General features: G+C 39.7%; 2 protein-coding genes across 4 annotated transcripts; one reads left to right on the top strand and one right to left on the bottom strand.

The window, feature by feature from the left end:
- The first annotated feature begins 7860 nt into the window (after window positions 1-7860).
- On the top strand, window positions 7861-37345 carry SLC25A14 (solute carrier family 25 member 14). 3 transcript variants are annotated; one of them, XM_039250762.1, is made up of 11 exons: window positions 7861-7922; window positions 9116-9272; window positions 14495-14588; window positions 16327-16474; window positions 19568-19662; window positions 20957-21042; window positions 23876-23971; window positions 28235-28359; window positions 29260-29395; window positions 35864-35944; window positions 36894-37345. In XM_039250762.1, exons 2-11 carry the CDS (start codon window positions 9138-9140, stop codon window positions 36933-36935), a joined length of 1038 nt encoding a protein of 345 aa, XP_039106693.1. In that variant the 5' UTR covers window positions 7861-7922; window positions 9116-9137; the 3' UTR covers window positions 36936-37345. The 3 variants fall into 3 exon arrangements, with proteins under 3 accessions (XP_039106693.1, XP_039106695.1, XP_039106694.1); XM_039250764.1 differs by lacking the exons at window positions 7861-7922; window positions 9116-9272 and adding an exon at window positions 9486-9578; XM_039250763.1 differs by lacking the exons at window positions 7861-7922; window positions 9116-9272 and adding an exon at window positions 9575-9649.
- A 17023-nt stretch (window positions 37346-54368) lies between these two features.
- On the bottom strand, window positions 54369-55406 carry GPR119 (G protein-coupled receptor 119). The gene has a single exon (XM_039250765.1). It carries the CDS (start codon window positions 55404-55406, stop codon window positions 54369-54371), a length of 1038 nt encoding a protein of 345 aa, XP_039106696.1.
- Window positions 55407-59410: the final 4004 nt, after the last annotated feature.

Below are 59410 nucleotides of genomic sequence, written 5' to 3'. Positions count from 1 at the left end.
GGAGGAACTTAACTGAGGACCATGGGGAAGAAAAAGGGGGGAAACAGTGGGGGAAAGGGAGAGAGGCAAACCATGAGAGACTCTTGAATTCTGAGAAACAAACTGAGGACTGATGGATGTGGGGGGGAGGGGGGAGATGGGCATGGAGGAGGGCACTTGTGGGGATGAGCACTGGGTGTTATATGGAAACCAATTTGACAATAAACTATTTGTAAAAATAAAAAAAAAAGATGATTTCAGTTTCCCCTTGGGGGTTAACCCTGTCTAAAAGGATTTTTTCTTTTCTTTTTTTTTTATTGGAAGTAACACTTTTGTAAAAGAAAACGTAAATAATGCAGATAGCACTAAAATACAAAGCGAGAGAGTCCTCTGGACTGCGGGTTGGGGAGAGAGGGTGGGTGGGGGAGTGCACTGTGATGGGGACAGCTGGAACCTATGGCTAAATCACAGCAGCTATGTCCCTAGGGCTTATCAAAATGTCCCCATGCATAAATTGGCCACATCAGGCTGTCTTGCTTGACTGTTCCTATTCTTTGCCTATTTTTCTAGGAAAATAGTTTTAAGTGTTTGTATTTATTTAATTTGTAAAGCCTGTTGTATATTAGAGACTTTTTTGTCTATCAAATTAGTTACATTCCCCACCCCACCCCCCCAATTATTGCTTATCTTTTAACTTATTGGTGTTTTCTGTCATTCAGCCATGATTTTTATTGTGTGGTCGATTCCAATACTTTGCTTTGATGTCTATGCTTCTGATAGCATACTTAGAAGGTCTCCCTCACCCCCAGGGTTCTCAAAGTGTTCACTTACACCTTCTTTGAGTACTGTCATGGTTGCACCTCATTTTTCATGTTTAAATTGCCAGGGCACCCAGAATTTACTTGGTGAACATAGACATTTCTTGAGTGCTTATGATGAGCCAGGCTCTGTTCCAAGTGCCTTATGTGGATCGTCTGATTTGGTGCTCAGTAACCCCAGAGGTCGTTGCTAGTAGGTTCTTTGTTTTCACAGCTGAGGAAACTTAGGGACAGGAAGGTGGGGTTCTTATTCAGGGCCACACAGCTGGCAAAACCTGGTCCATCCAGTGGTAAAGTCCACCCAGGGTTGTGGTGATGATTAGAGTCAGCAAGGGGGATGCTTTTGGAACATAGGAGGCATTCAATAGGAGATAAAGTTCATTATTATGATTGCATACTTCTCATAAGCATAATTTCTGATGGCTACATATTATTTCAAAAATGGTGTATTTAAAAATTTTTTTAATGTTTTATCTATTTCTAGGAGAGAGAGAGAGAGAGAGAGAGACAGCACGAGCAGGGGAGGGTCAGAGAGAGAGGGAGTCACAGACTGAAACAGGCTCCAGGCTCTGAGCTGGCAGTCAGCACAGAGCCCAACGCCGGGCTCGAACCCACGAACCGCGAGATCATGACCTAAGCGAAAGTCGGACACTTAACCGACTAAGCCACCCAGGCGCCCCCAAAATGGTGTATTTTTAAAGCAAGTACATTTTATTCCTTCAAAAGCATGTTTAGAATTCCATGGTAATAAAACCTTTCTCTTTTAAAAAGTTTATATATTCCTTTGAGAAAGAGTTGGGGGGAGAGAGGCAGAGGAAGAGGCAGAGAGAATCCCAAGCAGGCTCCACGATGATAGCACAGAGCCTGATGTGGGACTGGATTCCACAAACTGTGGGATAGTGATCTGAGCTAAAATTGAGTCAGACACTTAACTGACTTAGCCACCCTGTTGCCCCCAAAACCTTTATTTTAAGGAAAAGTTGTAATAAATAGAAATCCTGGAAGAATCTCTATGAACATGTGAAGGATTTCATTGGATAATGGGATTATAATTTTTTAAGACTCTTTTTTCTCTCTGTATTCCAGTTTTCATAAAAGTGTTTAAAATTTTTTTCTGATTAGAAAAATAGCCACAAGACTCCTATTTTTTTTAAAGGCTATGATAAAACGGTGCAACTGCTGTGGAAAACAGGTTGGTGGTTCCTTAAAAAGTTAAATATATAAAATTACCGTATGATCCACCAATTCCATTCCTACATATTTACCCCAAAGAATTCAAAACGAGGACTCAAGCAGATTCTTGTACACCACTGTTCATAGCAGCCCTATTCGCAATTGCCTAAAGGTGAAAACAACCCAAATGTAGAAAACAACCCAGTAGATGAATGAATAAACAAAATGTGGTACATACATACAATGGAATAATTATTGTAAGAAGGAAGGAAATTCTGATACCATGTACAACATGGATGAAAGTCAAAAACATGCTAAGTGAAGTAAATCACACAAAAAGAAAAATATTGTATGAGTTCATTGACAAGAGGTATCTAGAATAGTCAAACTCCTAGAGACTGAAAGAATGGTGGTTATCAGGAGCTGGGTGGAGAAGAGATGTAGAAGTGATTGTTTAATAGGTTTCAGTTTGAGATGATGAAAGTTCTGGAAATGGATATTGGTGAAGGTTGCACAATATTGCGAATGTAGCTAATGCCACTGAACTGTACACTTAAAAGTGGTTAAATGGTAAATTTTTATGATTACATATATTTTATTGCAATAAACAACAACCACAACAAAAGGAGTCAAAATTGGCAACTATCTCATACAGTGTTGGGCTTAAATGAGATAATTGATGTGAAGTTCTTAGTATAATGCCAGACTTATGAGGAATCCTCAATAAAGAAAAAATGTTTTTCTGATAATTATAACCATTTAAAGATGGGACAGTATTCCTTGGGGATGGGATTGGAGGTTCCTTGCTACTGGAAGTGTTTAATAGAAGGCAGAACAGACTTCTTAAGTTTCAAATACAAATGAATCACTTGGGGATAGTGCTAAAATGCAAATTCTAATTTAGATAGGTCCTGTGTGGGGCCTGAGATTTTTGCATTGCTAACAAGCTCCAGGTGATGCTGATGCTACCAATTGGCCACATTTGAATAGCAGGGCACTAGATGATTCTTAGTGGCGGGAGGTATATGATCATCTATCAGATGGAGCAATGAATTAGATTTCTTCTGCCCAGTGTGGTGGCCAACTCACCACATGTGGCTATCGAGCACTTGAAAAGTTAGTTTGAACTGAGATGGATTGTGAGTGTAAAATACACAAAAACTTAGTGTATAGACTGTGAAATATATCAATACTTCTTATACTGATTATGTTCCAAAATGATATTATTTTGGATATATTGGTTAAGTAAAGTATTATTTAAAAATTTTAAAGGGTCATGAATGGAAGGTGATCGGGCAGTATCTGGAGGGTGACACAGGATTAGAAGAGTATTTTCTTGTTTTGGTACACATGAAGCTAATAGAAAGGATAAATGGAAAGAGAGTTTGGCTGTCCAGGATGCAAGGGAAAGAGTGAGGGAGTGAGATTGGTGAGAAGCCAGGAAGTATGGCAAGGTTTATGAGGTATATATATAATTATGTAAAAGATAGAAAGACTGGAAGGAAACATATGCAAATGTAAATGGTGTTATCTGGGTAGTGGGGGAGATGTTTACATTTTATTTTAGTTCTTTTGCATTTTTATCTTCTTGTTTATGATTTTTATATTTTCCCTTTCCCTCTATAAAGATACATAAGTTTTAAAATTCGGGAAATGTGGGAGGACCATAGATAAGAGGTAGCAGAGACAGTGACTTCAGCACAAGGCCACCCTGTAGGAGCATGTGACTGAAACGTGCACATCATGAGGATGATAGCATAAGTATGTGTGTATGCCCCGAGAGAGGACTAGAAGGAGGCTCTTCACACTGTTAAGAGTAGTAGCCTTTGGGTATTTGGGTTTGGGGTGATTTTTACCTTCTTTCCACTTCTGTGTACAATTTAAATGCTTTATGATAACTATACACGTTTTTGTCATCAGAAAAGAAGCTATTGTAATTTTGAAAAATAGGTGTAGACTTCATCATGGAAAATAATAGTCCCACTATATTCTGTGTTGATAAAACCTCGTTCTCCTGTGATGTGAAAGAAGCTAGTGGCCATATTGTGAACTGCCCATGGAAAGGGCCATGTTGCAGGAAACTGGGACAGCCTCAGGAGCTGAGTGGCCTCTGGCCAACAGCGAGCAAGGAACTGAAGCCCTCAGTGCTACTACTTTAAGGAAGGGAATTTCACAACAATCTGAGTGAGGCTGGAAGTGAATTCTTTCCTAAACAAGTCTTGAGATAAAAACACCTCGACTGCAGCTTTGTCAGACCCAGAGCCCAGGACCCCATTGTGCATGGATGTGCATGGATTCCTAATCTGTAGAAACCAGAAGACAATAAATGTGTGGTGTTTTAAGCTGCTAAATTTGTGGCAGTGATCTTTATGAGCAATAGAAAGCTAATACAGCCATCCACCAGTTGTGTATAAGAATTTGAGACGCTTTTCACCAACGCCCTTGTATTGTCAGTCTTTTTAACTTTGGCCATGTTGATGGGTATGTATTGTGATTTTAATTTTCATTTTCAACTTGACTAATAATATTGAACACGTATTCATATGCTTATTGATCATTTGGATGTACTCTTTCATGAAGTGCATTTCAGGTATTTTCCCCATTAAAAAATTGAGTTTCCTGTCATTTTTTTCGTGTGTATGTAGACATAAGAAAAAAGTTTTAATTATTTAGTTTTTTACTGTTTATTTATTCTTTGAGAGAGAGAGAGAGAGAGAGAGAATGAGCAGGGGAGGGCCAGAGAGAGGGAGACACGCAATCAGCGCAGCATGCGGGGCTCAATTCACGAACTGCGAGATCAAGACCCAAGCTGAAGTTGGACACTAAACCAACTGAGCCACCCAGGCACCCCCTAAAAATTTTTTTGTTTGGAGTAGAACTGACATGCAATGTTACATTAGTTTCAGGTGTATAACATAGTGATTTGACAATTCTATATGTTTACACAATGCTCAGCGTGATAAGTGTACTTACATCTGTCACTATACAACGTTATTACGATATTATTGACTCTATTTCCTGTGCTGTACTTTTCATCTGCATGACTAATTTATTTCATAGCTGGAAGTTTGTGCCTGTTAATCCCCTTCACCTATTTTGTCCATTCCCCAATCCTCCTCGCCTCTGGCAACCGCCGGTTTTGTTCTCTATATTTATGACTCTTTGGGTTTTTTGTTTGTTTTTCAAATTCTTTTTTTTAAATGCTTGTTTATTTACTTTTGTGAGAGAGAGAGAGAACACAAGCCAGAGAAAGGCAGAGAAAGAGGGTGACACAGAATCTGAAACAGGCTCCAGGCTCCAACCTGTCAGCGCAGAGCCCAACTTGGGGCTGGAACTCACGAACCATGAGATCATGACCTGAACTGAAGTCAGACACTTAATGGACTGTGCTACCCAGGCTCCCCTGTTTTTTAGATTCCACATATAAGTGTAATCAGGGGCGCTGGGGTGGCTCAGTTGGTTAAGCATCCCACTCTTGATTTTGGCTCAGGCCATGATCTTACGGTTCATGGTTTCAAGCCCCATGTCGGTCTCTGTGGAGCCTGCTTGGAATTCTCTCTCTCCCTCTCTCTTTCTGCCCCTTCCCTGATCTCTCTCTCTCTCAAAGTAAATAACTAAACTTAAAAACATAATTGAAATAATATGGTATTGATTGGTATTTCTCTGACTTGTTTTACTTAGCATAAAACCCTTTAGATCCATCCATATTGTCAGAAACGGCAGGATCACATTCTTTTTTATGACTGAATAATATCCTATATACACACTGAGTTGCCTGTGGTTTTTTTTTTAATTAAAAATAATTTTTCGAGAGAGATCACTGCACACAAGTGGGGGAGAGGTCCAGAAGGAGAAAGTGAATCTTAAGGAGGTTCCACACTCCGTGCAGAGGCCAACATGGGGCTTGGTCCACAATCTTGGGATCATGATCTGAGCTGAAATCAAGAGTCAATTGCTTAACAGACGGAGCCACCCAGGCGCCCCAAGGTGCCTGTGTTTTTATTGCTGAGTTTAGGAGTTCTTTATACTGGATGTGAGATTATGTAGGACATATGGATTAAAAATCTCTTTTCCCAGTCTGTACCTTGCCTTTTCACTTTCTTGTGTCTTTGAATAAAAATAGTGTAATGGCTGACTTGTGATGTGTACTTACACTGGAAGTATTCTAGCAGAGACTGAATAACTGTTCATAATGAATATTACAGAAATGACCTCTAAGTCTCCTTCCAACTTGAAGACTCCAGTATTCTATCTTCTTCAATACTTGATCTCTTGGAGATATCAGAATTCAGGCATAATAGAAGACCGAGTATAATCAAATACTGATCTGTGTGATAGGGACTAGAAATAGAAGGTAATTAAAAAGGAAAATGGCCAACTTTGATAATGAAGATTAGATCTTTTTTATGTTTTAGGAAAATGTTGGAAACAAACTAAGCAGTCAAATAGAAAATGTGTTAAATAAAAGTGTAGTATGTGTTTATAATGGTGCTACAAATGCTATTTCAAATTAATCTATTGTAGAACTTTTAAAATAAATCATTTGAAAACAAAGTTCCTCTTAACAGGTTTATCTTGGTGGTCAGTGAGATTAGCTGGTGGTGCCAGTGGCTGAAGAGGCAAAAATGCAGTCTTGTAGAAAAGTTAAGAGTGATTTGCTTACACAGGGGGCCTAAATTCTGCAAGGTTCGGTGACCTGGATGTGAGGGACAGGACCAGACCCCCGCTGGCGACATAGAATTCACATTATTATAGAGAGTACAGTTCTTCCGAATACGGATTCTAAGCTACGACCCTCTTTGGAAGAGAGTGTTTTGCTGAGATGTAAATCAAGGGAATTCACATTTTGGAATGCATGCACGTGGTGTTTATATTATCTATTGTTAGTAAGAAAGTTTTTGAAGGTAACAAGGGTATTATTTTTTTTTTTTAAATATTTTTTAATTTATTTCTAGGAGAGAGAGAGAGACAGCGTGAGCGGGGGAGGGTCAGAGAGAGAGAGGGAGACACAGACTCCGAAACAGGCTCCAGGCTCTGAGCTGGCAGTCAGCACAGAGCCCGACGCGGGGCTCGAACCCACGAACCGCGAGATCATGACCTAAGCGAAAGTCGGACGCTTAACCGACTAAGCCACCCAGGCGCCCCAACAAGGGTATTATTAAAGTTGAGAGCAGTATAGCATGGTGGTTAGGAGTCAAATTTGAATCCCCCCTCTGCGATTTACCGACTTACCCTATTACCTTCTTAAGACCTCAGTTTTCTCATCTACCAAAAGGGGAAATTAATAGTATCTGTCTCATTGAGTAGTTATCTGCACATGAAGCTATTTGCAACGTGCTTGGTAACCGTTCTCCGTCAGGTGGTATTATGTTTGCTGCTAGAAGAAAAAATTTTTTTAATGTTTTAGTTATTTCTGAAAGAGAGGCACAGCGTGAGCAGGGGAGGGTCAGAGAGAGAGGGAGATACAGACTCTGAAACAGGCTCCAGGCTCTGAGCTGGCAGTCAGCACAGAGCCTGGCGCGGGGCTCGAACCCACGAACCCCGAAATCATGACCCGAGCCGAAGCCGGGCGTTTAACCCACTGAGCCACCCAGGCGCCCCTAGAAGAAATTTTTTAATAGGGGTAAAAACCAAGGTGTTAACTCAAGAGAGAAGGATCCTTTCACAACAAAAGTATTCTGAATATTTATTAATTTGACAATCACTTAGGGCCATGTTCTTGGCATTCATCTGCTTTTACTTGTGCTCGCCACGTAAGCCCCGTTGTTTCGTATCCTCGCGTGATTATGGAGCTTTCGCGTGTGAGGTTTAAAAATCAAATGTAGTCTATTGGCCAACCGAATTACCCAGGGTGCTTTGCAACCATTCCTTCCGGTACCGGGGGCCTAGAGCCAGAGCCGTTCGTCGGGCGCGGTCAACCGGTTTGCTTGTCCTTCTCCGGCTGCTTGTGAGGTACAGAGTAATTTGGATTCCCGTTAGCATTTCTGCTCTTGAGACTCTTTAACTTCTTATGGCCCTACATTCTGTTTCCAATCCGCTTTTTCTCAATCGTGTGCTTTGAGAACAGGGCCTGCGTCTGAGTCCTCAGTCGCTAATACCTGGCGTCTAGTCCGTGTTGAGGTTTATTTACTTACTTGGTCTTTCTTTTCTTTTAAAAAAATTTTTGGGGCACACGGGTGGCTTAGTCGGTTAAGCGTCTGATTTTCGCTTAGGTCATGATCTCACCGTTCGTGGGTTCGAGCCCCGCGTCGGGCTCTGTGCTGACTGCCAGCTCAGAGCCTGGAGCCTGTTTCAGTCTGTGACTCCCTCTCTCTCTCTGACCCTCCCCTGCTCACGCTGTCTCTCTCTCTGTCTCTCTCCTAGAAATAAATAAAGCATTTAAAAAAATAAAAACAAAAACAAAAGCCTTAAAAAATTTTTAATGTTTTATTTATTTCTGAAAGAGAGAGCGAGCGAGCGAGCAGGGTAGGGTCAGAGAGAGAGAGAGGGAGACACAGAATCTGAAACAGGTTCCAGGCTCTGAGCTGGCCGTCAGCACAGAGCCTGATGTGGGGCTCAAACCCACGAACCGCGAGATCATGACCTGAGCCGAAGTCGGACGCTTAACCGACTGAGCCACCCAGGCGCCCTGATCTTTATTTCCTTAACGACTTAGGACACTTCACCAAATACCCCTCACTCCTTATCCTCATTTTCCTACTTTTAACTCCTTTGCCCCGCCCCCCTCACTTTCCCTCCTTTTTCGTACTTTGCGCGCAGGCGCCTCGCCCCGCCCCTTCACTACGGTCGCAAGGCCCGTCGCGTCCCTTCGGTTTGGCTGGCCCCACTCTTCTTGCCTCCCCCCTCCGTAGTCCTAAACACGCCCCCCACCACCCGCTACTCCTAGTATGTGCCGCAACCCCCTCCCCCTTTGTAGTCCTAGTACGCGCCAGTTGCGTAGCAACGCGGGAACGAGGCGATTTGTCTGCCCCCATCTGGCGAGCCCGTGAACTGCAGAAGCTGTCAAATTGTCACGCCTTCGTTCTTCTCCCTATACCGCCCGAAAGTCAGGTTGCCCTTTCTGGGCCTTTGCACCCGCAGCCTGCTCAACTTCCCTGTTTAGATCCCTGTAGTTCCCGCCTCTCATTTTGCACCTTCTTTTCTAGGCTTTGAGGAGGCGGTGTTGGAATGCCGGAGCCACCACCGTTGCCGAGGCAACTACTTGGTTACTTCCGTTGGTTTCAATGCTTCCGGGTTGGCGTTGCGGTGCCGCTTCCGATTGTGGGAGCCTCGGCTTCCCAGTCGTCCGATGAGCCTGAGCAGGTGAGGGGGAGCTCCTGGACATCCAGGCTGGGGAGCGGGGCTGGGCCGCGCCAGGCCGCGCGGGGCCGGGCTGGCCTGGTTCCCGGCCTGGGAGGGGCTTAACGGTCCTTTGATCTCTCTCTCCCCTCAGCTGAGTCCCTTCCCTGTCTTTCACTCTTCTGGCACCGGTGGTTTTACTTCTTCGATTGAACCCTGCTTCCTCGACCCCCTTGGGAGGCCGCCTTCTTCAGGCGCCTCCCTTCTCTCCACGAACTCGCTCTGACAGCTGAGGAACTGGCAAGATCCTGCTACCCAGAGGGTGAATGGGTATCTTTCCTGGAATAATCCTAATTTTTCTAAGGGTGAAGTTTGCAACGGCGGCCGTGATTGTAAGCGGAGTAAGCAAACACCTCCATTGTGTTAGTGTGAGGGATGCTGTTAAAAGATGCTCCCTGTCAGTTTCTACCCCCTGCCATTCCTTGAGGTCAAGGCATTGAAGGCATCTGTTAAAATGCAGTTCAGCTAACTAATTGGGATGACAGCCATTCTCAACATGAATTAGTTTCTCAGATAAGGTAACAAACAGCAGGGACGTTTGTAGTTTGCTGTCAGTGTTTCCTTGATTTTTCCAGGCTAGGGATGCTTAGAGTCATTGTGAACTCTTGTCTTCATTCCCTACATCATCAAGTTCCTTTGTCTCCATTTTAGAAGTTTGTCTCTAACCTCATTGTCAGATTTGCTTCTCGTCAGCTTTGCCTCAGAGCATCCTAAGCTAGTTTCCTGGCTTCTCCCATTTGTAATACACTGCTTGCTGCAGCCCAAGTAGGCTAACTAAAATGTGGTGGATTTCCCGAAGTCCCTTCCCTGTTCAAAACCTTACAGTATCCCACACACATTTTGGTTTCAAGCCTTTCAGACTAACCTTTTCCTTATCATGCTTCTTGTCTGATAATTGTTTCAATCTGTTAAGAGAATTCTCTGTTCAGGTTAGGTTGCACTTTTCCTCCTCAAAACAAGCTATATACTGAAGCCTGCCTCCGCATGCTGTGCTTCCTCCCCTGCCCCCCTGCATTTGTTTCTCTGTTCATCTTTTCCTCCTTCACCCCTCCCTTAACCTAGACCTATCCTCATTCTACTTGCACTTTGTCAAGGCCCATTTTATGTTCTCTCACTGCCACAAGCCTTTCAAAGTATCAGGCCCATGCTGATTGTCTCCTTTACCATGTTCTTGCTTTTCACGATTTGTACCATATAATTTAATACTTAAGTTTTCTCTAATGAGCAACTTTGGTTTCTTCCACCAGACTGTAAGCTCTTGAAAGGCAAGTACAGTATTTCATACAACTTTATCCCGATTCCAATTTCCTTGATTATCTAGGAAAGATAGATTGAATGATGAATACCATCCTGATGTTAGAGCATGTATTCTGTTTTTTCTTTTTTCCTTAACATGAGGTTTATACTCATAGCATGTTGCAGGTTTGGGCATTTTGTATGCTTTCAATAAATATTTGCTTCATTCTCTATTAATACCTCCCAAGTCTGAGTATCTGTAATGTCTACTCTTTTTAAAAGGAGAAAGCGAGAAAAGCAGATCTTTGGAGTAGCATAGGGCTATGTAATTTGTATTCTAGGACTTTCTTCCCACTCTTTAGGCTATCAGATTTTTCTTAGACTTCAGAATACATGTTTGTATTTTAAAGACATTTTCATTGGCTTCTTTATGTGATGAATATTTAAGGTTTCTGTTTTAACTCAGATGTGACTTGTTTCCTTTAACCCATATCTGGGGATAGCCCCCACAAGTAAAAATCATTTTTAGTGTGCTTGGGGTCTTTTACACAAGCAGTTCTCTGCAACAAAAGCAACAGAAGAGAATTAGGCAGAGAACCTCTGAGGATTAACAAAAATAAAATGTTGTTTACAGAGTGTAGCATTGTTCTGGTCCAGCAAGTTAACTTTCTAAGTTCTCACATAATCTTTTACGTGTACATAGATAAGGGACATTACACTGGAACCAATCAAGTATTTAATGTGTATCCAGTTCTGTGCAAGATATTCTAAGGGTTATGAAAAGTACTGTGAGACATGGTGTTTGCCTTTAGGGATTGTAGCTAGTTAATAGAGAAAATAACATGAAGCCACTGGAAGATAAACCTCATCCTGTGGGCCTGAAATTAAGATATACAAGGGGGTAAATGAAGGTTCAAAAAACATTGCACAGCTGTGGAATAGGTATGACATGACATGCACGCGTATATACAGCCTCACATAAAAGAATTAAAGATTTTAAGGTGACATTTTAATGATTCAGTAGTGTGATAGTACCCCCAACAAAAGCGACTGCAGTTTTCAGCTGTAGTAATTGAAGTATAGTATAATGAGTGATGAAAATTATTGTGGGTGTTTACCCTGAGAAAGATAAGATGTAGGAGAGCATGATAGCTGTCTTTAAATACTTGAAGGACCCTGTAGGGAAAAAGAATACATTCATTTAATATTACCTCCCCAAATAGGAGAAAACTATAAGAAGGCGTACTTTTGGCTCAGTATGAGGATAGAAGTTTTAAACTCAGACCTAAATAAAGATGATAAAGGACTTTTTTCTAACAAGATTCTTTCCTAGCATTTGTGGAGGTAAAGGGATTTTACTGTCAGATGGGGCTGGGGAGGTGGCAGTGTCGAATTTGGCTAGTGGTCCCCAGAATTTTGAATTTCATGGAGCAATAATATTTAAATGAAAGTGTTGGAAAGAGGCATAAATTAAGGTAGCCAGTCTTATGTTGCTAAGAAAGCCACTAAACAAAGTCAACTACCAACTATATTTCATACAAGAAAGGTGGTTTTAAAAAATGCTCCAGGAGTAGGAAGAAAGTAACTTCCTAATAGATAGTCCTTTAAGTTAAATACATTCGGCTGAAGAAAAAGGCACTAGGTGCCCTTATTTTCTTCATTTCACATCAGAATTGTGAACACTTCATTAAGAAACCACTGGGCTGGCTAACTTGAGATTCCATTCCCTGCTATGGCTCTGCTCCCTGCCTTTAATTGATTTATTATTACTGTTCCCTGAGCCCATCTTCCTTATTAAAAGTCTGGGTAGTAGGTAATAAAGTTCTGATAGAGGCTTTCTGTGTAATGAGATGAGTTGAAAGAAGTTGAAATCGTTGGAGAGAAGCATAGCAGCCATTTAAAATGCTTGACTGTTTTGGGAAATCTCTAAATTTTTTGGGGAAAATGCCCTCTCCATTGACCAAACTAAGAGAGGGGATATGTCATGGTCCTTGCTTTTCCATGCTTACCCTCTCGCCGTATGTGTCATGTATTACTGTTAATTGTAATAAAATGTGGGCATAACTGAAAATAATAATATTTAGTACTCAAGACTCATTTCACACTGTAGCTGGTATTGGAAGTGCCTATTCCTACTTTGCTTTTCAGAATTCCTTTCAATAACTTTCCTCCAAAAGAGCTATCTGTTCCAGACTCTGTATATCAGATGGACTGGCTGATCACACTAAGCTTGAAAGGAAGTTTCCATAATTATTTTTGTGGCCTCTAACTAAAACATTTGTCTGCATGTTTGCTATTCTCTTTTGGGAAATTGTTCATTTTTGCTTAGTTACAGAGATTTCCTTCTGGGGAAATAAAGTAAAACCTTGTCTCCTCTAAAAAGAGACTGACTCAGTGGTGCTAACCTAAGATTGGGCTGTGGGGGAGGTGGGCAGCAAGTAATATCTGTTAAAATGTAAATTTGAGTACTTTACAAAATGTAATAATGACCATAGCCAGTAGTTGAACCAGAGGGTGCCTGGCTGGCTCAGTGTGAAGAGCATGCAATAATAAACTTAAAAAAAAATAGTTGTACTGGTGCTGGGCACTTTTTCAGGTATTTTACATATATTATTTAATTTTCACAACAACCCTCTAATACAGGATTTATTATTACCCCATTTTACAGTTAGAAAACCCAGGCATAGAGTGGTTAAGTAACTTGGTCATAGAGCTAGTAAGTGGTAGTGTCGGGATTTGAAGCTAAGTAGTCCGATTTCAGAGTCTTTATTCCTGACCATAAAACATTGGACGATGTTTTCGAAATTCAATAGTATATATACTGTGAAGTTCTGGAAAAGGAATATTTAAAAGAATTCTGAGAGTCTATCTTAAAAGATAACTTGCAGCTGGACCAGGATTTAGTAGGCGATACATAGAACAGTAGTAGTTCTTAAAGGGTGGAAGCACCAGCATTATTTGGAAACTTGCATATTCTCGGGCTGGACCAGACCACTAATCAGAAATTCAGAGGATGGCCCAACACTCTGTTTTAATCCCCCTGTTAGATATCCTAGTGCACCTAAAATTGGAAAACCACTGATCTAGAGGACAGAACTGTGGGGGGAAAATCCAAGAGAAATAGCTGAGTGATAGGAAGGACAAAAATGAAAAGATTGAAGATGACCGGTCTAATGAGGGCGGGATGGGGAAGAAGGCAAGGGGGCTGGGAGAAGAATACACTGTTAAAGAGTTAGAACATCAAAGAAAAACATTATTTGTATGTATTTGCTTTAAAGAGGCCAAGGAAAAAGAGATTCACTAGATGGATCTAAGTTAAATGTCAGAGAGAAGAGAGACATCATTTATATTATTTTTTCCTCTGGGAACTAGAAGGAAGATGAAAAGGTACTTAGCTCAGCTTGGGCTTTGTGGGGAGAAGCTGTGTCTAGCTAGAAGTAGCTAGATGAATTAAAACCCTGAAGTTCAGTGGAGAGATGAGAGGGCTAAGAATATGAGAGGGTAGTGGTGTCAGCCTTTGCTTTGCACCTGAATCAAGCTAACTGAATACCATGAACTGCTTTTATGAGATGCCTCAGCCTATATAATTTGAACTCCAGGTTCCTTTACTTGTAATTGTCTGGTCGAATGTCTAAATTGGTTGTGCTGGATGGACTGAAACATCATCTTTAGGTGGGGATATGGATAACATTAAAGAAATTAGAGAAGGAAGGGCACAAGTTGATCTTTGAGGGAATTGCACGCCTACCCATACAGAGTGGCAGTAAAGAACACATTCATGATCATCCAGTACATAAAACAGGGTCCCCCATTTTGTTTCATTCCACTTGGTAGGGTGTTTCCTCTACATCTGCTTTATTGTTTATATTTTGTTGATATAAATAATGTGATCAGACACTAACAAATGGTCCTCACTTTTGTGCCTTGTTCTGATACGTGTTTATTTTTAGCCACAGAAAAGTGCTGCTGTAAGCCATGAGATGTCTGGTCTGAATTGGAAGCCCTTTGTATATGGCGGCCTTGCCTCTATTGTTGCTGAGTTTGGTAAGAATGTGAAAACTGACAAATCTGCTTCTTAAGGTATAGATGGTAGTTTATGGTGACAGTTATTTTTGGTGAAAATTAGAGAAAAAGTGAAAAGAAGCTCACTCTCTTTGTGCTAAAGACTATTGTCTCTAATCTATCAAGTAATATTTTCTGAGAAAGTACTAATGGTATAGTGAGTGAGGTTAAGAAGAGTCAAATGGGGCACCTGGGTGTCAGTTGGTTAAGTGTCTGACTTTGGCTCAGGTCATGATCTCAGTGTTCATGGGTCTGAGCCCTGCATCAGGCTCTGTGCCGACAGCTTAGAGCCTGGAGCTTGCTTCAGATTCTGTCTCCCTCTCTCTCTTCCTTCTCCCACTCGTGCTCTGCCTCTGTCACTCAAAAATAAATGTTAAAAAATTTTTTTTAATAATAAAAATCAAACTTAGGAAGATTTTTTTGATAGTTTAATGATTTGTTAATTTGCTCTAGATTTAAGTAATGTACATGAAAAGATAAAGGGAGTTAGATAATATAGGGGTTTCTGCTATATTTTTGTATTAAGTTGTTTATAGCTTTCTTAGTATTCAGACTCCTTTATTTATTTTCTTTTTTAAAGTTTATTTATGCTGAGAGAGAGAGAGAGAGAGAGACAAAGCTCGAGTGGAGGGTGGGGCAGAAAGAGAGGGAGACACAGAATCTGAACCAGGTTCTACACAGTCAATGCAGAGCCAGTGGGGGGCTCGAACTCACGAACTGTGAGATCATGACCTGAGCTGAAGTTGGCTGTTAACTGACTGATCCACCCAGATGCCTCCAGACTTCTGTTTTTTGAAACCTCTGTCCCGTTTTAGAAGAAAGTTGACTAATAAGGTCAAAATAGATTCTTCTCTATTTGATTTTAATTTTGAAATATTTTTTAGATTGTGTTTTTTCATCTTCCAAATTTTCTTTCTTTCCTAAACTATTCATAAGTGACTCCAACCCATTAATCTTTGTTTACTTTCTTGGAAAATGCTCTCGTGTTATGATACCAAGGTCATTAGTGACTATAGCTACATAATCACCTTGTTAGTTTTAGACTTCAAAATATTCCCTGCAACATATTTTGTCAATGTCATGACCACTTTTGTGTGTTGACATAATAAAAGAAGTTTAGTTGAAGACATTTCCCAAGCACTGTATTAGTCCAGAATTAGCTAGGAACTAAGATGAGTCAGCCAAATAGGACTTTGTTATTATCTTTCATAACATTAGGGAACTATTTGTTTCTTGTAAACAGATAAAAGGAAAACCCCCCACAGAACTTTGTAATAGTATATAAGAGTACCTGGAACACCAATCCCATGCTTTCCTATCTTCTTTGTGAAAAATTGGAGAGATTTATGAAGAAGTGAGGAGTCAAGGTTGGGGGGTGCAGAGGAGGATTCAAATGCCAAACTGTATTATGTTACAGATGAAATTAAAACCTCATTTAAGTTATTTTGCACTTGCAGTATATTAGGACCATATTAAAACATTTTATTATATCACAGTTTTAAATATACTGTGGGCCAAATCCTACTGCCTAGATACAGTACAGCATATTTCACTTTACCATACATGACTCTTCTGACAGTGGTACTCTTAGTAGAGATATCCCCTACGTGTTATAAAAAGAATTTTGTCTTATGTTTTCAAATTGTCATTGACTTAAATTCAGCCAAAGTTTAACTGTAACTCTTTGGAGAAACTTATAAATCAGTGTGTTCTTTCATAGGAACTTTCCCTGTGGACTTGACCAAAACACGTCTTCAAGTTCAGGGCCAAAGCATTGATGTCCGTTTTAAAGAGATAAAATACCGAGGAATGTTTCATGCCTTGTTCCGAATCTATAAAGAAGAAGGCGTATTGGCTTTGTATTCTGGGTGAGACTGGATTCTTTCCTTATCACTTGAATAGAAACACTTTGTTAAATTTTAAGAAAATGTTTATTTTTGAGAGAGAGAGAGAGCATGAGTGAGGGAAGGATAGAGAGAAACAGAAATTGAAGCAGGTTCCAGGCTCTGAGTTGTGAGCACAGAGCTGGACATGGGGCTTGAACCCATGAACTGCAAGATCATGGCCTGAGTTGCAGTCAGAGGCTTAACTGACTATGCTACCCAGGCACCCGAAAACACTTTTTAAAGAAGCCATGTATTTCAACATTCTGATAGTGTGTGACCTTCATATTCACTATTCCAACTTGTAATTCAGTATTTATGTGCCAGTTTCTATTTCATTTGCTTGTAAGTCTTGAGCTTTGGATTTTGTGTTCATCTGGCTTTAAGTGATACATTTTATTTTTATTTATTTATTTATTTTTTTTCTTAAATAGTTTATTGTCAAGTTGGATTCCATGTAACACCCAGTGCTCATCCCAACAAGTCCCCTCCTCCATGCTCACCCCCCCTTCCCCTCTCCCCTACCCCCATCAGCCCTCCGTTTGTTCTCAGCATTCAAGAGTCTCTCATGGTTTGCCTCCCTCCCTCTCCCCGACTGTTTCCCCCTTCTTCTCCTTCATGGTCCTCCGTTAAGTTCCTCCTAATCCACATATACATGCAAACACATGGTATAAGTGATACATTTTAAAATGGGCATCTCATTCCCACCAACAGTGTAGGAGGGTGCCTGTTTCTCCACATCCTTGCCAGCATCTGTAGTCTCCTGACTTGTTCATTTTAGCCACTCTGACCGGCGAGAGGGGAAGGGGGTGATGGGCATGGAGGAGGGCACTTGTTGGGATGAGCACTGGGTGTTACATGGAATCCAATTTGACAATAAACTACGAAAGAAAAAAAATAAAATGGGCATCTCATTGGAGCATTAGCTTTCTCCTGTTTTTCTGAGAGTCATCAATAGCCCCTGTGATCAATAGCAGCACCAATTAACTGCTTATATTTCTGTGGTATTCTTCCTGAATTGCCAAGTACTTCTTTTAACATTTTCCTCTTTAAAGAAATACTATTCTGGTAGTTTAAGCATAAAATGCAGAATGTGAGAGAGACCGATTATTTTTTGTCAATTTTTAATTAGCTGTAGGTTTGTGGTTTATTGTCCATTTTGTCGTGTATCTGCTGCCAGTTTCCTAGGCCACTCTTGCATCTAGGTTACCAGTTTATTGCCCATAGAAGGGACATCAATTTTGTTATTAACCTATGTTAGACTTAATTTTAAAAGACAATTTTATTAGGGAAAAAAATCCAAGTAATACGTCCTGTAGCAAGTGAATCATTGATCATCTGTTTCACCTTGTTCTTTAATCAGCATGTATAATCACAAGATTATTTTTTTCTAATTGCAAGCAGTTACGTCAGAAATATGCATATTTAGTCATCATTTTTAAAATATTAACCATCCAAGCTGCTGTCATCTTTCTATTTATAACTACTAAAATATAGTTCTGCAACTTGGAAGAATCTCAAAGGGGGTATGAGTGAGAATGTCTTCAGTTTATAAGCAGAACTTAAATAGGGTGAAATCTTGGCTCTAGTATCTCCTTGATTAACGATGTATGTACAACTGTTAGGAGGTAAGGTTGATTTTTAAAACATCTCTCTGAGGTGAATAATGGTGTGTACTTCTTTTCCTACATTGCTAGATTCAATTTGCTAATATTTTGTTAAGGATTTTTGCATCTAAATTCATGAGAGATATTGACCTGTAGTTTTTCCTTTTTGTCTGGTTTTGGTATTGGGCTAATACTAACCCCATAAAATGAATTGGGAAGTATCCCCTCTTATTTCTGGAAGAGATTATGTAAGATTAGTATTGACTTTTTAAATGCTTGGTAGAATTCCCTAGTGAAATTGTCTGGGCCTAGAGATTTCCTTTTTGGGAACTTTTAAGTTATAAATTAAAATGTTTTAATTGTTATGAGACTATTCAGATTATCTAATTTCATCTTTTTGATGATTCCCATATTTTTATCTATTTCACTTGAATGGTAGTTTGTAGTTTTTGAGGAATTAATCCATTTCTTCTGAGTTGAATTTATGAGCATAAAGTTGTATATCCTTTTAATGGCTGCAGAGTTTGTAATGCTGTTGCTTGTTTCATTCCTGATATTGGTGACTTACATCTTCTCTCTTTTTATTACTGTGAGCCTTGCTAGAGATTTATCAATGTTACTGATTTTTTTTTCAAAAGAGATGGCTTTTTGTTTCATTGATTTTTCTCTATTTTTCTGTTTTTAATTTTATTAATTTATGCTCTTTATTGTTTTTTCCCCTTCTGTTTGCTGTGGATTATTTTGCTCTTCTTTTTCTAGTTTCTTGAGTTAGAAACTTAGATTATTGATTTGAGAGTTTCCCTCCTTTCTAATGTAAGCATTTTGTGACATAAATTTCCCTCTCAGCATTGCTTTGGCTGTGTTTTCACTGTGCCCCACATATTTTAATAGGTTCAGCTTTAATTTTCATTCAGTTCTGTGTATTTTTAAAATTTCCTTTAAGGCTTCCTGTGAACCATGGACTATTTAGAAATGTGTTTGATTTCCAAGTGTTTGAAGATTTTCCTTATTGCTTTCTAGTTTGATTCCATTATAGTCAGAGAACATATTCTTTATGACTTCAGTTCTTTTAAACTTGCTGAGTTTTGGGGTGCCTGGGTGTCTCAGTTGGTTAAGTGTCTGACTCTTAATTTTGGCTCAGGTCATGATCTCATGCTTGTAGGTTTGAGTCCTGTGTCGAGCTCTGTGCTGCTTGGGATTCTCTCTCCCTCTTTCTCTGCCTCTTCCCTGAACTTGCTCACTCTCTTGCTCACTCTCTCAAAATAAATAAATAAACTTAAAAATAATTATAGAGTTTTGTTTTATGATCCAAATGGGCTCTCTCTTGGTGAATGTTCCACAGTGCTTGAATAAATGAATATTCTGAAGTTAGTTGAGTGGAATGAGGTGAGTAATGGAAATGAGTAGACTAAATATGTATAATCTGTAAGTGCATGTTGAGTATAATTGACTTTTCTTTCTTTTTTGGCAGAATCGCTCCTGCTTTACTAAGACAGGCATCATATGGCACCATCAAAATTGGCATTTACCAAAGCTTGAAGAGATTATTTGTAGAACGTCTAGAAGGTCAGTATATACTCCTTCTCTTTTGGGGTAATACTCACAGGGATTATCAAATCATGCTTACTGAGAAGCATTCATCATGGGATGCTTGAGAGTGGGTGATAGTCACTGCAAGGACAAAATGAGCTCATACTGACTTGGAATTCATTCTTGCAGGAGTGATATATGAGTTAGAAGGACCTGCTCTTTAAGTTTGTCCCTTTTCCTGTCAAAGAAAAAAAAAAGGTTCCTGGTCATCCACAGAGGGAACATGGACAAGTTTGTCCAGAAAATTAACGTTGTCTTCATCAACAAAAAGACTTCAACTATAAACAGTTCAGTTGATGCCAGTTTTGATAAGCTTTTGTTAGGTGGAGTAAATTTAGAGTATTCTAGATTCTGTTGTACCTGTGGCCACCTTCCCACATTCAGCATCATCATATGTCTCTATGATTGCTGCTGCATCATTGCTAACTAACCTGATATTGTACTAAATGGTTATTTTATCACAGGGCTATTGCACGGTTGGGGATAGATAGCTGGAGAGCCTTTTGATTAGTAATATCCTTTGAATTACTTGATTGTCCTAAATTGACTTTTTCTGGAGCCTCTTCTTTGAGGATTCTGAAGGATTTGCTTCCTAAAATACTTTTTTTTTTCCCCCACAAATGCTTCACTTGGGTTTACCTAGTTTCTGTTTGTAGGCTCTTCATGGTAAGGAGTCATGGTGAAGATGGAATTTTCATTTTATAACATTATGCTCTGTTTCTTCTTTTTTTTTTTTTTTGGTTGAGTATATTTAGTTGCAGATGACTAGTTTGTCATATTTGAACTACAGAAACCTGTAAATAAATAGAGGCCAGTAGATATCAGGGCCAGTCAAAATTAATATTTAGGTAATTTATTTCTGTTACCCGTAAGTTTTTACCTTTTAAAATTCTGTTGCTAAGTCTTTAGAGTTGATTCTCCAGAAAAAGACTTAAAAATTTTTCTTTAGGTGTTTGAAATGATTGAGGAAGTAATACCACATTCTGAATTATGTGGGTTATTGCCATTTGCTCTATACAGAATAATAGGACATGTTTCAGTGTCTTTTAAAACTGCCTTTAAAAAATAATGATATATATTTTATAATTTTTATGTTTCAGTGCTGATATGGGATCTAGAAATATTTGAGTTTTTAAATTTTCATAAGTTTTGTGGTTCATTTCTTACAGTCAGTTCTCTGCCCAGGGTTCCCTTCTTCTGAAAGATCAGTACTTTGTTCTCAGAAACTAGTACTTAATACAAGCAGAATTTTTTTTTTTCCTTTTTACAGATGAAACTCTTCTAATCAATATGATCTGTGGGGTAGTGTCAGGAGTGATATCTTCCACTATAGCCAACCCCACTGATGTACTAAAGGTAAGAGAGGTCTGGTAGTATTGGATGTATGCAATGTGATGTGAAAAGAGCATAAACTTTGTGTCATATCTCCTCTTTGTCACTTGCCAGCTGTAAAACCTTCAGCAAATCACTTAACTGTGTTAAGCCTTGGTTTCCTCATTTGTCAGATGAAGATAATTTAGTACTTACAAACCGTTGCATAGGTTTGTTTAGGATTAGAGATTACGTAAAGTGCGTATCATACTTGGTAGATTGTAGATGTTCAGTAAATAGTAGTCAATTTATTATGATATGCATTAATCCATTGGTCTTTAGAGTATGCAAAACTCTATAAGATTTTTTCCAAGGACTATGTAAATTTAAGGGAACCAGTTTTCAGATACCTTATTTCCATTTATATTCTTCTAAAATTGATCTGAGAAAGAACTTGTGTTTTTATTTTTAATAGTTCTTTTCCCACTTTACAAAAGAAGGGCATACTCCCAACCCATTTTAAATCTCAGTATGGTATATTGACCAGTGGTGTAACCTGGGGTACCAAACAAAGGGATTATTAAAAAAAAGTTTTTTTTGAGAAGACTCCTTTAATAGCTAATTGAGGTATCTTAGTCTATAATGCATCTATCTTTTCTTGTCTTACCTATATTTCCATTAAGGATGAGATTTGGCTTTTAAATGGCATATTTTGGTTTGTGTGGAATATTCTGAATTCAGAATTAGAACAGTATAGGTTAATGGTATTGATTTTTAAAAATGTAATTGGATTTCTTTCAGATTTTATCAAAACACAGGATGAAACATTTATTTTATAATACCAGTGTTCATCTTATTTTATCTCATAAAGTGGTAAACAGTTTCTACATAGTTATTAACTTATTCATACTTATGCTTAATTAAAAGCATTAAAATATATGACTATAATGTGTGAGAGGAGTCCCAAGCTTTTGAAAGTTATTTTAGGGTGAATGTGAGAAAAAAGAGGACATGTGCTTTATTTATTTGAAACCATAGGTGGCTAGGTTAAAGAGATCTATTGCAATCAGAGTTTTGAGAACCAAGAGAGTGACATGAAAAACAGCACACATGAAAGAAACCAGTGATGATTAATGAAGAAAAGATATGATCTTTCTAGGTTAAATTGAGAGCAATGTAGCTACAGAATTTTGATCACTTAAGATTTACAGAGTATTTGTGAAGAGAATCGATTGTATACTAAAACTCTAAAATATTTGCAATATAATTACACTTGACATATTCAAGAACAATAATACTTAACTCCTGAAGCTTCCTTTCTTATCCATGTGGATCCCAGATTAATCACCTAAGTGATTCACTTCAATTTCCTGCCTGGTACAATTGGAACCATTGACCCATGCTAGAATCTACCTTTTCCTTTCTTATTCCGGGTTAGGGCTGAAGGGAATGGGGGTGGGGTGAGTCACAAACTCAGACTGTGACGGTACCAACATAGAATCTATGATCACAGTTGGGCCGTTCAGTCCTTTCATATATTCTTGGAGACCTCTTTCTCTGATCTACTATGTGTTGCTTCCTTGCCTTTGTATATATAGCTCTCTCTCTGACTGTAATGCCTTTTCCCCCTTTCCTCATGAATTTATCCTTCATGGCTGCTCAGGAACAGGACCAGGACTAGGATGAGACAAATGAGGTACTCCTTATGGATGCAAAATGGAAGGAGGCACAGAACAGTAATCAAGAGAGATAGCATTTTTATGCACTATTTTTCAAAACTTGAATGCAAAATTATTCATGATGAATAAAGTATCAATATTTTGTATAATTCATCTCACCTCCCCCTAATCTCACCCTGTTGGATCCTGTCTTTAAATTTTTGATATTTGATTCATTGTGGGTTTTCGTGCATTCATTTTCATGTTTTGAAATACTGCATTATTATTTGTCTGGATTAATGAGTATTTTTGAGTCCCCATCCTACATTTTGTGCCAGAGGAAAGTGGCATACTTGCCTCACCCTAGTCCCAGTCCTGCTCAGGCATCATTTCCTTAAAGAAGTCTCCTACTTACCATAGGATATTTGTAGTTTTGATTTATCTTTGTAATAGTTTTCTATTCTGATTTAATTGAGTTTAGGTCTTTATTTCAAAACTTGTAGTAGTAGCAGTTGACTTTCCACATAAAAACATGCTGTTGTCTCCTGATTTACCAAAGACATTTATTGAAATCTAGAGTTGTGCATCCTGAAAATCAGGCCCATGTTTGGGCCACTAGTATTTAGCGACTGGCTACTATGATTCTATGTGTGCAGTCAAGAGGGAATTGTACCAAATCTTTCACGTGTTTTTTTAAAAATATTTTATTTATTTTTTAATGTTTGTTTATTTTTGAGAGAGAGAGAGAGAGAATGAGAATGCAGGCTGGTGTGGGACAGAGAGGGAGATGGAATCTGAAGCAGGCTCTGTACTGTCAGTACAGAGCTCGATGCAGGCCTTGAACTCACAAATGGTGAGATAATGACCTGAGCCAAAGTTGGACGCTTAACTGACTGAATCACCCAGTCACCCCAACTAATCACATTTTAAAAGAATTATTTTCTATCCTCACTGAGTACTTGTTCTCTTTTCCCCAAAGTTTCTTCCAGCTGCAGAATTGATGGATTTAGTATAAGGAATGTGAGGCTGATGAAGATAAGTTTTATAAAATATACTTTGACACAAATTGCATCTTAAAAATATGTAGTTTGTCATTAATTACATCAGAACAACGGTAATATTTCTGAGAATTCCCAAATACTGTTTTCTTAATTTTAAATGAGTGAAACCTCTCATTTTGATCTCTGTTAAAGCAAAATGTTCACCCCTTCTTACTTTAGATTCGAATGCAGGCTCAAGGAAGTCTGTTCCAAGGCAGCATGATTGGCAGCTTTATCGATATATACCAACAAGAAGGTGCCAGGGGTCTGTGGAGGGTGAGTCCTCTTTATGCCCTTTTTCTATATATTTGCAAATAATGCTGCTTATATGAAGCCATAGAATTATGAATTGACCCAGAACATGAGGTAAGAAACTTTCTTACCACCTACGGAAGGACCAAAACGTACCAGTTTCTTTATTTCTGCTTAATGTTTGGGGTTGTGTGAGAGAAGTTATGACATTATTTGAGATAGTCATATTTGATTTGTTCAAATTCACAGTGAATTTAGTTCTTCAATACATATTTTTGCTAGTTTTGTACTAATGCTGCACTGTATGTGATAGTCTCTGATTCCCTAAAACAACTTTTTTTAACCTTATAAAAAGTAAAAATTGTACTAAAAATATTTAGATGTGTAAAAGAAAAAAAAATTCAGAATTATTAGCTAGAGATAATCACTGTTAACATTTTGCCATTTCATCTTCCAGTCTTCTATCTACTCCTCTTTTTGTTGTTGTTCCTATAACTTTTTATCTTATTTTAATCACTTAATGAGACTACTAGTAGAATATGCAGAGATAGTAGAATGGGAAATCCATTAATAGGCTCTTACAGAAGAGAGCTTCGTTTGTTTTTCTTCCTTTATATTTTTCCATAGCTTCCTATAAAAATTTTAAACATACAGAAAAGTTAAAAGAACAGAACAGTGAATACCTTATATACCCAGATTAAATGACTGTTAAAGTCTAGCCATATTTGCTTTATCTATTTATATATGTATACATAGATATATGTACAGACACACATTTTTTTTTCCTAACCTATTTGAAAGGAAGTTGCAGACATCATGGTACTCTCCTAAATAGTTCATTATGTGTCTCCTAAGAACAAGGACGTTCTCCTATATAATGATACATAATAATGATATTATCACACCTAAGAAAATTAATAAGTCTCTAATACCTAACATCCAGTCTGTATTCAGATTTTCTTTATTGATGAGACCAGGCCAGTTTTCTTATACAGTGTTTCCCCTGTATTTCCAGACCAAACTGGAAGTTAGGTCTGTTGGCTTGATTAGATTCACATCAATTTTTTTTGTTTTTATTTACTTTTGAGAGCAAGAGAGACAGAGCATAGTGGGGGAAGGGCGTAGAGAGAGGGGTAGACACAGAATCCGAAGCAGACTCCAGGCTCTGAGCTGTCAGCACAGAGCCCAGTGCGGGGCTCGAATTCACAGACTGCGAGACCATGACCTGAGCCGAAGTCAGACTCCTAGCTGACTTCACCAAGAAAACTTTATAGGGTACGCTATATATTTCATATTGTATCAAAGCAAGAAGCACATATTAGTTTGTCCCACAATTAATGATGCCAAGTTTGCTTATTTGGTAAGATGGTGTCCACCAGATCTCACCATTGTAAGAGATAAAAATTTTTCCCTCTTTGTAATTAGCAGGTAACCTGTAAGGTGATATTCTAGCAACATACGTATATCCTGTTACTTAATAACCTTTCACTTAATGGTCTTAGCATCCATTAATGATCCTTGAGGTTTGTTTTTTGATAACAGGATTCCCTTTCTTGATTAGTCTAATTTAAAACCAGAAAACGGGCCTAACTAGAAAATTCTCACAAACTAATATTACAGGAAAAACAAAGAGCAGGAAATACAATAGGGAAATTTTTCAGGGGAACATAGCTACTTTGTTTTTAATTAAAAATTTTAATTGTGGTAAAATACACATAACATAAAACTTAACTGTCTTAAACATTTTAAGTGTACAGTTCAGTAGTGTTAAGTACATTTACATTGCTGTACAGCTAGTCTCTAGATTTCTTTTCATCTTGCAAAACTGAAACTCCATATCCATTAAACAACTCCTCCCCTTTTTCCCCTCCCCCTGGCAACCATCCTTCTGTCTGTCTCTAATGAATTTGACTATTCTGAGTACCTTATGTAAGTGGAATCATACAGTATTTGTGTTTTGTTACTGGCTTATTTTACTTAGCATCATTTGCTCCATGTTCATTCATGTTCTCACATGTATCAGAATATCCTTCCTTTTTAAGGCTGAATAATACTCCATTGTATGTATATACCACATTTTATTTTTCTGTTCATCTGTTAATGGGCATTTGGGTTGTTTCTGTATCTTGGTGCTTGTGAATAACGCTACTCTGAGTATGGGTGTGCAAATATCTCTTCAAGACTCTGATTTCAGTTCTTTTGTGTGTATACCCAGAAGTGAGATTGCTGGATCATGTGGTAATTCTATGTTTAATATTTTGAAGAATGGAACATAGCTCCTTTTATGACCCAGGGTGCTTATATCATCCAGGCATGTAAGATAAAGAAGTGAAATACATTGTGTTATGTACTTTTTTGACAGAGATGTGTATTATTTGCATATTAAAATACAGGAATAGGGGCACCTGAGTGGCTCAGTTGGTTAAGCATCCGACTTCAGCTAAGGTTATGATCTTGAGGTTCAGGGCTGCAAGCCTCACATCAGGCTCCCTGCTGTCAGCACAGAGCCCGCTTCGGATCCTCTGTCCCCCTTGCTCTGCCCCTCCCCCAGTCATACACTCTGTCTCTCTCAAAATAAATAAACTTAAAAAAAAAATACAGGAATATTTTTTCATTTTAACAAGGAAATAGGTTTGCATTTTTCTTCAAACACATGGTCTTTTTCATTGCTTTATTTTCCTGTTCTGATTGTCACATGGGTACTGGAAACGTTTTATATTCTAACTCCATTGTAAGAAATAACAGCACAAGTGCAGTAACAAAGTGTAACTGGCACTTAAATCAGAGTTGGAGAGAAGGTAGAGGGTGACGGGGACCCTGGTGAACTGGAGAGCACGTGCCCTATTCATTATTCTCTTGCACGATGGGAGTCCAGTGTGGCCAAAGTTTTTGGGCTTTCAAGAGAAGCTGAAAATCTGCATTCCTATGTGAAGTATCCTGTTTTTTATATATTGGCAGCTAATTTGGCCTTCTAGAAACACTGTGTAGGCCACACACAACATGTCTGTGGGCTCCAATTTGGGGCCTTACTGTTCAGCAAGGTAGTCTTCTGTGAAGATCATCTTCTAACACAGTTGAGCGAGTGGAAGTGTCTGAGAGGAAGGCATTGCTGGGGCAGCCAGCCCAACCAGCACAATCAGACGCCTTCTGATGTTAGCACAGCTACATGACTTCCACTTGATAAGTTGAATTTGGAAATTTATAAGTGATATAAATATTATCATTTATATATAAATGATACACATATATCCCAGAAAGCAGTTGTCCCCGTGGGAAGTTTGTTATTTTCAAATGTAAATGACATTTTTAAAAATTTTTTATTTCTGAGAGAGTGAGTGTAGGAGCAGGGGAGGGGCAGAGAGGGACAGATGATCAGAAACAGGCTCCACACTGACAGCTGTGAGGCTGATGTGGGGTTTGAACCCATGAACTGCAAGATCATGACCTGAGCCAAAGTTGGATATTCAACCGACTTAGCTACCAGGAGCCCCTATTTTATTAATGTTTATTTTTGAGAGAGAGAGAGAGAGCAAGTGAGCGCATCACATGAGAGCTACGGAGGTGCAGAGAGGGAGGGAGACAGGAATCAAAGTGGGCTCTGTGCTAACAGCAGAGAGCCCAATGTGGGGCTCGAACTCGGGAACTGTGAGATCATGACCTGAGCTGAAGTCAGACACTTAACCAACTGAGCCACCCAGGTGCCCTCAGACTTGGATTTTTATGTCACTTTGTAACTCTTAACCTGTTTGGTCAGTTTTATTTTTATTTTTTAAGTCGTGTTTTTTTGAGAGAGGGCTCAAGTGAGCGAGGGGCACAGAGAGAGAGAGAGAATCCCATGAGGGTTGGGGAGGGGGCAGAGAGAGAGAGAGAGAAACAGGGCTCACCTCAAACAGGGCTCATGTTCACCTAAAGCGGGGCACTAGCTCATCTGATGTGGGGCTCTCACGAACCATGAGATCATGACTTGAGCCGAAGTCAGAAGCTTAATGACTGTGCCATCCAGGCGCCCCTCTCTCATATTTTAATGTTTGTTTATTTTGAGAGAGAGCATGTGCTTGGGAGGGGCAGAGAGAGAGGGAATCCCAAGCAGGCTCTGCACTTTCAGCACAGAGCCGAACACGGGGCTCCATCTCACAATCTAATTTGTGAGATTATGACCTGAGCCGAAATCAGGAGTTGGACACATAACTGATTGAGCTACCCAGGTGTCCTTTGTTCACTTTTTTAAAAACTTATGTCACTAACCTGTGTATTTCTTTGGTGTGTAATATCATTTATATTTTGCAGGGTGTTGTCCCAACTGCTCAGCGGGCTGCCATCGTTGTGGGCGTGGAGTTACCAGTCTATGATATTACAAAGAAGCACTTAATATTGTCAGGGGTGATGGGAGACACAATTTTAACTCACTTTGTGTAAGTGTTATAGGTTGTGCTTAGTCCATATTTCCATTATTTTAAGCACAAAAAGCATCTTTCACTGAAGTCCTCATGTAGAATCAGTAATGAGTACAGATGGTCTAGATACCCCTTGTCTCTCTTATCACCAGAACTTCAAGCCTTCTAATACTTGTACAGAGATCCTAGATGCTATGAGTACTTTAGTACTTGGTAGCAGTGTGTATACAACAGCCTATTAGATGGCTAGGATTTGCATTTGTTCATATACAGCCTCTATATCTAATCTTACCTGTTATTTGCTTTGGTTAAGTTTGGATCATAAAGCAAACTTTTCTCAATGAGAATCATAAAAAAGAGTGAAAATTTATAGGACCTGTGAAACAAAACCACAGTTTTGGGCTGAAGACTGTTGCTAATCCTACATTCTCTCCATCTTGTAACTTTTATGATACTTTACCAATCAAATATATTTGGTATATGATGCTGTGGTATGAAAACTTTACATATCTAATAGATGACGTATATTACTTTCTGCTTAGGGATCTTGCTAGACTTATAAACTGCTCCTCACTAAAAGGCTCAGTTTTGGATTGCAAAGTGAAGGGGATAATATTTTTTAAAGGATTTTGTTTTTAAGTAATCTCTGCACTTATATGGGGCTCAAACTTACAACCCTGAGATCAAGAGTCACATGCTATACTGACTGAGCCAGCCAGGTGGCCCACAGTGATAACTTTTGGATGATATTCCTTTCGAACACATTTCCTTTCTCTTTAGATTGTAATGAAAGGGCAAGTGCCAGGTTTTATCTGATGAGTCTGACTCATCATACATTTATGCATTTATGTTTGGCTTAATTTCTGTTTAGTCAGGGTTGGAAGTGAAGCAGTTTATCTTAAAAGTTTTCGTTTTTAGTTCCAGCTTTACATGTGGCTTGGCTGGTGCCCTTGCTTCTAATCCAGTTGATGTGGTTCGAACTCGCATGATGAACCAGAGGGCAATCGTGGGACATGTAGACCTTTATAAGGGTACTTTGGATGGTATTTTAAAGGTATGCACACTGTAGGTTTGTTTTGCATTTTTAATTTTCTTAGATATCTCAGACATTCTTTCAGTCCTTATTCTTGGTTGCTATGTATCTTGGTTGTATGTATATTTTTAATAGTCTTTCAGAATAATTCCCAGGTATAAGAGCTGTCTCCTTGGCAATCTGCTGATACACAGTGGTCCTTAATATTATCATTCCAGTTTGAATGTTTGAGACTGCAGGATACTTTTATTGATAGCATTGTGAAGAATTATTGATATAAGGGACTTAACATATCCCACATTTACCTGCTTCAGGCAAGACAGAGACCCTGTAATAGAAAATCCGGTATTCAATTTCAGTTATTGTGCTATTGTTCACACTTTGCCTTTGAAAGTTTCTGTGATGCTATGATATTCAGGAAGCTGAATGTGTTGTGTAATCACTGGTGATCATCCTTCTTTACAAAAAGCAAATTTGGGCCCAAAATATGACATTTCCATATGGTTTCTCTGTGCTGCTGTCAGTTTAGTTTAACAGCCATTTATTATCTAACAGGCACCATTTTAGTAATATAGAGATATTATACTGTACTGCAGGTGTACAAACAGATAATCAGCACAGGCTGGTAAATGATAAACTCAGGGACCTATCGAAGGAAATTTTAGTCTAATTTGGAAGTTTAAAATAGGCTACCTGTAGATGGTGACATCTTGAATAATAACTCACATCTGTTGAATGCTTAACTGTGATTCAGAAACTGTCCTACTGAGACTTATATGTATTCATTCACTTAATCCTCATCATTACCCCTGTGAGGTAGATACTAAAGCACTAGAGATTAACCTGCTCAAGATTTCTCAGCTAGTGGGGTTTCAGCTCAGACCATTTGGCTTCAAACTAACATTGTTAACCTCTACACTGTAGTGCCTTTCTTATGTTGATGGCTAAGGGTTAAGTAAATTGTAAAGGATATTGAATGCTATGCTGAAGTACTTGTTTTTGTTTTTTGTTTTTTGTTTTTTTACTGGATGGGAAGCAATTGAAAGATCTTAAAACAGGTCAGATTTGCATTTTAGACATTTTGCTTTGGCTTTGTAAGACAGTGGTTCTCAGGTGCATTGGAACCACCTGGGGGAACTTTCACACTCCTGTGTCTACTCTAGACCAATGAACTCAGAACTTCTGGGGGTAGGACCCAGGTTGAAAGTATTTTTAAAAGTCCTCAGGTGATTGCAGTGTTCACCTAAGGTTGAAAAGCCAATTATCTAAGGGGATAATCCTGGAGCAGTGGTTCTTAAGGTATTAACATGCATCAGAATTACCTGGAGGGTCTATTAAAATGCAGATTGCTGGGGCCCATTGCCAGATTCTGATTCAGCAGGTCTTGAATAGGGACTTGAAAATTTGTTTCTAACCAGTTCTCAGGCAATAGTGATGCTGCTCATCTGTATACAACACTTTGAGAAACACTGACCTAGAGATAGGGAAGCTGATTAGAAGGCTGTTAGTAACTTTTTTTTTTTAAATGTTTTATTTATTTATGAGAGAGAGACAGCATGAGCAGGGTAGTGTCAGAGAAAGAGGGAGATACAGAATCTGAAACAGGCTCCAGGCTCTGAGCTAGCTGTGAGATCATGACCTGAGCCGAAGTCGGACGCTTTTGACTGAGCCACCCAGGCGCCCCTAGAAGGCTGTTAGTAACTTAAACTAGAGGCAATGAAGCCTAAATTTGAGCACTCTAGAGGGGATGCAGAAGGTAGGATAGAACTGAGAATAATTTAGTTGATAAGGTCAATAGGATTTGCTTAACTGGGTGTGGAGTGGTGTGGGAGAAAGGAAGTATCAGAGATAACTTCCCAGTTCTTTGTTTGGGTGACTGTGTGGTGATACTCACTGACACACAGACATTACAGGAAAAGCAGGTTTTTTGGGGAGACAGTACAATTTTGGATACTTAGTTTGAAGTACATGAGAAGCATGCAGTGGATATATTTGGATATTTTAGTCTTAACTCAGGGGAGAGTTTAGAGTATAGATAGTAGCCTGGGTGATCAGTAGTATCCAGGTGCTATATAACTGTGGAGGGGGAAACCAAGGAGAGAAGGTAGAGGAGTTCACATCATTTTTGCCTTTTTACCACACTAGAGTATTATGAATTCTTTCTATTAATAGTGAATCACAGAGTAAGTGATTCTCAGACTCTGGGGAGTAGAGTGGTAAAAGCCCCTCCTTGCTATTTTTGACATGCTTACCCTTACACTTGACAATCACTGGTGTAGAGAGAAAGGTAGGGCCAAGGAAATAACTCTGAGGAATACCAGTTGCTGAGGGCTTGGCAGGTGGGAAACCTAGGAAAGAAACCAAAAGATAACAGTCAGAAGATATGAGGAAACTTAGAAGAGCCATGGAAGTCAAGGGAGTAATGAGTTTCAAGAAGAGATGAGTACTTATTTAATGCCAACTGGAATAGAGAAGTCCAATATATAAGGACTACAAACTATCTGTTGGATTTGATATTTTCTAGAGGAAGTTTGCAGGATTGATGTTTGCAAAAGCTAGATTGCTGTGCATGAGGAGTGTGTTTAATCATTCATTCATTCAGTACAAAAATGTTTAAGTCTTATATGCCAGGTGCTGTTCTAGTTATGTGTCAGAAAAGTTTTGGCCTTCATGACACTTTAATAGAGACAGGTAAACACATAGGAATCAAGGGTAAATAGATAAGTGTAAAATACTCTTTCAAGAAGGTAGGCTAACAGGAGGTAGAATGTTTGATAATAGAGTAATAGCTAGCATTTAGTGAATGCTTATGTGCCACACACTATAGTCTATCCTTTAACTCACAGCAACCCTATAGAGTAGATATGTTTTCCATTTTATAAACAAGGGAACTTAGGTGGGAGTGGCTAAGTACCCAAGATTACACACCTAATAAGTGACAGATCTGGGACTTAAACCAGAGTCTGTTTGATTTGAAAGTTTATACTTCTAGCCACCATGCTGTGTTGTATTGTCAGAAACATATGACATGTTTTCATGTTGGCAATAACCTTTATTTATATTCACTCATTCATTTATTTGCTGTTAAAGTTCTTTATACTATATACTCTATATTGTCATTGTATATAATAGCATCATGCTTTAGTACTTCATCAGTGAGAGTCACAGAGCACTATTGAATGGAGTTCTACATTCATCTCTGCCATAGAAACCAACAGCTGCAAATCTTATCCTTGTCACCTCTGTCTTAAAACCCTTGAATGGCCTCTCGTTGACCCAAGGCTCTATATGATTTGGCTGCTTTTTATTTCTACAGCCTTATCACTGCTACCTTTATTCTACATTCCAGATGTACTATACAATTTCCACTGGTAGACTCCTTCATTCCCAAATTTTCATCCATGCCATATACTTTGTTAGATGCCCCCACTCTACCCTAAATATCCTTTTCACTTGGCTAGCTCCTATTCATTCTTCAGACCTCATTACTTTTTCCTAAAGGCTGTCCTTGACTGTTGAACTAGGTTATGTGTACACAGTTTCTTGTACTTAATTCTGTCAACATTTATTATATTATTTAAAAACATCTTTTTTGGAGGACTAACTTACACATTGTAAAATTCACCTATTCAAAGAGGGTTTTGGTATGTTCACAGATACGTGCAACCATCATCACCACAGTTGATTTTAGAACATTTTCATGAATTCAAAAAGAAACCTTGTACTCTTTAGTTATCACTCCCCTGTTCCCTCCCTCCCAGTCCTAAGAAACCATTAATCTACTTTCTATCTCTTTAGATTTGCATATTCTAGATATCTCATGTAAATGGAATCATACAATATGCGATCTTTTTGACTGGCTTTCACTTACCACAGTGTTTCAAGATTCATTCATGTCATAGTGTGTGTCAGTGTGTTCCTTTTTATGGATGGGTGATATTCAGTTGTGTGGCTGTATCACATTTATTCTCATTTGTTACATTTTATTGTAATTGCTTTTAATGCCCCTTTGCCCCAGCCGACTAAGTTCCATGAAGGTACAGACATGTGCATCTTATCACTTTATTCACAGCTGATTATTTATTGAAGAATGCACAACGTTATGAAGTAGTCTGTTGTCTCTATCTGTAGAAGTTCTTGTGTTTGTTTTCACACAACTGTCTTAAGCCAGGCACTGGACCTCCCAGTCCTTATGTTCTATAGGAGTTAGTCACTGTTTTGGAACTTTTTAAAGGTTCATATGGCTCATGGGAGTGTTAGAGACCCTTACTGTGTTTGTATGTTCATGTACTCAACAAATATTCATTTAGGTATTTATTGGAAACTTTCCTGTGCCAGATAGTGTTAGGTGGTAGGGGTATAATGGTGAACAAGACAAACATAGTCACTGTTTTCTTGGAGAGTACATTCTAGTTGAGGGAGACAGACAATAAACACACAAATAATAAACAGTATAATTTCAGATGGAATTAAATGCTATTAAGACATAAACAGAGCATAAGACAGTAACTTGGCAATGATGATAGGGAACTACTTCAGCTAGGATAGCCAGGACAAGGCTGTGAGTAGGTGATATTTGAGCAGAGGTCTGAATGATGAGAAGAAGGTGATGAAGATCTGAGAGAAAAAGCATTTCAAAAAGAGGGAACAGGTACAAAGGCCCTGAGTTAGGAATGAACTTGGATATGTTCAAAGGTTAAAAAGAAGGCTAGTGTGGCTGAATGTGGTAAATGAAGGAGAAAGTAGTAGGAAGTGAAACTGGAGAGACTGGCAGGGGCTAAATCATGTAGGATCCTATAGATCATCAAAGAAAATTGCAATTAGAGCGAAATCCACTGGGAAGCTATTAGAGAGCTTGAAGCAGGAAAGTTACAGTATTTATAATTTACTGTATAAATTATATATTTTTTCTATTGGATTGTATCTCCAAGCTCCCTTGTCATGTTAGTCTATGATTCTAGGTTTTCTGCATCTGGCTGGTAATCCATTGGAGGAAAGCATATTACTACTATGTTTCTGTAAAAAGTATCATTATTCTGTTACTATTTGTTCAAAAAATGGTTAGTAAGGATAATTATCTTGAGTATTCTTGATCTACAAGATGGGGTAGGGGATATTTAAAAGTCTGGATTCTCATATTAATGTCTTATCCAAATATATCCATTTTTTTTTTTTTTAGCATAGTGGCAGGTTTTACTTGACCAGGGGAAGGGCAAAATAACATCACAGTGTTTAACCCAGTGCCTAACACACAGGAGTTACTTAATATTTTAAAGCAGTACACTAAATAGGGACTCTTTCTGCTGGCTGAATTCATCACACACCACCAGTTTATGACCTTTGGTGTGCATAATTTGTCATTTAATTCTAATAACTACTCGGTGTGTTGAGGACCCCCATTGTATAAAATAGGAAACCTAAACTCAAAGCATTTCACACGCTGTTCCTCATGTAATCCTGAAAGCATTTACATGAGATAGTCCATAGCATTACACAGAAATTGATATGATGAAACAGACTCAGAGGAGGAGGATACTGACTTTCCCAACTCCTTATTCCCTGCCCTACTTTAGTTTTCCTATTAGCACGTATCGTTTCTGAATATAATATAGATCAGTCTGTGTATTTGTCAGCTCTGTTAGAGAATGCACTCCATGAAGGCAGGGACTATATAAGTTATCTCTTCCTTTATAACAAATTGCTCCAAAACTCAGTTTCTTAAAGCAGCAAACATTTATGATCCCGCAGTTTCTAGGAGTTTGGAATTCAGAAGCAGCTTAGCTTAGTTATTTCAGCTTAGATTCTCTTGTAAGGTTGTAGTCAGATGTCAGCTAGAGTTGCAGCCATCTGAAGGCTAGACTGGAGCTGGGATATCTGTTTCAAAGATCACTCATGTAGCTATTGGCAGGAATTATCAGCTATTAGCTATTAAACCTCTGTTCCTCTCTGGCTGTTGGCTGGAAGCCTTAGATTCTCACCTTCTGGGCCTCTCCTCATGATGTGACAGCTAGCTTTCTCTGTAGTGAACAACTCAAGAGAGAAGAAGACAGAATCAGAAGCCTTTTAGATCTGAAACATCTTTTATAACAATGGAGGTGACAGACTACAGCTGTATTTTCTTGGTGACATAGACCTCTCCTGGTATGCTCTGAGAGGGGTTACACAAGGGTATGAGTAACTAGTGGTGGCTTTCATTGGGGTCATCTTGGAGGCTGGCTACCACAGACACTTTCTCTCTCTTGTTTACTATTATTACTATCATACCAGAATCAAGAAGAGTACCTTGCATATGCAAGGTGCTTAAATGTTTGTTGAATGAGTGGGTAGATTTAGACTATATATGAATTCAAAATGTATGTTTTTAGAAAAACAGCATTCATGGAGCCATAAGTTGTTGGGGAGGGACATGGAGGAGGAGTATTAAAAGTAATTGTCAGATGTAAATAGTAAGGGGAATTCACTCTATTTTTTATTTTGTCTTTCCCTCAGATGTGGAAACATGAGGGATTTTTTGCACTCTATAGAGGATTTTGCCCAAACTGGCTTCGACTTGGACCCTGGAACATCATTGTATCCTTTTAGAATATGAGAACGAAAGCAGATGCTTTAAGCTCCCAGGTAATTCTAGACTATGGGAAGGAAAATTTGGTTATTGATACCTTTAGACAAGTGAGAAACTCAAGCATTCTGATGGTGACCATTGAGGATGAAACTAAGTAGAGAAAAGGCTTTTAGTTGGAATCTGGCATAAAAGATGTACCAAAGTTTCCTCTTTAAAACAAAGTTACAAGTACAACCAAATCTGGAAGTGGTTGTGAAGTTTTTGGAAACCCTGTTGGGATTTGCCCATAGGAAGGTACATGCTGAGGTGGTCAAGATTTCCTACTCCTAACTATAGGACCAGAATAACTGGGGAAATAATAAGACAGAAAACACTCATAGGATGAAGGAATCCAGACCAGCCATCCTCATGGATGGCTCTCCTTTCTTTAGCTATGTTTGAGTGTCTCTTTGTGCAGTGAATTTTGAATATTGTGTATAGTTTGTATGTATAGTGGTGAGCATTACAAGGTTGAAAAGTAAGTCCTTGCCCTTGTGGAATCGATAGGATGAGGAAGAGAGTATGCCTCTCTCTCCTGGGGATTGATCTGATCACCTGAAGTCTGTAACATTGAATTAATTAAGTCTCTTAGCATTGAATTACATGTTGACATTAATGTTCTTGGGTGTGTGTGGGTATGTGTGAAAGAGTGTGTGTGTGACCTGTTGGCCGCTAAAGACTATAAGTATGTTAGAGTTCTAATCTTCTTTTATTGGTAAATGCCAAATCATAATGAGTACATGGTAGGCACTCAATGCATGCTTGATTTGTCAGGTATTGTTTTTAAAAAGTCTTAAGCAAGTACAACTCAGAAGAGATAGACTAAATATCTCCATGTAAGAGAATGCAGTACACAATTTTAGAGCTAGGTTTAGCTTTCAATATCAACCCAGTGATCTTCCATGACTTACTCCTCAGTTTTTTATTACATACGAGCAGCTCAAGAGGCTTCAAATCTAAGAACTGAAGTATACGTGAGCCAGGCCCTGCCAGTGTTTCTACTTTTTTCCCCTTTTTCTGTGTTCTAATGTATTTTGACAAAGTTGTTAAGTGTTTACTGAACCATTGGTCTCCCAAGGCCCTCCTGATGGAAGAACTACAGGATGTTTCAAAATTGTTCATGTGTTTGTGTTACCATGTTAACTTTTCCCTGAGAGGAAGTGTTAACATTGAGTCTCTGGCCCCAGATTGGTATCTTCTATGAAGATGGATACTGATAGATGACATCAAAATGACCTTCTTTTCAAATGTGGGTTAAATGTAGTTGGTTAGCCCAAACTTAGGCTAGAGCAGAAGGCATAGGCCAGGGCAGTTACTGCTATGTATGTTATAGACCTTGGTTCTCATTAAAGTATTTATTGGCAGAATCACTTTGGCTTTGTCTTCATTTACTACTTTCTCCTTTGCCAGCTCTTTAAGGTACATTCTCCAGAAAGTGATAAAGACAGGGTTACTATGAAATTGAGTCTAGACTCTTCAAGCACATTTATGGAAATAGACCAAGTGCGTTGTGTTTTTCCACTGCCACTTGTCATAATGCTACTCCTTTTTAAAAAAAATTTTTTTAATGTTTATTTTTGAGAGAAGGAGACAGAGTGCGAGCAGGGAATGGGACAGAGAGAGAGGGAGAGACAGAATCTGAAACGGGCTCCAGGGTCTGAGCTGTTGTGTTACTCACTTTTAAACATCAGGTAAATTGTTCTTTCCTAAGCATGAATAAATAAACAAGTGGCTCATTTGGCATTTTCTACAGATAAGATGTTAAAAGAGGCTTAAAATAGAATATCAGGGTTCTAATTGTCTTACAGGCAAAAAGTTCTGGTGATTTTTGGGGCGCTTGGGTGGCTCAGTCAGTTAAGCATCCGACTTCGGCTCAGGTCATGATCTCACAGTTCGTGGGTTCTAGCCCCTCTTCAGGCTCTGTGCTAACAACTAGCTCAGAGCCTGGAGCCTGTTTCGGATTCTGTATCTCCCTCTCTCTGACCCTCCCCCGCTTACCCTGTCTCTCTCAGAAATAAAACATTTAAAAAAATTTTTTTTAAAGTTCTGATGACTTTCTTGTACTAGAACAGTACCTAGCACATTGTAGGCACTCAAATATTTGTGGAATGGTTTAGCTCTTCATCTTTATTCGTTCATTCATTCAGAAAACATTTATTGTATGTCTATTATGTTCTAGATGTTGGGAGTATAAAAATAAGTTAAGACATATTCTCTATTTCCAAGCTCTCATTATAGGAGGAGAAACAGACATGTAAGTAGATAATTATAGTAGGTACTAAGTACTTTGTGCAAGGTGAACAAAGTGCTAGAAGCACAGAGAATGGAACAGCCAGTTACCTAAGGATTGGCCCAAGGTTTCATAGCACAGGTGACATTTGAGGTAAATAGATGTTACCATATGGATAGGCAATGAAGGACATTGCAGCCAGGGAAGTCGGGGAAATTTCAGTGTGGCTAAAATGTAGGGCAGGGGTTTTCAAATACTATGTGAGGCAGAACTGCCCGGAGATCTTGTGAAAATGTAGATTCTTACATCCCATTGCCTGAGATCCTAACCTTATTTGGGGTTTGCTTTCATTACAGGTACTTGACACAGGTGCTGTTTAGACTTCACTTTGGGAAGCACCTGTAAAGAACTGTGGCTAGAATGAAAGGAAGTAAGAATAATGTGACCAGAAGGGTCAAATTATGAGGGATCTTTATATGCCCTAATAAAGGGTTGGGACTTTTTTTTATCCTGGAAGGAGGGGTAGGAAAGGAAGTTTAAAATAGGGGAATAATATAACCAAGCTTCTGTTTTTTAGGAAGATAGCCCTGTTGTGGAGGGTAGCCTGGAGGGGGAGCAACACAAAAAAGGTTAAGACTCACTGAAACCTACTTTTTATGTACAGGTAGACAAAATATGGTCCACAAAAATGAGAAAATTTGTCCTAAGCCACAGAACTAGATTGTGGCAGGTTTGAGACTAGCAGATAGTTCTCAGATTTCTTCTGTTTCATTCTGCCACTCCATAGTGCCTTCTTAACTGACTGTTGAAAGTACTATCTTTTAAAAATTAATTTTAATAAATTTTATTTTTTGTTTTTTTTTAATATAATTTACTGTCAGGTTGGCTGACATATAGTGTGTACAGTGTGCTCTTGGTTTTGGGGGTAGATTCCTGTGATTCATTGCTTACATAGAACACCTAGTGCTCGAATGCCGAGAACAAACTAAGGGCTGATGGGGGGTGGGGAGGAGGAGAAGGGGGGTGATGGGCATGGAGGAGGGCAATTGTGGGGATGAGCACTGGGTGTTATATGGAAACCAACTTGACAATAAACTATTAAAAAAAAAGAACACCTAGTACACATCCCCGCAAGTGCCCTCCTCCATGCCCATCACCCATTTTCCCCTCTCCCCTGCCCGCCCATTAACCCTCAGTTTGTTCTCAGTATTTAAGAGTCTCTTATGATTTGTCTCCCTCCCTCTCTGTTTGTAACTATATTTCCCCTTCCCTTCCCCCATGCTCTTCTGTCAAGTTTCTCAAGTTCCACATATGGGTGAAAACGTGATATCTTTCTCTGACTTATTTCACTTAGTTAATACCCTCCAGTTCCATCCATGTTGCTGTAAATAGCAGGATTTCATTCTTTCTCATTGCCAAGTAGTATTCCATTGTGTATATAAACCACATCTTCTTTTTCCATTCATCAGTTGATGGACATTTAGGCTCTTTCCAGAATTTGGTTATTGTTGAAAGTGCTGCTGTAAACATTGGAGTACATGTGCCCCTATGAATCAGCACTTCTGTATCCCTTGGATAAATTCTTAGTAGTGCTATTCCTGGGTCGTAAGATAGTTCTATTTTTAATTTTTTATTGAATCTCCGCACTATTTTCCAGAGTGGCTGCACCAGTGTGCATTCCAATAAATTTTATTTTTTAGGAGAAATCTCAGGTTCACAGCTAAGTTGTGTTCAAGGTGCAGAGATTTCCCATGTTCCCCTACCCCTACATATGCATAGCTTCCCCCACATCAAAATTCATCACTAGAGTGATTCATTTTTTACAGTTAATGAATCTACAATGGCACATTATTATCACCCCAAATCTATCATCTACATTAGGATTCACTTTGTGTTATGCATTCTGGGGGTTTTGACAAACTTATAATGACATGTATCCACCATTATAGTATCATACAGAATTGTTTTACTACCCATAAAACCTCTGTGCTCTGTTTATTCATCTTTCCCTCTCCTCTAATCCCTGTAATCCACTGATCCTTATTTTTACTTTATTTTGCTATTATTTTTTTCCTTAAATAGTTTGTCAAGTTGGTTTCCATATAACACCCAGTACTCATCCCCACAAGTGCCCTCCTCCATGCCCATTACCCCCCTTCCCCTCCCCACTACACCCATCAGTCCTCAGTTTGTTCTCAGCATTCAAGAGTCTCTCATGGTTTGCCTCCCTCTCCCTCACTATTTCCCCCTTCTTCTCCCCCATGGTGCTCCGTTAGCTTCCCCCTAATCCACCTGTATGTGCAAACTTATGGTATTTGTCCTTCTCTGCTTGACTTATTTTGCTCAGCATAACACCCTCTAGTTCCATCCATGTTGCTATAAATGGCCAGATTTCATTCTTTCTCATTGCCATGTAGTATTCCATTGTATAAATATACCACATAATCAGTGAGGAAATTGAACCAGTTATCAAAAATCTCCCAACAAGTAAGAGCCCTGGGCCAGATGGCTTCCCTGGGGAATTCTACCAGACATTTAAATCAGAGCTAATACCCATTCTTCTCAAGCTATTCCAAAAAATAGAAATCAAAGGGAAACTCTGGCCTCATTTTACGAAGCCAGCATTACTTTGATTCCCAAGCCAGACAGAGACCCAGCAAAAAAAGAGAACTACAGGCCAATATCCTTGATGAATACGGATGCAGAAGTCCTCAAGATACTTGCAAATCGAATCCAACAGCACATAAAAAGAATTATCCAGCAAAAACTGAGGACTGATGGATATGGGGGGGGAGGGGGATGGGCATGGAGGAGGGCACTTGTGGGGATGAGCACTGGGTGTTATGTGGAAACTAATTTGACAATAAACTATTTGTAAAAAAAAAAAAAAAATCCAGTAAGATCAAGTGGGATTCATTCCTGGTTTACAGGGCTGGTTCCATGTTCGCAAATCACTCAATGTGATACATCACATTAACAAAAGAAAAGATAAAAACCATATGATCCTGTCGATAGATACAGAAAAAGCATTCAACAAGATACAGCATCCCTTCTTAATAAAGACCCTTGAGAAAGGACAGAAGGAACTTACCTAAACATCATAAAAGCCATCTATGAGAAGCCCTCTGCTAACATCATCCTCACGGGAAAAACAGCTTTCCCCCTGAGATCAGAAACACTCTCACCACTGTCGTTTAACATAGTGCTGGAAGTCCTAGCATCAGCAATCAGACAACAAAAGGAAATCAAAGGCATCAGAATTGGTAAAGAAGTCAAACTTTCACTTTTCACAGACGACGTGATACTCTTCATAGAAAACCCGGCGACTCCACCAGAAGCCTACGAGAACTGATCCATGAATTCAGCAATGTTGCAGGATACAAAAATCAATGTACAGAAATCAATTGATCCTTATTTTTAAAAGAGAATGTGTGAGCACGAGTGGTGGGGCAGTGCAGGAGAGAGAGAAAATCTTAAAGCAGGCTCCATGCTCGGTGTGGCCTGTGTTAACCAAATGAGGCACCTACACACCCCTTCACTGATCCTTTTATTGTCTCTATGGTTTTACCTTTTCCAGAATGTCCTATAGTTGGGATGTAGCCTTTTCAGATTGGCTTTTTCACTTAGTAATATGCACTTAAGATTCCTCCATGTCTTCTCATGGCTTGATAGCTCATTTTCTTTTTTCTTTTGGACATATCACAGTATATCCATTTACCTGCTAAAGGATGTCTTGTTTGTTTCCAAGTTTTGGCAATTATGAATAAAGCTACTATAAGTATTCATGTGTAAGTTTTTGTGTGGACACAAGTTTCCACTCATTTGGGTAAGTACCAAGTAATTGCTGGGTGGTGTGGTAAGAGTATGTTTAGTTTTGTAAGAAACTGCCAAACTGTCTTCCAAAGTAGCTGTACCATTTTGCATTCCCATCAACAGTGAACAAGGGTTCCTGTTTCTCCACATCTTGCCAGCTTTTGGTGTCAGTGTTCTGGATTTTCAACATTCTCATGGGTGTGTAATGGTATCTCACTGTTTTTTTTTCCTCTTTCAGTTGTCACTTTAAAAAACTTTTCAAAGTTTAAAATTTAATTCCAGTGTAGTTCACATCCAGTGTTAATATTAGTTTCAGGTGTAACAATATAGTGATTCAACAAGTCTATACATTACTCAGTGTTCATCATAATATGTGCACTCTTCAGTCCCCATCACCTATTTCATCTATCCCCTCACTTCCCCTCTAGTAACTGGCAGTTCTCTATAGTCTGTTTCTTGGTTTGTCTTTTGCTCTTTTTTTCCTTTGTTTCTTTAGTTTCTTAAATTCCACGTATGAGTGAAATCATATGGTATTTGTCTTTCTCTGACTTATTTCACTTGGATTATACTTTCTCGTTTTATCCATGTTGTTGCAAATGCAGGATTTTATTCTTTTTTATGGCTGAATAATATTACACACACACACACTAAGACCACTACACCAGTCAGATACCCTCTCATTCCTGAATAGATGAGCAAAAAGGAAGCCAGTTTTTCACAAGGGTCTAGACTGAAAGGTAGTTCCTTGAAGGGTTAATATATATTGGAAATTGGCATTCTATTAACCTCAGGTGAGTGTTAACTCTTTTAGAGAAGCCTTACATTGATTTTCTCTCTACCAGTCTAAATAACTTACCTCATTACAATTTTTTATGCCACATATTTATAACTGCATACTATATTTTTGTGAATATTTGGTTAATATCTATATTTCCCATTAGTCTGTAAGCTCCATAGAAATAGAGATTCTGTTGATTTTGTTTACTGTTATGTTCTCCATCCCTAGCACTGTTCTATATACTCAGTAAATATTTGTTAAGTGAAGAAAGTGAATTGATCTGTACCGAAAGATCTGATAAAATGCTTAAAACATAGCAAAGGTTAAGCAAATACTGTGGGATTTAAATGGAATGAAATTAAATTTTGAATTACTAGATAATGATGGGATGATAAAGAATAGGTTATTAAGGATAAATAGGGGTCCTTGGGGAGGGAGATGCACCTAATTTTTTTAACTGATTATCCGCTCATTTATTTGATAGATATCACTGCCTCCTAGAGGTTATTGTCTACAGAAGGGAGACATAATAAAAAGACTAATGAGTAAAATATATAGTATATCGGGTGGTTATAAATCATTTATAGAAAAATAAACCCTGGAAGGAGGATGGGGAGTATTAGGGCAGGGTTGTATACTGAGAAAGCCAAATTTAGTTGAAGTCTATAGGAGGTGAGAAAGGAGCCAGTCTAGGGTTAAAGCAAATGCAAAACCATGATACTGAAGGAGATCAACAAGGGAGTGCCAGTAGCAAGAGTCCAAGAAGTGAGCCTGGGCCAGTCCAGTATAAAACAGTTTGGGAAGGACATCACAGAGGACACTGGTGATAATACAGCCTGAAGTATAAAAAGGACTAATATTCTAGTGGTAGAAAAATAGTAGAGGGGCAGTAGGGGCCAATAGTTTTCAATATAAAATTTGAAGAAAAAGAATTTGAAGCTGATGATATCTTTATTCAAATTGGCAAAGCTTTAAAGATAATGCCTTTATGTAGTAGTCATAATCATGGGTATGTAGTTCAAATTAAAAGAATTTGACTTGCTATTTTTATCTTAGGTGTATTATCCTATCCTATCCTTAGTCACAGATTAATAACATATCCCCTCAGGTAACCAGTATGTGATGAATAGAGCATTTCGACTGAACACTAAGGACTAACCCATTTCTATAGTGAAGTAGTATGGGTGCTTCAGAGAGTAAGGGTCTGACTCTTATCACCCAACATTTGAAGAGATTATTTCACATGTAGGAAGAATTCAGTGTTTCACAAAAATATTCACCATAGAGTTCCTTTAATAGCTCCCTATTGTATATTTGGATTGCAATTTTTTATTGAAAAATGAATTTTAGGGACATCAGATGTGCAATATATGCACCAATGTCTTTTTTTGGGGTGGGGAGGAGAGGGCACAAGAGAATGAGGGCAGAGGGAAGGGCGGATAATCCCATGAGGGGCAGAGAGAGAGAGAAGCAGGGCTCATTTTCAATTGAAGCGGGGCTTTAGTTGAACCGATATGGGACTCGAACTCATGAACTGTGAGATCATGACCTGAACAGATGTCAGATGCTTAACGACTAAGCCACCCAGGTGCCCCACACACCAATGTCGTTTTTTTTTTTTAAAGCTTTTGACCCAAGTTTATTGTATTATTTGAAGGTAGATTGAAAAGGAAAATCTTTCAGAGTCAGTGAGTACCAGGAAACCGTTTTTAAAGGAACTAAGGTCTTTGAAAACTTGTTTGTCAAAAAACAAGACAAACACTTTGTACTGTCAGCTCAATTTATGTGTAAACCTAAAACTTCTAAAAAATTAAAGTTAATTTCTTTTATAATTTTTTATTTTCAAATATAGTTTTTAAATGTTTATTCCTTTTAGAGAGAGAGTGAGTCCAAGTGGGGGAGAGGCAGAGAGAAAGGGACAGAGGATCTCCAAAACAGGCTCTGTGCTGATAGCAGAGTGCCTAATGCAGGTCTCGAACTCACAAACCATGAGATCATGTCCTGATTTGAAGTCTGACACTTAACATACTGAGCCACCCAAGTGCCCCAAATCTATTAATTTCTTAAAAGTGCTCGAAATCAAAGGGCGTCATACAAAGATGAGCAAGTACCATTGATTTGGAAGAGAAATAATGATTTTCCCAGGTAAAAAACCCAGCATATCAAAAAGAAAGCCAGACAATAACAGAAGTTGGTGAGGATGTAAAGAAATGAGCACTCCTACATTTCAGGGAAGGTTGTAAATTAGTGCAGTCCTTTTGGAAGACAGTTGGGCACTTCCTCAATAGTTAAGCATAGAATTACCATATGACCCAGTAATTCTGTTCCTAATATACTCCCAAAAGAATTAAAAACAGGGACTCAGATGCTTGTACACCAATGTTTATTGCAGCATTATTCATAATAATGAAAAGATGGAAACAACCCAAGTATCTTATCAACTGATGAATGGAAAAAGAAATTGTGGTATATCCAGACAATGGAATATACAGCCATAAATAGGTATGAAGTGCTGACACATTGCTACAACATGATGAACCTTGAAAACACTATGTTAAATGCAAGAAGTCAGACACAGGGGCACCTGGGTGGCTCAGTCAGTTAAGTGTCCAACTTCAACTTGGGTCATGATCTCAGTTTGTGAGTTGGAGCCCCACATTGGGCTCTGTGCAGACAGTTCAGAGCCTGGAACCTGCTTTGGATTCTGTGTCTCCCTCTGTCTCTGTCCCACCCCGCCTCATGCTCTGTTTCTGAACAATGAATAAACCTTTAAAAAAATTTTTTTAAGTCGGATACAAAAATCCACATATTGTATGATCCCAGTTTTTAAGTATAATGTCCAGAATAGGCAAATCCATTAAGCTAGAAAGTAAATTAGCAGTTGCTTAGGGCTGGGAGAAATGAGGAGGTCTGCTAATGGGTATAAGGTTTCATTTTGTGATGAGTATGTTCTCAGATTATTGTTGATGGTTGTACAGTTCTGTAAATATGCTAAGAAACATTGAATTGTATGCTTTGAATAGGTGATCTTTATGCTGTATAAATTATATTTCAATAAAACTTTAAAAAGCCCAGCATGTGGTTTTGCTTGATTAAGATGGCTAGTGAGGAATTTCAATGAGGCTGTTTGGTAACAAAATAAAGTTTGATTTAACTCCAGAAGATCACATGGATGTTTTTCCTTTAGAATGAGCAAATCCAGGGTGCCTGGGTGGCTCAGTTGGTTAAGTGTCCAGCTTTGGCTCAGGTCATGATCTTGCAGTCTGTGAGTTCGAGGCCCCCGTCAGGCTCTGTGCTGACGGCTGAGGAGCCTAGAGCCTGCTTTGGATTCTGTGTCTCCCTTTCTCTCTGCCTCTGCCCTGCTCAGGCTCTCTTTCTCTCTCTCTCTCTCTCTCTCAAAAATAAATAAACATTAAAAAATTAGAATGATCAAATCCATCATATTGCTGGCAACCTGAAGATCAAACAACTGATATTTCTGACCAGGAAACCCCAGGTTTGAAGGGATAAAATGATCAAAAATTGTAGGCTATAAGATGAAAAACATTTCAATGTTTGTTTCCTTTTCTTTTTTTGAGAGGCTAGATCATGAGTCAACTCAGATGATGATAGCTAATACTTATATGGCTTTTATTATGTGTCATTTACTATTCTAAGTGTATTGTGTTTATAAAACTGTTTACATTCTTTCAACCACTCTAGGAGGTAGAAACTATTCTTGTTTTTCAGATGAGAAGCTGAGGCACAGAAAGGTAGAATACTTTGTTCCTAGGAAATGACAGACACAGGATTCTAACCCAGGCAGTCTGGCTAATGAGCCCATGCTTATAATCACTATGCTAGAGATGTATGGACTCAGCCTTGTCCAAGGTCAAAGTTTATGGCAGGTGAGCAGTAAAGAGTATTGATTTCATTAATTCCCCTATCTTTATAACACCCTGGGAGAAAGAAGGTCAATAGTTGGTCACTCCTTGACACTTAATTGTAACACTGGCTTTATTTTCATGGAGATCTGTGACTGCAAATATATAATTTTCCTCTTATTCTCCACTTTCTACTTCTCCCTATTTTCTCTGTTAGTCTTCTCCACAACCTCCTTAATCACTAGCCTACCCCTTCTTCTTCCAGTCTAGGTGAACACAGTTCACCATACACACAGGAACTTGTTTTTGTGGTATGTTATACTATTTATTGAAGAACCTGGAATTATTAAAACAGATGCCACTAGTTTAAAATGGAATAATTTGGATGTGGGGCTAGACTTCTCTCCCTCTCTCCTCCAATGCAAACAAGTGTGTTGTTAGGCTTATAAACAAATTTATGGGAGAAATGATTGAACTAAGAACCTGATTATAATTCTTTTTCTATTCACTAAAGCGTATCATTTAAAGGGTAATATTTTTGCTAGTCTCGCCCAGTAAAGGTATTACATGTAAGGTTTAAAGTCATAAAATAGCTTTTTAAAAAAGTTTTATTTATTTATTTTGAGAGAGAGTGAGAGCAAGCAAGCAGGGGAGGGGCAGAGAGAGAGGGAAAGAGGGAATCCCAAGCAGGCTCTGTGCTCTCAGTGTGGAGCCTGACATGGGGCTTGAACCCACGAACTGTGAGATCCTGACCTGAGCTGAAATCAAGAGTTGGACACACAACTGACTGAGCTACCCAAGGTGCTCCATAAAATTGCTTATTAAAAAAAATCTTCTAAGAGTGGCTACTTTGTATGAATTCCTGAGATTTCACTAAAGGATGTTTCTTCTCTGTATTCAGTTTTTCAGCATCAGAATTCAGTTGTATTTTTGTCTGTGCCTAACTCACTATAAACACTCTATGCATCCTTTTCTTTCCCATTTATTTAGTAAATAAGGAAAACAATTTAATGCATCATTGTGTAAGATTACTAAGGGACCCGGTAATCTTAAAGTGGTAGTTTGAATTTTGGATTATGAATCTTCCACATTTGAAGTAACTTCATAGTCACTCAGCTATCATTTCTGGGAACCACTTCTGAGATGACAGGGCACCGATTTGCTTGTCTATAGGAAGTTCTTTAGTATTTGTTGAATGGCTCAAGTGGGCAAATCTGCAAAAATATTATGAATGGTAAAAGCACAATGAACAGTTTTGCAAGACTGCATGACATTTTACTTGGCCAATGACTGTTGTCTCAGAATGTTTATCAGCTTTTTAGTGCCTTAATGTCAACACAACTAAGACAGAACTGGAACTGATATTGATGTATTATAGTAAATAGGAAATATGATTCAATCATGGGATTTTTGGGCAACATGCACCAAATAAAACCAAACCTAGGGGTGCCTGGATGGCTCAGTCAGTTAAGTGTCTGACTTCGGCTCAGGTCATGATCTCACAGTCCGTGAGTTCAAGCCCTGTGTCGGGTTCTGTGCTGACAGCTTGGAGCCTGGAGCCTGCTTCAGATTCTCTTGTCTTCCTCTCTCTCTGCCCCTCGCCTCCTTGTGATGTCTCTGTATCTCTCTCAAAAATAAATAAACATTAAAAAAAATTTTTTTAGAAATAGGGGCGCCTGGGTGGCTTAGTCGGTTAAGCGTCCGACTTTCGCTTAGGTCATGATCTCGCGGTTCATGGGTTCGAGCCCCGTGTTGGGCTCTGTGCTGACTGCCAGCTCAGAGCCTGGAGCCTGTTTCAGAGTCTGTGACTCCCTCTCTCTCTGACCCTCCCCTGCTCACGCTGTCTCTCTCTCTCTCCTAGAAATAAAATAAAAATATTTAAAAAAATTATTAAAAAAATAGAAATAAAAAAATAAAACCAAACCTAAGCAAATAAAGGGAGCCTCCTCATGCTTTTGGTCATACATGACTTTAGTCTCCTTCAGTGTGCTGGAGCAAATGGATCCTGCCTGCCCCATTGTGTAGAAGGCATTTTAAAGAAGCAGGAACTACATTAAAACAGACTCTGAGACCCTTAGCAGCTGCATTGGTGGTTTCTAGGACTCCTCATGAGAGGGCTCTTTGAGCCCAGTGGCTGATAATGGTCCCAACAGCTTGTTAATCCAGTGAACATATGGCTGGGTAGTAGCATGTTAAGCTCTCATGTACTTTACTCTGCACGGTTGATCCATTAGGTGGAACACATCTTTCCCTTTCAGCAACACTACAAAACTATTGCTTCAAGGCTTCAGCTGCATCAGGACTGGTCTCTTGGCTCCATGTGATTATGTTTTCATATTCTCATGCCTACTTAGCATTTTATGGTGTTGCATAAAGCAACTACCTCAGAAAATCTGAAGTGAAAACACTGAAATTGATACCTGGATATTAGATGGTACCCTATTGATGATGCAGTTGTACTGTGAGAGGTGTTCTTACTTAATCTGCTGTGTCCCATTAGTTCAGATTTCTAAATTTACATATTAACTCTAGCAGTAGGACATTATGATTAGGCTTTCTTTTGTAAGAAAACAACTGGTAAACCCCTTAGTATGGTTTATGCTTTCAGGAAGCCATGTACTTTTATTGCTTTGAGATCTTCATATCAGTGTGGTCTGTTCACTTATGACTCATTCTTCTTTTAGCATATACCCTAGGGAAACGTTACACTTTGAGAAATTCCAGCAAAAATATGAATCAAAATTCTTATAAATGTTTAATGCTTCATGACCTAGCAATGTTTCTTTGTAGAATTTAACCTAAGGAATTAAACAGATGTGTCAAAGATTTATTTTTTCATTTTATTTTTTTTTTACAAATAGTTTATTGTCAAATTAGTTTCCACATAACACCCAGTGCTCATCCCCACAAGTGTCCTCCTCCATGCCCATTCCCCCCTCCCCCCACATCCATCAGTCCTCAGTTTTTATCAGCATTCAAGAGTCTCTCATGGTTTGCCTCTCTCCCTCTCCCCCACCATTTCCCCCCTTCTTCTCCCCCTTGTTCCTCCGTTAAGTTCCTCCTAATCCTCCTATACATGCAAACATATGATATTTGTCCTTATCTGCCTGACTTATTTCGCTCAGCATAACACCCTCAAGGTCCATCCATGTTGCTACACATGGCCAGATTTCATTGTTTCTCATTGCCATGTAGTATTCCATGGTATAGATAAACCACCAAAGATTTATTTTTTTAAATGTTTATTATTTTAGGGGCGCCTGGGTGGCTTAGTCGGTTAAGTGTCCGACTTTCGCTTAGGTCATGATCTCGCGGTTCGTGGGTTCCAGCCCCTCGTCGGGCTCTGTGCTGACTGCCAGCTCAGAGCCTGGAGCCTGTTTCGGTCTGTGACTCCCTCTCTCTCTGACCCTCCCCTGCTCACGCTCTCTCTCTCCTAGAAATAAATTTTAAAAAAAATTAAAAAAAAATAAATAAATGTTTATTATTTTAAGAGAGAGAAAGAGAGACAGGGATGGGGGAGAGAGAGGGAGAGAAAGAGGGAGGGAGGGAGGGAGGGGAGAGAGAGAGAGAGAGAGAGAGAGAGAGAGAGAGAGAGAGAGAGAGGAGAGAGAATCCCAAGCAGGCTCCACGTTGTCAGTGCAGAATCTGACATGGGGCTCAATCTCACAAACCATGATCCTGACCTGGGCCAAAATCAAGAGTCAGATAATCAACCAACTGAGTCACCCAGGTGCCTCAGATGTGTCAAAGATTTATACACAAAGATATTTATAGTGGCATTATAACAGTGAGACATTGGAAATAACAAATGTACTAACTACAGGGAAATGGTTAAATATTATATACTCATGTGATGGAATAACATGCAACCATTACAAGTCATGTTTTTGAGGAAAACTTAATGACATAGGAAAATATGCACAATATAAAGTGAAGAAAACAGGTGGAGAAAAACATAATCTCTGGATGGTACAATTACAGGTACATTTATGATTTTCTGTATTTTAAAATTTTTCTGAAATGAACAAAAATTATTTTTATAACCTGAAAAGAACCTCATCTATACATCATTATAGATCTCTGAAAGGAATACCAGCGAACCTGGGGTAATTTCAGAACCTAGCTCTCAAAAAATGTTTGTGGAGTAGGTAGACAGATAGATGAACAAATGAATGAATGAAGAACAGTTGACACTTGTAAGTACCATTATCGAGTTTATATGACTATAACAAATAAAACAACAAATGAAGATTTGTTAATTAAAAGGAGAAAATTCCAGACCAGTCAGCAGCTTGAAGGATGGCATGGGAGGTACTGAAGGAGTCACAAAATGAGTGGCTGATGGCAGCCAAGGATTTGTAGTCTGGTCTTGGGTCCATTGCTGCTCTTGTTGCCCAGCTATCAACACCATGTTTCCTCTTGTTCTGTGTGTCCTTGAAGTATCTCTTGTGCCTGCTGTTTTCATTGGTCTCTATTCAGTTTGACCGATGACTGAGCAAGTGTGAATGATATCAAAGTCACGAGTTCATTTTCCATTTGAATCACTAAATACTTTTCCATAGGGGGAGAAAATATCCCAAGCAGGAGAGTTTGGTAGATAAAGGCAACTTGCCTCTAACACTTGTGACACCACTTACAATGCCCCTATACAGAGGGCTGTGTGTTCTTATGTTCTTGAGAGTGGTCCTCTCTGAAACAGGTGTGCTATGCATGTTAGCTACCCAAAGAATTAGTAGAACACTTGGTCATGTCACAGTTTTTATAACAAATTCACAAGCTCTTTATGGAAATTACAAATGAGACTAATTGACCTATATTCTGTCCTATATAGTGTTAATTTCTTTTGGGTATTTTGATCAAATTGCCAAGCAGGATCTGGCTTCTCTGCAAGGCTATCAAGAGACAGCATTGGATGCATGAATAAAATCTAAATGTTTCCTCTCCAGTGCATTCCCATATCTGCGCCAGAGCCTGCGTCAAAGAAAGCCATTAGACTTTTGCAGGGCGTTCTGTATCTCTGCCCTTGGTAGCTTATTAAGCACAGTGTTCACAACTGTGGTTACTCTTAAACCCAAGTGTATGATAATAGGGTCTTGTTTGTATCTTTTGTCTCTTGATACTGAGATTTACTATTTTGTCTGTTTCAACTTGAGTCATCTCTCACTACTCATTTTCAAACACTTCAGGGGTTGAGGAATTCACAGTTTGGAGCCTACTGTCCTTGTCCTGGAGGCCATAATATCTACAGATATGACAAACTCCCTTAAATTGGTCAGCTGGATATTTTATTCTTTAGGATTTTTAAGTATGAGGAAGAGAACATTATTTGAGCACTAACCATGTGCTCAAATTTACTAGACATTTTCCTATACATTATCTGAGCTAATCCTTTTGATAACAATATAAAGTAGGCATTATTACCCCAGTTTTACAAATGAGGAAACTAGCTTTGACAGTTAAACAACTGAATGGTATTTGAACACTGGTCTATTGGACTGCAAAGCCTGTGATTTCCACTGAATATACTGCCTCCCAGGGATAGCAGGGTTTCTTAGACTGAGCCTAACACCATAGCATTCACTTAGCTTCCCTCAGTTCCTTTCTCCAGTAATTCTCATTCCACTTTGCTTGTGTTACCTTCGCAAGATCAGTCCTTTGCAACAAGGCTAGGAAGTTAAGCTTTGAACCACCAGTAAAGAGGGCATTGATTTGAGCCTGCTTCCCATTCTGTCTCAAACCCAATTACTGTTTGTGTTTTACAAAGTTCCCAGTAACTCACAACGCGATCCAAGTGGGTGCCTTATTGCTGGCAAAAGTGGTACTTGCTGGATGCTCAGCACTTCAAGACACATTAGGTTCCATCATCCACTTGAGAGCCAAAAAGTTCTTCAATTGTAGGAACATAAAGCCTGCTCTGGTGAAGGCAAGCATGATACTCTACTGGGCCAGTGTGGTAAACAGAGCAACTGCACAAAAAGTCTACCAAACGAGGGTTGGTGTGTATTAGAATAAATCAGCGAGAAACAGGCCATTTGTACCAAAGGTAGAGGGTGAAAATAAGGAGAAGGAATTTTCAAGTGTATAGTGGTGGAAGGGGATGATCATTAACTTCCAAACAACTGCGGAATACAAGCTGGGAGTTAATCTAGGGGAATTAAAACCCAAGTGCAAAACATCATGGTGTGGTGCCATCCTGTGGAGAGGAGGACAACCAGATTCCATCCTGGTTCTGAACATTTTAGTTTCAGATGCGAATGAAAAAGTTCATGGGCCTCTCAGAATTAGCCTTTACACATTGGACTCAAATGCATCCTCAGGCCATCAATTTAGAAATATCAAGGGGTTAACATTCCATGGGTGTTTTGGCACCAAATTCATATTTAATCCATACTATATTGGTTTCTTCTTGCCTGCTTTGGTTGTCCACTCAGCAGATTTTTAAGGAGACAATCTAGTTTAGGACCTTAAGAGACAAATTTCTAGGAATCCACTGTGGAGACCAGGAGATCGAGGAAAGGGTTATAGGAAAGCTCAGGAAGACTAAGCATAATTTCTAGGTTTCTTCCCCAGTCTGTTCTTGAATTTCTCCTGCCAGGGTTGCCCAGTTGGAGCCTGGCCACAATTCCTGGCTGCCAATAGCCATTTTTTTGGACCCACAGAAAGCAGGATGAGCTTCTTGTTCTTCAGTTGGTCCGGGGCATGTTGGAGGCATCCCATTATGTGACTGAGTTTCTTAGGAAAATGCAGGTTTAAGAGTGTTTAAGAGCTTGGCAGCACCTTTCTTGTTACCTAACCCTTTTTTCCCTTCCTTTGCTTCTATTGTCTCATAATTTGTGGTTCAGCATTCTCATCAGCAAGTAGCTACAAGTGACATAAGCCAACTGAGGGGAAGGGGCACCACAGTTAGTGGTAGAATGGGAGGAGGAGTAGCAGAAATAACCACAAGATTGGCTATTTCCAAAGAAACAGTGTTTTGAACTCCATGAAGTGCGAGAGAAAACGAGCTGTAGAATCTAATTCAGGTTCCTACATTTCAGGCATACTCACTACTTAAAATGTCTGATTTACATCTGGGAGGGTAGGACTCCTCACTTTACCAAAGCCATCACTATAGTAAACAGTTGAAAGGAACAACCTTATTTCTCTAGTGCTGTGCTGTCCAATATGGTAGCTACTAGCCACATGTGGCTGTTGAGCATTTGCAATATGGCTAGTTTGGATTGGGAGGTTCTGAAAGGTAAAACCCATACCAGATGCAAAAGATTTAGCTTGGAAAAATAGTGCAGTAATTTTTATATTGATTACATATTGAAAATATGTTTTAGATATATTGGGTTAAATGAAACATTAACATTAATTTTACTTTTTTAAAACCTTTTTAATGTGGTTACTAGAAAATTTAAAGTTATGTGTGACCTGCATTACGTTTCTGTTGGATACTGCTGTTCTAGTGCGTTCAAGAATAGGATTTGATTTTTTAGCATTATTTCAGTAGTACATTTCTTTCTACCTACCTGTACAGGAGAGACAGATTCATTGCAAGAGAAGGATAGGGAGTAATAGGGATTGTCAAGTGAGGAAATTGGTTATAGAAGAAAGTCAGCATCCTACCTCAGTTCCTCTCAGTCTGGGGTCGGGGGCAGTCAGCAGCTTGAAGCAAGTACCTAGCTCTGATTTCCTAGTTGGGGCCCAGAGAGGGGAGGGAGAAGTCACTTTGAAACTTCTCTACCGTTACCATCTTCGCCATCAAGCTGTGAGTGAGAGATAGTGGTGATAGGACAGGAACTTTCCCTGGGCCCCTCTGGGCTACCATCCTTGGCTGAGAGAAGGAGGAGGAATGAGGCGAGCCCCTTCTTCACTCCCAGGGCCATCTGGTAGAGCTGCTGCCGCACCTCCTTTTGCCAATAGGCATAGATGAGTGGGTTGAGCAGGGAGTTACCCACACCAAGCAGCCACAGGTACCGTTCCAGCACCAGGTAGAGATAGCACTTTTGGCAGGCCACCTGCACAATGCCAGTGATAAGGAATGGGGTCCAGGACAGGGTGAAGCTCCCAATGAGGACAGCCACGGTGCGGACAGCCTTGAAGTCGCTGGGAGTTCGAGGAGGCCGGTATGCTCCGGCCATGGCTCCTGCTTGTTCCATCTTTCGGATCTGCTGGCTGTGCATGGAGGCAATCTTGAGCATGTCACAGTAGAAGAAGACAAAGAGGAGCAGGGCTGGGAAGAAGCCCACGCAGGAGAGGGTCAGCACAAAGCGTGGGTGAAACACAGCGAAGAAGCTGCAGGGACCCTGGTAGGTAGTCTGCTGGAATATGGGGACTCCAAGTGGGAGGAAGCCAATGAGGTAAGACACCAACCACAGCCCGGCAATGCAGGACCCAGCCATGAACCCATTCATTATCTGTAAGTAGCGGAAGGGCTGCTTGATGGCCAGGTACCTGTCAAAGGCAATCAACATGACTGTGAGGACAGAGGCAGCTGCGGAAGAAGTAACAAATGCCATCCGAAGGCTGCACAGGGTCTTCTGTGTAGGCCGAGCTGGGCTGGAGAGCTGGTCTGTGACTAGGCCAGAGATGGCCACACCAAGCAAGGTGTCGGCCACAGCCAGATTCAATGTGAAGCAGAGACTGGCACCATCATTCTTGTGGATCAGCAACAGCACAGCCACGGCCACTAGTGCATTGGCAGCAATAATGAGGGAGGCCAGGACAGCAAGGGTCACTCCAAATGGGAAAGATGACTCCATGTCTTGAAGTGGCAGGATTTCCATTTACCAGGGCATTTTGGCTCTCCAGCTGAAATTCTCATGGGCTGGGGGAGAAAGGACTAGGTTCAGAGCTGTAGCAGAGATCTGGCCACCACTGGCAGTCCAGACTGACAGCTTGTCATTTTTGAGATCCTGCTGATCACTAGAATTCACTCACCCTTTCTCTTTCAGTCTTCAGCCTCTTGCCTCTCCAGCTCTCTACAGGCAGCAACCCCAGTGTAGCCCTCCCCCTGGCTGCTGCGCTAGTCCCTCCCCCTCCAACTACCAAGTTACTAGACAACTCCCAAGTACCTGGTGCATACTGTATCGCCAGCCTCTCTTCCTCCATTGATGCTTCAAGGACTTTCTTTGGAGAGCCTGGGGCATTCATCCGATCTCCTGTCTTGCAGAAGATATAATTGACTCTAATCACACTTTTTCTTCCTCCATAGCTTGATATTAAACTCCCACTTCTTCTTTTCTTGAGCCTCAAGTACTAGGTTAACAACTGATCTCAGCTTAATTAAGCATTTGCTTAATAACGAATCCTCAGTTACTACTATTACTGCTTTCAGTCAAGCAAGATGATCATAATCAGTTAAAGTGGGAAGTGAGAGTGGGCTGGCTATTTCAGGGCCCAGCATACTTTTCAGGGGAGCTACCACACATTTAAGCTCTTTATCTGTTGCTTCCTAACACCTTGGATTCTAATTCTCTCAAATGGGGGGTGCCGTCCCCCGTTTTTTCATCCCTCAGACCTTGGTTGATTCAGAAAGGGAGGAAAATGAAAGCAGATAGTTGTTAACAGTTGTTAATTCGGTTTCAACCAGAACCGACTCTCTGTCTAAAGCTGCTGTCTGTTGGGTATACTCACTGAAAACATGTCTCTGGTCAGAAGTGGTGGTTGTCAGCCTTGCCTTTCTTGATTCTGTAGCCCCAAGGTCTCTCTGGGACAGGAGAAGAGGAGGCAGTTGCATTCTGTAAAGTGTCTGCTGTAATATTTGGTTGTGGAATTTTCCATTTCCATTGTGGATCGTGTTAGGCTGAAGAGTGGCAGTGTTGCCGAGGCAGGTGAGATGGGCTCAGGCAGGGCAGCTGTGTAGTTTAGTCCTATTTTAAGTTGTATATCCATTTGTTCGGGTACATTAGAACTAACCTTTTGCCTGCTATTCTCGGATACCAAGAAGAGAGGGGTGGGGAGAAGAGTGGTTTGAAGCTTATTTACTCAGTTCAGGTGAGAGCACAAATGGGCAAGGTTAGTGTTCTAAGTGAGGGAGTGGAGAGCAAGGTGCAGAGTTGGAGGCAAATATATTCCAGGATGTTTTGACAGTTGGAGAGGGCCGCTGACAGAGGTCTCTCCTCCAAATGATCACAAAGCCTGTGGCATGGGGACCTGGTACTCCAGCTGTCAGTCTGAGAACAGTTCTTCTGCTTTGGTACCTCCCTTAGGAAGCTGACTTCAGGTTGCTTGGTACCTGGCCTGATTTTATGCCTGGATCTAAGGTGTGCTCTTGTTTCCCTAGCTCTTGACTCTAGGAGTCAAGATGTTCCTTTTGAAGCCCATGCTCAAACTTGAGAGTGCATCAGAACCCCTTGGAAAGCTTGTTAACACAGATTCTTGAGCCTCACCCCAAGTTTTAGATTATTTGTGTCTGGGGTGCGCCTGAAAATCTGCATTTTCTAACAAGTTCCCAGGTGATGCTGATTCAGGGACCCCATTTGAGAACAAGTTCTCCAGTGAAATGGGTTTTTTAAAAATATGATTCTTAACCTTAGCCATGCTGTGGAGTTGCTTGGTGATTCCAAAAATACTGATGTTTTGGGTCACACACCAAGAGATTCTGATACCATTAGTTTGGGGTGTAACCTATGCATCTCGACTTGTGAAAGCTCCTTATGGGATTCTCATGGGATACTCAGCCAGGGGTGAGAACCACTGTTCATTGGCAGAAATACAGGCTTTGGAGTCAGGACCCCTGAGGGCTAGCCCAACACTATCTCTGTGATTTTGCTTAGACAAATGAATTCACCTCTCTGATTCAGCTGTGGCTTCCTCATGTGTCAATAATTCCTATGTCACGGCGTTGTGGGGATGACTGAGGTATGATGGATATTAAAAGGCTTCATGAACTATAAAATGTTACACAGGTATTTTTATCGAGTGTCTTCTAGTCTCTTGTTAATCAAAGTGTGTATCAGATCAGAAGCATTGGTAGGATCCGTGAGCTTAGTAGAAATGCAGACCTACTGAAACAGCCTGCATTGGAACAAGATCTCCACATGATTTGTATGCACATTAAAGGTGTCCTTCCCCCCCCACCCCCAACCACTCTCTGGTGCCTGGTTATGTTGGTTTACTTTTGCTGCTGTAACAAACTGCCACAAGCTTAGTGGCTTAAACAACATAAGTGTATTATCTTACCCTTCTTGAGGTCAGAAGTCCGAAAGGGTCTCACAGGGCTCTGATCAAGGTGTTAGCAGGGCTGGGTTTCTTTGGGAGGCTCTAAGGAACAGTAATTTCCTTGCCTTTTATAACTTTTAGAGGCTGCCTGCATTCCTTGGCTCATGACACATCATTGCAACCTCTGCTTCTATAGACACATCCTCTCTGACTCTAACCCTCCTGCCTCCCTCTTTTAAGGATTCTTGTGCTTATATTGAGTCTACCTGGATAATCCATGATATCCACCCATGTCAAGATCCTTAACTTAATCACATTTGCAAAGTGCCTTTTGCTGTGTAAGATAAAATATTCACAGGTTCTGCGGATTAGGACATGCATATCTCTGGAGGTGGGCATTTTTATGCCTACCATACTGGTTTTCTCTGCTGCCCGTGTCTTCTCCCTCCATCCCCCAAAGATTCTCCTTTCAGTGTAATCTTCCTTTGCTCATGTCCTAGACATTTATTTCTTTTACCCATCAACACTCTCTTGTTTTCTGTCTTATACCCTCAGGCACCCACAAGCTGATTTAACTAACCTAGGAAGCTTTGGAAAACAGTGGGCTCCCTGTCATTGGAAGCATACAAGTATAGCCTGGATGGCCACCTGTCGGGAGGGCCTTAGAGACAATTCCTGCACTGGTGCAAAACATCTGCAAAGCATCGTTATTTCCATTGAGCTGTCTTTCAGTCCCTATGCTACCTTTTTTTGATGGGCTCCTGGGAGTCTTCCATCCCTCACCTCTTCCCTTCTTAGCTATCCCCACCTCTGTGTCCTCCTTGGCTTTCCCATACTACCACAAAGACTTAGCTGTGTGTCCTTTGGCTGTGCCCATGCCATGAGGTCAAGACCACGGAGAATGTGGTTCCTTCCTGGAAGGTCAGTGGTTAGTCCTTATGGTCCTAAGGCTGAGGGTTCTCAGAGTCTCCAGAGTGGAGCATTAACAAGGTAAACAAGTTGGGGTTGACAAAGGGGAGGAAGGGAGGGCTTATTCTCTGGTCAAACTATCCCATAACCAAAGCATTAAATGCTGGTTGTAGTAGGCTAAAGATGCAACGAGGTGCTTCATCTACTCTGAGTGCATGGGACCAAGGACGAGAGGTTTGAGTGTGGGGGAGAAGCCAGGCTTCAAAAGAGCCCACCTTTGGAGCCAGGCCCCTGGGAGAGGAGCTCTAGGAAGATATCCAAGACAAGTCACACCTGACTACTTGTAGTGCCTAGACCAGCCATCTACCTGTATGGTTTAGCTGTGCCTTTCCCAAGGACAAAAGAAGCAGTGACATTTAATATTCCTCTGTGAATGACTAGACTGTACATCCATTGCTATTAAATATTATGCAGTGGTATGAAAAGAATGGGATAGGTTTATATGTCCTGATGCAACCCTCCAAGGCATATTGTTGATTGATAAATCAAGTCACACATCAATATGTAAAGCCTGGACCCACTGATGAAAATAAAATCCCAAACCCCAGCTTTATGTGTGTATAAATGCACAGAAATCACCATAAATGGATGTTAACAGAGAATGAATAGCTTTGAGGAGGGGAGTGAGAAGCGG

This window comes from Hyaena hyaena, unplaced genomic scaffold, assembly GCF_003009895.1.
Source record: "Hyaena hyaena isolate Hyena2069 unplaced genomic scaffold, ASM300989v1 scaffold_383, whole genome shotgun sequence".
Classification (NCBI taxonomy): domain Eukaryota; kingdom Metazoa; phylum Chordata; class Mammalia; order Carnivora; family Hyaenidae; genus Hyaena; species Hyaena hyaena.
The sequence above is the reverse complement of the archived record's forward strand: the minus strand, read 5'-3'. Positions and strand labels throughout refer to the sequence as shown.

Coding starts and splice junctions, on each gene's coding strand:
- SLC25A14 (XM_039250762.1), top strand. CDS start 9,138: ATGCCGGAGCCACCACCGTTGCCGAGGCAACTACTTGGTTACTTCCGT. Junction 9,273..14,494: donor CGTCCGATGAGCCTGAGCAG/GTGAGGGGGAGC, acceptor GTTTATTTTTAG/CCACAGAAAAGTGCTGCTGT. Junction 28,360..29,259: donor ACAATTTTAACTCACTTTGT/GTAAGTGTTATA, acceptor TTTCGTTTTTAG/TTCCAGCTTTACATGTGGCT.
- GPR119 (XM_039250765.1), bottom strand. CDS start 55,406: ATGGAGTCATCTTTCCCATTTGGAGTGACCCTTGCTGTCCTGGCCTCC.